Raw genomic sequence first — 72,089 nt, 5'->3', positions numbered from 1 at the left:
CACTTGCATTGTATGGACCTACAGAGCTGAGATGTTCTTGTAAAAATCTTAATTTGTGTTCAGCAGAAGAAAGAAAGTCATACACAAATGGGATGGCATGAGGCTGAGTAAATGATGAGAGAATTTCATATTTAGGGGAACTATTCCTTTAAGATATCTGTTAAGTTCATAAACCACATATAATATCCAATTAATCACTTAGTGCCCTGTACCCGTCAATAATTTACCACCCATTGTGTTCACTAGCTCTGCAAACCAATTACAACAGCTTGAGCTAATTAGCATTTTCAGAAATTTTACGAATACATAAAATATGACCTTAAACTTGTATGCACATGTTTTGTGGCATATACACTGCAGAACACACACACACACATTCCATGTCTTGGTAGTTCAATGCCCTCTGAAGCTCTCCAATTCTGTGTAGCACAAGCTCTGTTTGGGTGGTGCTCACTTAGCAACATGTGTGTGACAAGATGCCACGACTCATGTCAGACGATGAGAACACACAGGAACAAGAGTGCGCCTGCTACCCAAATGTGCTCTGCGTGGGAATGTTGAGGGTAACTCAACTGAGCAGCTGAGAAACTTTTTTTTTTTTTTTCAAAATTCACCCACATCTTCCTTTCCCCCAATAAATCGGAAAACTGTCTGATTACTAAAAATTGGATAAATGCCTCAATTACATCTGTGACTGACTCTAACTGTAATCTCTCAGTGGCTGTATAAAGAGATTTATCTTTTGAATATGAACCCTCAGAGCAAGGTTAATCCTTTAATCAAAGAGTATAACCTAATGAATGAATAAGTGTTGACAAGAGATGTGAACGTTTTACCACAAACCCTTTGTCAACCACTTTAAAGAGCAATGAGATAATCCTTCTATTCACAGACAGTAAGTTCATGGTTTACCCCCCACACACAAACTCACACACATTCCCTCTCTCTTTCTCACTCATTTCTCTCTCTATATGGACAGATTTCCTCATTAACACTTGCACACATAGAGACAGAAACTAGTCAGTCTTTGTGGCAGGTGCAGTGACCATGCCGAATATGTACAGAGATCAGGCCTTGCTCTCTGACACCATTATCTGATTTCACAAAAGAGTGCTTAACTCTGTTCTGGGATCAGTGACCCTGAACATATTTTAATCGATTTCTGGAACACGATGCATTTTCACAGCCCTGAGATCTGTGGTATGAGGCTTAATCTAATCCATCTAACAAGAGACCAGTGCCCTGAGATCTGTGTAGCAGGCACCAGGCTGAGTGAACAGAAAGAAGGGACCACCACCTCACTGTTAGTCTGGAGCCACTGGACCAGAGTGTGTCTTCTCAGTTGCTCAATGTACCCTCACCCCAGAGACAGATATACAGAGGCAGACAGAGTGTATTAGAGAGATTTAAATATAGCACATGTAGCACATTTTGTACTGAAAAAACATTATAACTTCTAAAAAAATAAGTAAAAAAGGTTCATTGTAAAAAATGTTATGCAATTGCCTCTGGGTTTTTGGACTGAGTTCAGAGGCAATCATTATGGCCCTTTGAAAAATCCTTGTTAAATCCTGAGTGCTTGTCACTGGTTGCATTTACACAAGCCACACATATCATGTGAAGAACAATTAAGAAAAATTATGCACCACTAATAGTAGGGTTTATCCTCTCATGAAGACATATTGTATATGTATATGCACACAGGTGTGGTGTACTGTATAGTAGAGGTGGTATCCTATGTCAGTGGTTCTCAACCAGGAGGCCAGAGCAAATTCCAAGGTGACCACAAGGTCTATTATTAAAAATAAATTATATTAAAATATGATACATTTATTTATATGCTGAAATTGGTTAAAATCCTGAAGTATGCCTACATCTTATGAATAAACTCTTCCTAAAATGTCTAGAATCACAAAATTGAATTGTGATAAATAGTTTAATCTACTGGAAATCCTAGATTCTCAGATGCTTTGGAGTCAAAAAGTTTGAGAACCACTGGCCGAGTTGTTAAAGATATGGACAGGTAACCTAAAAATTCCACCAGGGGCCATACATAATCCATGACCATTGTGCCCATTGTGCCCCTTGAGCTCTTGAGCTATGCATACTTGTTGATAGTACAGGCTACATGTCTAGGATGTGCATACAAGTAACCCTCGCTTCCAAAATTTGTTAAAAACAAGCTTGGGAACAAGATACAAAAAAATGCAAGGTAATGTATTACATCTCATTATGTCCTTCTTTACATCTGCCATTAACATGCATCTAGGGTGATCTAATTTGTTATCAGATAGCTCTTCATTGCATTTAAAGGCAGGTGTAAACGCACCCAGTATGTATAGTGATTGGATCACTTAAACCACATTGAAAAGTGGTCAGGTTGTTCAACAAATTTGCAAGGTTATATGCATTCTTAATATAATTATTAATATTTCTCTAAAATTGTAATCATATTACTTTACTTGTTACTTCATTGAAAAAGTAATCACATGACTAATTACTTTACTTTTAAGTTCTTTCTATTTTTTTCTTGTTTATTGTTACTGCAACACTTGTGATATTTGCCCTAGTGGCCACTAGAGGTGGCTAGGTTAAGTTTAAGACTCTCAGTTTGAAGTTCTGTGTATTCCTTGTCTTGTCATGTGATATCCTGTTTCCATCATGTTTCTGTGTCTTGCTCTCATTGGTTTATTGTCTTGTTAATTTGTTATCAGTTCTGTTTTGTTATTAGTTCCTGTTTAGTAGTCTTGCTATCTTGTTATTAGTTATGTCTTGTCATTAATTGTCTTTGTCATGTGTATATATTTCCCTCCTGTTCTCTCTGTCTTTGGCTGTGCTTCTTTTTAAAGGCTGCATACTTGTTAGGACGTGTCCTTTGGAGGCTGCAGTATAACGAGTGTCCTCCTTTAAACAAGATTCGTTTAAACGAGATGGCCTTTGTAGGAAAAACGTACAGGAACATGGTTGCTATGACAGCATGCCACTCTTTAACAAGTGTGAGCGCTTTGAGTGAGAAGAGAACAAAGTCCCTCTGGAAGGGAATGCATGAGGTACATTTTAGGAGAGTTATAATGATGTAAAGAGAAAAGAAAATAGGTTTTACAGGTGTACTTTTAGTCTAATAATTTATTTTAATTATATATTAATATAATTATACATATTATATACTCAACACCCATCTACTGAGGTACTTTAACTTGGGAATTAACATTCCTTGCATTTGAACATCATATTTACGGGCAAATTGGCGTATTTTTTTTAGACATTTCCATTGAAGCAATGAATTGTGGGTTGTGAGTGCCCAAGAAGGATACACCTCATGCATCCTCCAAATTCCCGTGAAAGAAGGTCGCATTCTAAGGCTGCATTCGAAGTGTCCTACTGGCTTTTCTGAAACGAGACCGCCTTGATGACGTATGCTGCTGACATATGCGAACTCCGGAGGATGTAGCCTTCCAAACAAGACACCGTTTTGTCAGTTGTTAAACCTTAATGGATGTTTGGTTTGTTCATCTCTTTTCTTCAGTTTAGAGTTACATGTATTTAGTTTTCTGAATAAAAGCCAGCACAGATCCTCCTTCTCATACATTCAGCACCTCACATTTCTAATTCACAATGACTCTTTACGGGGCCATAATTCATGAATTCTACATAAACAATATATTAGAAATAATCATAACCTAATAGCAGAGTACATAACTAGGCCATAAAGTCATAACAGAAATGTATCTTCTAATGTAAGCTCTGGCCAACATTTCATAAGCTCTGATTAGTGCTAAACTGCGGTAAACTAATTTTCTTACGCCAATAAACTTTTTCAGGACACTGTATTTTAAAGACAATTTTGTAAAAATCCAAATAACTTTACAGATCTTTATTGCAGAGGGTTTAAACAATGTTTTCCATGCTTGTTCAATGAACCATAAACAATTAATTAACATGCACCTGTAGAACGGCCATTAAGACACTAACAGCTTACAGATGGTAGGCAATTATGACACTAAAGAGACCTTTCTACTCACTGTGAAATGCACCAAAAGAAAGATTTCAGGGTCCCTGCTCATCTGCGTGAACATGCCTTAGGCATACTGCATGGAGAAATGAGGACTGCAGAAGTGGCGAAGGCAATAAATGTCCATACTGTGAGATGCTTAAGACAGCGCTACCGGGAGACAGGAAGGACAGCTGTTCGTCCTCGCAGTGGAAGACCACGTGTAACAACACCTGCACAGGATCGGTACATCTGTATATCACACCTGCGGGACAGGTATAGGATGGCAACAACAACTGCCCGAGTTACACCAGTAATGCACAATCACTCCATCAGTGCTCAGACTGTCCGCAATAGGCTGAGAGATGCTGGACTGAGGGCTTGTAGGCCTCTTGTAAGGCAGGTCCTTACAAGACATCACCGGCAACAAAGTTGCCTATGGGCACAATCCCACCTTCGCTGGACCAGGCAGTACTGGCAAAAAGTGCTCTTCACTGATGAGTCGTGATTTTGTCTCAGGAATGAGCGTTACACAAAGGCCTGTACTCTCGAGCAGGATCAATTTGGAGATAGAAGGTCTGTCATGGTCTGGGGAGGTGTGTCACCGTATCATCGGACTGAGCTTGTTGTCATTGCAGTCAATCTCAACGCTGTGCTTTACAGGGAAAACATCCTCCTCCCTCCAGCATGACAATGCCACCAGCAATACATGAATGTCAGTGTTCTGCCATAGCCAGTGAAGAGCCTGGATCTCAGTCCCATTGTGCACATCTGAGACCTGTTGGATCAGAGCATGATGGCTAGGGCCATTCCCCCAGAAATATTAGGGAACTTGCAAGTGTCTTGGTGGAAGAGTGGGGTAACATCTCACAGCAAGAACTGGCAAATCTGGTGCAGTCCATCAGGAGGAGATGCACTGCAGTACTTAATGCAGCTGGTGGCCACACCAGATACTGACAATTACTTTTGATTTGGACAGCCATCAGCTTATCTTGAAAGCTCATAATATTATTACACTGTAAATATTAAAAAATCTTAGTGGTGCCATTCATTGAGAAACGTTCTTTTAGTTCCTACAAGAGCTTCAAGAGCCGTAAAATGTTTTACTCACTCCACAGATTTCATATTTGGATACTATAGTTTTCGCAAGTCATTTAGGACATCTACCTTGTGCATGACATGAGTAATTTTTCCAACAATTGTTTACAGATATTTGTTTAACTTTGAATTGACTATATCACAATTCTAGTCGGTCAGAAGTTTTCAAACACAAGTTAACTGTGCCTTTAAGCAGCTTGGAAAATTCCATACAATTATGTCAAGCCTTTAGACAATTAGCCAATTAGCTTCTGATAGGAGGTGTACCTGTGGATGTATTTTAAGGCCTACCTACAAGCTACTTTGCTTGACATCATGGGAAAATCAAAAGAAACAGCCAAGACCTCAGAAAAACGAATTGTGGACCTGGTACATCCTTGGGAGCATTTTCCAAACGCCTGAAGGTACCATGTGCATCTGTACCAAAAAATACGCAAATTATTATTTTGCAAATATAAAAACAATGGGACCACGCAGCCATCATACCTCTCAGGAAGGAGATGCATTCTGTCTCCTAGATATTAATGTAGTTTGGTGCGAAAAGTGAAAATCAATCTTAGAACAACAGCAAAGGACCTTGTGAAGATGCTGGAAGAAGTATCTATATCCTCAGTAAAATGAGTCATATATTGACATAACATGAAATGCTACTCAGCAAGGAAGAAGCCACTGCTTCAAAACTGCCATAAAAAAAATCCATACTATAGTTTGCAAGTGCACATGGGGACAAAGGTCTTACTTTTTGGAAAAATGTCATCCAGTCTAATGAAACAAAAATTGTACTGTTTGGCCATAATGACAAACGATATGTTTGGAGGAAAAAGGGTGAGGCTTGCCAGTCAAAGAACTCCATCCCAACCATGAAGCATGGGGTGGCAGTATCAAGTTGTGGGGGTGTTTTGCTGAAGGAGGGACTGGTGCACTTCACAAAATAGATGGCATCATGAGGAAGGAAAATGTGGATATATTGAAGAAACATCTCAAGAAATCAGCCAGGAAGTTAAAGCTTGGTCACAAATGAGTCTTCCAAATGGACAATGACCCCAAGCATACCTCCAAAGTTGTGGCAAAATGGCTAAAGGACAACAAAGTCAAGGTATTGGAGTCGCCATCACAAAGCCCTGACCTCAATCTGATTTGTGGGCAGAAGGAGGAATGGGCTGTCTGGAGGAATGGGCCAAAATTCCAGTTTATTGTGCAAAGCTTGTGGAAGGCTACCCAAAACATTTGATCCAAGTTAAACAATTTAAAGGCAATGCCACCAAATACTAACAAGGTGTATGTAAACTTCTGACCCACTGGGAATGTGATGAAAGAAATAAAAGCTGAAATAAATAATTCTCTACTATTATTCTGAAATTTCACATTCTTAAAATAAATAAGTGATCCTAACTGACCTCAGACAGGGAATGTTTTCCACGATTAAATGTCAGGAATTATGAAAAACTGAGTTTAAATGTATTTATGTCCTTTCCGAATAGAATAGAACAGAACAGAATAGAGGCAGGCATTTTATGTAGCATATGCATATTACCAGCTCCAAAAATCTGGTATAAATGAGTGTTAAGGTCCTTTTTCTTGACTTTGATATGTATGAATGCCACACAGAGATTTGGCCAGGGGAAATAGAACTGGGTTCAGTTCCTATCCAATAATTTCTCATGGCTGCCACACATGCAGAGAAATACCATAAAAATGGTCAAGTTAATCAGCTCCAGACTTCAAACACACTTCCAAAAACAGGGTATGCCCAGTTTATGAAGGAGACGTGAGGCCAGAGTGTTCAGTTCAGAAAATGTCTGCCAGTCATCACAAGCATACAAGCTAGTAAGCAAAACACACAGCAAATTTAACCAATTGATTACCTTGAATGCAATTTTTACTATGGCCAGGAACAACATTTTAACTTTTATCTTTCTTGTTTTTAGAATTATATTCACTTTAATATAATGTAGATGTGTTTAATATCAGATGTGTATGACTTTCTTTTTTAGAAGAATATCGCAGCTCTGTAGGTCCTCACAATGCAAAGTGACCAAAATTTTGATGCTCCACAAAACCCATAAAGGCAGCATAAAAATCCATATGACTACAGTGGTTTTATCCATGTCTTCTTAAGTGATCTAATAGATTTTGGTTGAAAACAGACCAAAATATAACAAATTTTAAAGGGGTTAAGTTGGGCAAGGAGGAGGCGAGAACCGGCTTGACAATATAAATAAAGTTTAATATAAACTTCAACAAAAACACACAAACATAAACACATACAGGGCAGCTGCCTGTAATTCTCTCTCTCTCGAACTGTCGTCACCAACTGTCTTTATCCCTCACATGCCACATCTGGCTGATTGGGTACCGGCCCCACCCTCCTCCTCTTTACACAAATGTTTCACTATACATCTGCCATTGCAGTCTATAGGCACTGCAGACCAAAATATAACTCCTTTTTCACTATAAATCTTGACATCAGCAGTCTCCATGGTGATCATGATTTCAAGCTAGATTACTTTTCCTAGTGCTTGACACATAAGTAGAGCACTACATGGCGCTAGAAAATGTAATCAAGCTTGATATCACGATCACCAAGGACACGGCTGGTGTCAAGATTTATAGTGAATAATGAGCTATATTTTGGTCTGTTCTCACCCAAAACCTATTGGATTGCTTCAGAAGACATGGGTTAAACCACTAGAAACATATGAATGACTTTTACGCATTCATTATGTGCTTTTTTGGAGCTTTAAAGGTTTGGTCACCATTCACTTGCATTGTTAGGACTAACAGAGCTGAGATATTCTTCTAAAAAGCTACGCTTGTGTTCTGCAGAAGAAAGAAAGTCATACAAATCTGGGATGGCATGAAGGTGAGTAAATTATGAAATAATTTTCAATTTTGGGTAAGTGAAAAATTATTAGGGGTGGTAAAAATTATTTATTTTACGATGCATCACGATCCTCATTTGAACGATCTCAATATCGATTATTAAATCCCAAAATCGATCTTTTACTTTATGCACAGCCCTCCAATACAATGAGAGGAAATCACTCGCATTTGCAATCAAATTTCACGACATGTACTAAAATGAATACATTTGGCACCTGGCTAGTAAATGTTTAGATTTCACTCTTCAGTGATTGCTTAGGATACTGATGGAGTATGCAATGGAGATCCTTTCAACGCGTGTTGAGCATAAAATGTACTCCGTGTTATGCGTGTCCAAAGACAACATCATTCAACCCATTGAATAATGTCTATTTTTATACCACTTTAGTCCTCTACACTCAGTTGTTGATAAAAAACAACAAAAAATAAACGTTTATGGAGATAAAGACATACGAGTCCTCTCTCATTAAAAAAATATTCTGGGATCAATACAAGTTAAGCTAAATCGACAGCATTTGTGGCATAATCAAGTCAAGTCAAGTCAAGTGGTTTTTATTGTCGTTTCAACCATATACAGTTAGTACAGTACACAGCAAAACGAGACAACGTTCCTCCAGGACCATGGTGCTACATAAAAACAACAAAGGACCAACACAGGACCACATGAGACTACACAACAAAATAAAATAAATAATGTTGATTACTACAAAATGTATTTTGACTTGTACCTCCTTTTCTTTAAAAAAAGGAAAAATCTGGGTTACAGTGAGGCAATTACTGTAATGGAAGTGAATGGGGACAATGAAAGTGAATGTGGCCAATATTTGGATGGTTTAAACAGAAATTTGAACAAAACAAAAACTTAATTCTTCTGTTAAAACTAGTGTATTATTTGAGCTGTAAAGTCATTTTAGTCATTCGTAAACCTTTTGACATTACATCGTCAAAAGGTTTGTAAGTGATTTAATCACACTAAAATCAAGTCTACACACATGTCCTTCATGTCTTGTGGCTCTACCTTTTTAAATGTGAGTATTTTAACATAAAATAATTGGCCCCCATTCACTTCCATTGTAAGAGCCTCACTGTAACCTCGATTTTTGGGGGATTTGTTCATTTTTAAAAAGCAAAAATGTGTCCAAAATTATGAAAAACTAATAAAATATAAGTAAGAAGGTCCCCTGTATAATTAACAGCAGCTGGGATAGAATTTCTTTCATGTATAAGCAAAAGGAACATTATAACTGTAATACTGTATACTCACATGAATCAATATCAATATCAAATCGAATCAGAATTGAATTGGGTAATCTGTATCAATACCCAGCCCTAATTATTTTACTTTGTGTTATAGTATATTATCCTGTCATTAATTAAAGAAACTAGTTAACACTGCTGCAATAGGGTTTCTTATACATCAGCTGTAGAGGGAATGACATCTTTTTTATTACAAACTGCCATAATGCAATGCTCTCTAAACAAATTTCTCTAATGGAAAGTTGTGGGAATGTAATAATGGTGTTTTTTTATTTTGTCTTTTGCTGGAAAAACAAAAATAATATTTTTCATGGTCTCCCATTCACCGCTAGATGTTTACCCTGCTATACTTTACTTCCAAGTTCCAAATCAGGAAATGTAAATAAAAGGGTCCATTAGTGGTAAAGTGGTAGAACACACTAATTAAACCAAGCAGAATATGATGAATTCATAATAAGATCATTTTTAATATGTGATGCACCAAATATTTGTGTTCAGCATGCCAAGAAACAGTAATATCCTTTTAAAAATGTGATATAGTGCTGGGAGCAACTTCACAGCTATTGTCATATAAAACTACCAGGAGAAAGTTGGGCAGGTCTGGGTGTTTCCAACCCTCTCTTTGTTGGTGGTAAAGTGGAACCTCCCAAATAGCTCAAAAGACTGAACGGGTGTGTGTTTTTCTTTTGGATAGGAAGGAAAAATTTATATTTTAAAAATGAAAAAGGTTTTTTGCTTTCTGTATGTGTGTGTGCATGGCCATGTGCACATTTTTATCACAACTCCAGTAACTGATGGGGTGTTATGATAAATGATGTGGTGGATGGAAAGCATCCTGCAACTATAATCACCAAGCATGTACACAAACAGACACACAGTTATGAAACAGTGAGCGTTGGTGGTCCTTTGGTGACATAGTTATAGCTGGAAGAGCACAGAATGCATGTTGGATGGGGTGGAGTGACTACCACTGACAGAGGGCTCTTGCTACACATCCTTTATGACATGCGTCATGTGCTGTCTATGAGAAACACATGTAGACTAGTCAATGGGAGGAAAAATATGACAGCTCAAATCACTTGTGGCAATTTTCAGTTAAGTGTAACCCAGCCAAGCATATACACACATGCAGGGACAGGCTTTTTTCTCTTTCCATCTTCCACATACAGACACAAACACCAAAAACATCTGCACATCAGTTGAGGATATTGCTCAGATCAACTACAGAAGAGATTTTTCTAGATAGGTGAAACATAAACACATGCACATTCAATTAATAAAGATCCAAAAAGGCACAGGCTATATCCCTGAATTTGAGCGTGCCTCTGTTTAATGCTGATATAAATACAAATGCAGAATACTATTTAGATAATTAAAGAGTTATCAGTATTTGTTTTTGCATATTTGTATGCTAAACTGCTGCTTTTTATTATAAAGCCGATAACTGCATTGGAACCTGTATTTGTGATGTTGGTCCTATTGAACCACAGTGTGTGGACCACACAAACACACACTGTCCCCATATAGATGACAAACTGCCATTGACCACTCTTGGACTCCCATAACACAAAGTGAGATTTATGGGAGAGAAACTCTCCAAAACCCTCACTTTCACTACACCACAGAGAGAGAGAGAGAGAGAGAGAGAGAGAGAGAGAGAGAGAGAGAGAGAGCAGAGAGAGAGAGAGAGAGAGATAGAGAGAGAGGCCTCATGCCTAGATCCAAAAAAGGGGGGTGCCCTTTTCACACAGTACACAAAAATTCTGTACAAAATATCTTTCAACACTATACACACACACACTAAATTACTGCAGAGTAAACTTAGGACAGGTGTAAAACGTTTTGCTTTTTAATGTACTTCACAAAAACTGACCAGAATAAACATGCCATTTTTCACGAGTAGCCTTTATCTGTCTACTAACAAAATAAATGTCAAAAACTAGAATACATACACACACTGAGCACTTTATAAGGTACACTATTGGCAATTTCCACAACACGTTACGGTTCGACTCGCCTCAACTCTACTCGTTTTACTTTTCTGAGCTTGCATTTCCACTGCAGTTTAGTGCCACCTCAACGCAAGTGAGATTATAGGCTGGTCGTCCTAGTTGCACTGCCTCAACTGCCGCGACATCATCTTAAACATGACACAAACTGACCAAAACAAAAACACGACTGCTAACTGTTAGCTGCTAGCTCATTGTGCTGCATAAAGCAGTTGTTGCATGGTGATTTTACACAAGTGTAACAGTTATATTGGCCTGGTTGTTTTAGAAGCAAGCTTCCAGTAGTTGGTCAACTAAATAAAGTGAACCTTTAAAGCAGAGTAACGTAACAAAACATACCATCATCCATTGTGAATCAACGCGCACTCTGCCTCCCATTGCTTGCTGCTTTAGATAGCGTCCATTTGGTCGAAACAGTTCCACTGTTCCTTGATGGTTCTGTAGTCACTTTTAAGTTTTTTTTTTTTTGCTTTTCCCTACACTGGTGATAGGTCCGGTGGTAACCGTGTGTGGCCAACAGCTGATACACTTCCTGAGAAACTTTTTCGTTTCACTCATCGCTAACGAGTGGGCAGTCGGCACCTCGTTTATTGACCAATGCGTGGTTTTGCTGTTACTATCGCTGTTACTAAAAATGTAAAACTAGCGGGTTGATGTTGCGTGTCGCAAATCCAGTGATGCTGGTAGTGACGATTCTCCCTGACCAATCAGTGATCTGCAGGATTTTGACGTCACATTTAGTATCGGCTTGGCTCCCTTGGAACCTCGTCCGAGGTGGTACTAAATAAAGTATCAGGTTCCAGGTACTATCCACAGTGGAAAACCCCAAAGAGTCAAGTTGAGTCGAGTTGCACAGTGCAGTGGAAAAGCCCCATATGATCCTAATAAAGGGCCAAACTTGGTCTTCTGCTGTTGTAGCCCATCCACCTCAAGGTTAGACGTGTTATGCATTCTGAGATGCTTTTGTGCTCAATACAATTGTATAGAATGGTTATCTAAGTTACCGTAGCCTTTCTGTCATCTCCAACCAGTCTGGCCATTCTCCGTTGACCTCTCTCATCAACAAGGCGTTTCTGTCCACAGAACTGCCACTCACTGGATGTTTTTAGCACCATTCTGAGTAAACTCTTGAGACTGTTGTGCATGAAAATCCCAGGATCTCAGCAGTAACAGAAATACTCAAACCAGCCTGGCTGAGACCAACATTTATACTATGGTCGATTTTTCCCTATTCTGATGGTTTATGTGAACATTAACTGAATCTCCTGACCCATATATGCATTGCACTGCTGCCACATGGTTAACTGATTAGATAATCGCATGAATTAGTAGGTGTACAGGTCTTCCTAATAAAGTATCATGAGTGTAGTTCCTACTACCGTATCCATGCTAGGTACTGTTGTAACATTACCCTGGAACAGTTATAACACTAATTTGTAATGTGCTAAATAAGGTATATGCCTAACTTAAGTGAAATATACTGACACATTTATACTCTATTATTGTTTTAATGTTTAATGCTTGCATATACCAGTTCTAACAAATCAGCTTGAACTCCTCTCTTGGTTGTCCTTAACTTAATATTGAACACACATGCAAACAAACAAATATACCAACATAGTCTCACTAGAATCCATAATTCGTCAGACATCATTTGTAAGAAAACGTATTACTTATTAACCAATCACATACGTTTCACAAACATGCATTTCTTCCATATTTCACATTATGCCCTTTAAAATATCATGGCCATGTGTATGCTCTGGATTGGGTTAGATGATACACTTTATGGTTAGGTTTAGAGATGGTGTTTTGGTTAGGGTTTAAAGTTACGAAAATCAAGTTTTGGATTAATACGGAAAACAAACTAAACATCGGGAACTGCAAGGAAACGGGAAGGATCTGTAATTGGTGATGTTGAACTCTACAAATTAACTTGTAGAATTGAAGTCAGAAGTTTACATACACTTAGTTTGAAATCATTAAAACTTGTTTTTTAACCACTTCTCAGATTTAGTAATAGCAAACTATAGTGTTATAAAGGCTCCTTTGATATGGACTTTTATTCTGAAACCGTAGCCATGGTAACAGTCCCGCAGTGAGCATTATAGTTAGTTGAGCTGCTATCGGCTGTGTCTGTGTGAGCTGTTATCTGAAAATATGTTTATTCCTGTTTGTTCGTGATGATTGATGCAGATGTAACATCCAGATGTTAGTAATTGACCTCAAAGTAAGTCTTTTTTATCATATTTGTGTTAACAGTAATCTGAACAGTGTTATATGATTCCGTGTCATATGTACATGCCAGGATATGCCCTGAAGCGATCGTTCTGTGTTAAATAAATCGCTAATAATGTTTAAAGTATGATGATTCATTCTTTATTAATATGCAAATGATTGTTACTGGTTATTCATGATGTCTTGATGATACAATGTTAATTTGTTAAACTGTTAGAGTGATTAGTGATTAGAGTCATGTTTGTTGGAATGCTTTTCATGTTAGCTATGATGTTATTCATACATGGCAATTGTATGTTATTAAATCCCACTAATCACTTATGTTATCCTGTAAAATACCTTGTTTCTGTTTATTGGACGATATATTTGGTACAGAAATGTCACTCAAGTGAATTAAGAATATTTTGGTTTCCTTAAGTAACAATGAATGCCTGTTAGTGTGTATATATTCAGTTTATTCATTGCCTTTATTGTATTTCTTATTTTCAGACTACAAAACCATATACTTATGTACATCACTGAATTTGCATCTGTGGTCCATTCATCTACCATCAATACACAGTGATTAAGTTGAACATCTGTCTCCTCATCATTTGTGCTCTGACAGTCACCCAGGGGGGTTTAATCATCCATTAGTCAATCAGAACCTAACAGTACAAAAGCCTCTACAACATATAGTTTTGGCAAGGTATTTAGGACATCTACTTTGTGCATGACATGAGTGATTTTTCCAACAGCTGTTTACAGACAGATTGTTTCACTTTTAATTGACTATATCACAATTCCTAAGTTTACTTACACAAGTTAACTGTTCCTTTAAGCAGCTTGGAAAATTCCAGAAAATTATGTCAAGCCTTTAGACAATTAGCTTCTGATAGGAGGTGTACTGAATTGGAGGTGTACCTGTAGATGTATTTTAAGGCCTACCTTCAAACTCAGTGCCTCTTTGCTTGACATCATGGAAAAATCTAAAGAAATCAGCCGAGATTGTGGACCTCGACAAGTCTGGTTTATCCTTGGGAGCAGTTTCCAAATGCCTGGAGGTACCACATTCATATGTACAAACAATAGTACTCAAGTATAAACATGGAGATGCATTCTGTCTCTGTGGCTGGGCAGAGGGTGGGGCCGGGTCTTGTTTCTGCACACCCCCAGCCCCTAATTAGGCTGATAAAGCCTGAGAGGGATAAAGGCGACCGAAGACGGCCAGAGAGAGAGAGTTACGGGCAGCTGCCCGACACCTGTGTGTATTTGTCTCTAACACCTGTCTCTCATTGTAGTGATGGCAGAGGGTGACTTAGAAGGCACGCCAGAGCATCTGAGGGGGAGAGAGAGTGACCTACAAGCACAAACATAAATTAGTGCTTTCTTTATTAATAGCTTATTTTGTTCCGACAGTTACTGTCAATTGTGTGTTAAGCTGAAAATTAAAAGACAAATACACACTACCCGTAACACTCTTTCTGTCCGTCTTCGGTCGCCTTTATCCCTCTCAGGCTTTATCAGCCTAATTATGGGCTGGGGGTGTGCAGAATCACGACCCCGCCCTGCATTCCGCCCTGCCACAGTCTCCTAAAGTTGAACGTAGTTTGGAGCATTCCTCCAAAGTTGTAGAAAAATGGCTTAAGGACAACAAAGTCAAGGTATTGGTGTGGCCATCACAAAGCCCTGACCTCAATCTGATAGAAAATTTGTGGGCAGAACTGAAAAAGTATGTGTGAGCAATGAGGTCTAAAAACCTGACTCAGTTATACCAGTTCTGTCTGGACGAATGGGCCAAAATTCCAGCAATTTATTGTCAGAAGCTTGTGGAAGGCTACCCAAAATGTTTGACCCAAGTTAAACAATTTAAAGGCAATGCTACCAAATATGATCAAATTGTATGTAAATTTCTGACCCACTGGGAATGAGATGAAAGAAATAAAAGCTGAAATAAATCATAATCTCTACAATTATTCTGACATTTCACATTCTTAAAATAAATTAGTGATCCTAACTGACCTAAGACAGGGAATGTTTTCTACGATTAAATGTCAGGAATTGTGAAAAACTGAGTTTAAATGTATTTGGCTAAGGTATATGTAAATTTCTGACTTTATCTGTTCATATTAAAAGAGCAAAGAAAGTTCTACTAGGAGCATTTTGTGCAAGTTTCAGTGTTTCAACGTAGAGTGTTACATCTGTTCCCCTCTGATGTTTGCCTGATATTCTCAGTGAACTTGCATCCTTGCATGTCCGAACATATGTTAATTTTAAGCAGACAAATAAATAAATACAACAAGCAAAGTTTGCTTTCATGGTCAGTCAAGAATTATTATTTATTTACAATGAAAGAGAAAGGGGAGAAAAACAGTTCTCTATTAATTTCATATACATGTGAACTAGTCCTTCAAATTTCCCCACACAGCGAGATGATGCTAATGTGAATATGCACAGTAGGGGTGATACCAGATATCTCCAAAAGAGTGAACTTTGGTCAATCTGGGAGGAGGAGGATGAATCTCAGTTGCCCGCACATCTGAGACCATCAATCCGCGCATTGTATCACGTGGCTTGTTGAGCGTGTTACCGCTGAGACATAGCGCGTGTGGAGGCTTCATGCTATTATCAGCCACATCCACACTCACCATGCGCCCCACCGAGAGCGAACCACACCATAGCGACTATGAGGAGGTTACCCCATCTGACTCTACCCTCCACAGCAAATGGGCCAATTTGGTTGCCCAGGAGACCTGGCTGGAGTCACTCAGCACACCCTTGATTTGAACTCACGACTCCAGGGGTGGTGGTCAGCGTCTTTAATTGCTGAGCTACCAAGGCCCCTAAATTCTGCAATAGTGCAGACCATTGACCATTTAAAGTAGCGAATGAAGTCAGTTAAGATGATCGTAAAGGTTTAAGTTTCAATGTTATAGGAAACCCAGCGTTGGCTGTTTCGCCAAAGTCTGACAACTCTCTTTTGGGAGTTCTAGGCGTTATGGAGCTGCTACAATGTCACAAAATATTTATTTTGATTAGTAGTCTATGTAAAATAAGTGGTCTGGTGAAAAACGTGAGTGGATCAGATGTTCTATTTAACAGCTGTCCTATAGAGTTGGAGAATGTTACATTCAAATGGAGGCTAAAGAGTAGACAAGCACAGCTGAGAAACTTCTTGTTCAAGAACCATTTCTAAGGTTGTTGCTATTGAATTATGACACATATGATAACTGCAACACACTCTCATGGTGAAATCGTCAGGATTCAAACAACTTTCCTAAATTTGGCTAATTCTTATGATATTGTGTGTCTGCACTTGTTTTCATTCCTACAACTTTCACTATACAGCCAATGACGTCGCTGGAAATCGTTTACATCTAATACGCCACAATTACTTGCTTCTGTCAGACACAACAGCTTCCTATCATGTGTACACACTCTACTGAATGGTTAAATTTAGATAAGGGGTTTGGGTAAGGGTATAATATTAACAAGCATGTCCTTAACACCTCATGCTCGAAACTCACGTTTACTTCCACATTAGACATCCGGGAATTTGCATGTGATGAAATTGTACCAGTTTATGCGACCAGTTTATCGTAAATTATGTGTGACTTTTCTTGAGATCGGGTTGGACAATTCAACTGTCGTCCCAATGTCCTTGCATCCTGATATGGATATGTTCTCATATGGGGCTTTTCCATTGCATGGTACAGCTCGACTCGACTCTACTCGGGTTTTAGGGGTTTTTCACTGTGGATAGTATCTGGTACTCTTTTTTTAGTACCACCTCAGTCGAGGTTCCAAGCGAGCCAAGCTGATACTAAATGTTATGTCAAAACCCTGCAGATTACTGATTGGTCAGAGAGAATCATCACTATCAGCATCACTGGATTTGTGACACGTGACATCAACCCGCTAGATTTAAAGTTAGCAACAGCGATAGCAGTATCATTTGTTCACGGAACTTTCAAATTGTAAAAAGAAATGGCTGTGCACAAAACCACGACGTGGTCAATAAACGAGGTGCAGTAGTTCCCCTCTTTAATGATGAACAAAACAATGAAGTCTTTCAGGAAGTGTCTCAGCTGTTGAGTGTTTTCAGCTACCACCGACCTACCAACAGCGTACGGAAAAGTTAGAACCATCAAGGACCACAACAGCCGAAGTGGTACAAACAGAAGAAAGTGGAAGTGGTTTGACCAAATGGATGCTATCTATGGCAATAGATTTGCAAGCAATGGGAGGGAGAGTGTCCTGAACTCGGCCGGTGTTGTTTGAGTCCATGGTAGAGGATGGTATGTTTTGTTATGTTATATTCGTTGACCAGCTACGGGAAAGCTTGCTTCTAAAACAACCAGGTCAATTTAACTGTTACACTTGTGTAAAATCACCATGCAACAACTGCTTTATACAGTACAATGAGCTATGTAGCTAACAGCTAGCGGTCATGTTATTGTTTATGGTCAGTAATGTTTGTGACTCCATGATTATGTCACGGCAGTAGAGGCCACGCAACTATGACGATCATCCTATAATCCCACCCACATTGAGGTGGCACTAAACTGCAGTGGAAAAGTGAAGCAGAGCAGAGTCGACTTGAGTCGAACCATAACGTGCAGTGGAACAGTGCCAATAGATGACACTATTCCTGCAAATTGTTCCCTGATGAAAATAACCCTCTATAAACACACAGCATATCAGAGACATTCATCACGGATTCTCTTTCATCTGTTTTCCAAAATATGATCTTTGTTCTTCAAACGCGCATAGGCTATTTGTGTCTAGCAGCGTTTGTTGTCATTTGTCACTCCGAGAAGTCTTAAAGGAAAATTACCCGCAAATTTCACACCCTGCCATGTCATGTACAGAAACATCTACCACACTCCCACGTCCAATAATAATAATAATAATTGTAGAACGTTTCATTTATTGGTATGAGTCAATGATCACACCGAATGTAACTGACTGTATTTAATCCACACATAGATAATTGCCAGCCGATACAGAACAGATATACCAGTTGAACCCGGCCACCGGGCATTCTGACTGGATTGGATGAAACCCTACGGTGGCTCGTAATAAACAAACTGCATAATATTTAACCAAACGCCTACAATAATAATAAATTAAGTAAGATTACCTTGCATGTGTGCTATTTTGCGTGCGTCAACATGCAGTTTCTTTTTATTTGCAAACTGTGTTCATATTCCTGCAGTTTTGATTGGGTGCAACAGCTGTCAATCTGGGTGGACTAGTGCCACTCTGTCCCTTGTGTGGCCTGGCACCTGCTGCACACTGATAACGACAATAATGACTGATTATGAAACATTCACGTTAGCCTACAACTTTATGGTGTCTACAATCGCATGTGCATTATTTTATATTATTTGAATTGCTCCATACATTTGCACAGCAAGTGCAGGTCCCTAAATTAATCTGTGCCATTTAATTATTGTTACAGTACAGTTTGAGTGTACTGACTGGCACATGTTCAGGGAGGCTGCAACATATGGCGATTCTACCAACTTGGAGGAATACACAGCATCAGTGACCAGCTACATCATCAAGTGCATTGATGATGTCACTTTCTCCAAGACCATCACCACACGCTCCAACCAGAAGCCGTGGTGACTGCGGAGGTGCGCACGCTGCTGAGGTCCCGAGACTCCGCCTTCAGAGCAGGCGATAAGGCAGCCCTAAGAACAGCTAGGGCCAAACTGTCACGGGCAATCAGAGAGGCAAAGCGCGCACACGCCCAGAGAATCCACAGTCACTTCCAGCACAGCTGTGACACGCGGCGCATGTGGCAGGGCATCCAGGCCATCACCAACTACAGGACAACATCAGTTGCCTGTGACAAAGATGCCTCCCTTCCAGATGCACTGAACGACTTCTACGCTCGGTTTGAAGTGCAGAACGACGTGATGGCGAGGAAGTCCACCCCTCCTCCCAACGACCAGGTGCTCTGTCTTACCACGGCAGATGTGAGGAAAACTCTACGTAGAGTCAACCCACGGAAGGCTGCTGGACCAGACAACATTCCTGGCAGAGTGCTCTGAGGATGTGCAGACCAGCTAGCAGATGTTCTTACCGACATCTTCAACATCTCTCTGAGCAGCGCCATCGTTCCAACGTGCTTCAAGGCCACCACCATCATCCCCATGCCAAAGAAGTCTTCAGTGTCCTGCCTCAACGACTACCGTCCCGTCGCATTTACACCCATCATCATGAAGTGCTTCGAGAGGCTCATCATGAGGCAGATTAAGACCCAGCTGCCCCCCTCACTAGACCCACTGCAGTTTGCGTATCGTTCAAACCGTTCAACGGACGATGCCATCACCACAACCCTCCATCTGGCCCTCACCCACCTAGACAATAAGGACTCATACGTTCGAATGCTGTTCATAGATTTCAGCTCAGCATTCAACACAATCATTCCCCAGCACCTGATTGGAAAGCTGAACCTGCTGGGCCTGGACACCTCCCTCTGCAACTGGATCCTGGACTTCCTGACTGGGAGACCTCAGTCAGTCCGGATCGGGAACAGCATCTCCACCACCACCACCACACTGAGCACTGGGGCCCCCCAGGGCTGTGTGCTCAGTCCACTGCTGTTCACTCTGCTGACTCACGACTGTGCAGCAATGCACAGCTCGAATCACATCATCAAGTTCGCCGATGACACGACCTCATCATGGTGGGTCTCATCAGCAAGAACGACGAGTCAGCATACGGAGAGGAGGTGCAGCGGCTGACGAACTGGTGTAGAGCCAACAACCTGTCCCTGAATGTTGACAAAACAAAAGAGATGGTTGTTGACTTCAGGAGAGCACAAGGTGAACACACTCCACTGAACATCGACGGCTCCTCTGTGGAGATCGTCAAAAGCACCAAATTCCTTGGTGTTCACTTGGCGGAGAGCCTCACCTGGTCCCTCAACACCAGCTCTATCACCAAGAAAGCCCAGCAGCGTCTCTACTTTCTTCGAAGGCTGAGGAAAGCACATCTCCCAACCCCCATCCTCACTACATTCTATAGAGGGACTATTGAGAGCATCCTGAGCAGCTGCATCACTGCCTGGTTTGGGACTTGCACCGTTTCGGACCGCAAAGCCCTGCAGAGGATAGTGAGGACAGCTGAGAAGATCATTGGGGTCTCTCTTCCCTCCATCAAAGACATTTACAAAAAACACTGTATCCACAAAGCAACCAGCATTGTGGACGACCCCACACACCCCTCACACAAACTCTTTACCCTCCTCCCGTCTGGCAAGAGGTACCGAAGCATTCGGGCCCTCACGGCCAGACTGTGTAACAGCTTCTTCCCCAAGCCATCAGACTCCTCAATACTCAGAGACTGGTTTGACACACACGTGTCCTGAGTTGCACTTTAATTACTGTCACTTTATAACTGTCTGCTACCTCAATAACTGCTATGTGCATAGAACATTATCTCATAGTATGTTATGTTTACATTTTTAGAAACTGTCATCTTTTTGCACTACTGAGTACTGGTCGGCGCTGCACTGTCTATTGTCCTGTTCATTGTCAGAAATTTGTTGTACTGTCCTGTACTTTTTGCACATGTTTGCACGTGCACTTTATATAGGTATATGTAGGTTTTTTTATATAGGTATTTTATTTCGTTGTGTTGTCTCATGTGGTCCTGTGTTGGTCCTTTGTTGTTTTTATGTAGCACCATGGTCCTGGAGGAACGTTGTTTCGTTTTGCTGTGTACTGTACTAACTGTATATGGTTGAAACGACAATAAAAACCACTTGACTTGACTTGACTTGACTTACTTAATGGCTTAGGCTTCTGTCTCTTGGTGCGCAATACATTTGGCCACATGTTCAGGAGCAAATGACCCCTCTCACAGTAACATTAGGAGTGAAATGAGTTGACGTGGAAATAAGTGGCCCAGGTTCACTGAAAATATATGGATCTGCCAACAGACTTCTAAGGGCAGACCATGAGAAATGTTTTCACTTTCGTTGAGCTCATAGGATTTGGTTTGTGTTCGCGCGCAGGCGACGGAGTTCACAGAGCGCTAATTAGTGAAGGAGAGCCATGAGAGCCACACCGTCATTTATCATGCGACTATTCAGGGGCCAACACTAACGAGCTCAGCCAACGAGAGAGAGAGAGAGAAATACCATCAGATTAATTTTTCATTTTGAGGCATGTGTTGCATCGGCATAGATCTCCCCTCCACTCACTCACACTACATACCATCTCTCTCTTTTTTAGTCTGCTTTTCCTCTGCAGTTTGTTTTGCAGAGGAATGGCCAAGTTTTTCTGGGCCTACCTCTCATACTTCCGTGCTTAATCCAGATCGTTTATTGTGCAAATACAATTTAAAACTTATTATGTAATTAAAATCATGTTTCACTGCTGCAAACTTCAAAGGAGAGGCCTCGTTTCCGTGGTCATAGTTTGCCGATGATGTAATAATTTCCCTGGGATATTTAAAATAAACACATTAGGCCCCAGGAATTCAAAACTTGTCTCAGGGTATAAGGCACGAGCTCCGTGATTGGCGTGAGTAACGAACGCCACAAAGCGGCTGCTTGGCGAATCAGTTCAAAACACATTGCCTGAATGGCCGCTCTGCTTCCATGCAGTGTACATTTTATGTTAATAGAGTCAAGGCGGTGGCTGTCTTTGATTAACAAGACCATTTCTTGACACATTTGTTCCTAGTAGCTCTTCTTCGTCCGTCTCTCTCTCTCTCTCTCTCTCTCTCTCCCCAGTGCTTGGTGGTCCTGCGATCCGCCTGACCTCAGCCATGTGTTTTCACTTTCTCCTCTGATCTCGCCTCCGTGACCAGCGGGGAACGAAATACAAATTGAATAGTAACCATTTACAGACCCGTTCCATCACGCCGACGTTCAGGTCACTTTGTCTTTCCCTTTGACGAACTCAAAGAGTATAAAAAAAATAGGCCTAGATCCTGAAATACTCGAGCCCATTCATTTTTACGTTGTCCAGAGCCTAAATAGCTTTGATTCTGCTTTATCTTTAAACGGTATAGCGTTTGGTAAAAATCACAAATTGTTTCATTGCTTGGACTGTTTTTCTATTCTCTCAGAAGGCTTGTTCTACGGATGACCAAAGAGCTTGTTAAATTACCATCACCGAATACGGATCATGCTGCTCCCGTGAGGTGCACTTTTATTTGTGCTGTTCTGGTTTGGTTTTTATTTTTAGTGTCTAGATCCCCCACATCTCATCCCCGCGCGATCTGTTATGGTGCTCGCTCGCTGGTGGCAGGTTGTGTTTGTTCAGCTTTTATTGAGATGTGGGCTGAAGAAGTTAAAAAGAGCCCCTTTGTTGTTTTTGTGCTTGGTGTTTTCTCTGGAGCGTGTCCACGAGCGGTGTGTTCGTTCTTTACATTGAAAGGCTTTGCTCGGAGGGGAAAGCAACGGATTTCTGACTTCATAAAAAGAAGAAAAATCGCCTCTCTTGGGATAACTGATAATAGTAGACAAAACCTCACTAAAAAGAAGCTTGTTTATTGACATTTTAAAGGGGCAACGTCTATAGGCCTAATTTAGTCTGCTTTATTTTTATTGGTTTTTCAATCAAAATCAAGGGATTTATTTGTCAATGCATGAGACACAATCGACGACTAGACTGCTAACTTTAAAGATTCTGTGCCTGAAAAAAGTAGTGTAGCATACATCGGGGCTAAAGGCACATCTTAAGAACATTGACATTTTCCAATTTCTTTTCATTGTTTTTTTTTCTAATGGAGCAACATTATTTATGTGAAAAGAAATAACAACGAAAGGTTGTTTTGTTAATAATTCATTAAAAGTGCGAGGGAGCCATTTACCCCACACTTGGCCCCCACATTTGAGGTAAAAGGCCCCCAGGGGGATCATAGTAAAATTGTGTTAATATAGGGACAATTATTATAAGGCAAAATGTGTACGTATACTTATTCAAAAAAGCCACTTCAGGTACTATCCATTATGGCTACTGGACATTTGTTAAAAAAAAACTTTTGATTTAATCATCTTGAACAAAACTGAAAATGACAAATAAGTATTTGTTCCTAAATAAATGTGACAATTGCATGGATTCTCCTTAGCTACATACATTTGCAACATTTCAAATAATTAAATTTTAGATCAATTAACCGCAAATCAAACTTTAGACATTTCACGCGATTAACTTGTGGATCAGGAATATTTTGCAGTGTATAGCGATAAACAGATGTAAGGAAAATACTGTCGTAGTTTCAAATCAGAAGAACACTATACTATCAATAGCATGCCGTATCCTAATCTATAATTGACAGAAAAATCGAAAAAATAAATGTTGTATTTTCTTCTCGATTTTGTATTTGACTCCATATTACTCGTTGTTATTATTATTATATATAAAATAATAATAATAAAATAGCAATCACCTGCTGTGCATTACAGTTTTCAAAAAAATTCTTGCACCCTTTCTCCTCTACTAAATCATTCGTGTGAACTCTGATTCGTTTACTTTGCCTGGATTTCATTGCGGCCGTTTTGCACGGTTTACCTCTATTTGGTTTATTAGCCTTTGGGGTTACGTTCCCTAAACATTCAGACCTGAACGCTTTGACTTTAGGTTTCGTGGATCTTTGCTCATGCAGCTCATTGAATGCTGCTGAAAGAGATGTCGTGGATTATGGTATACATTTACAAAGCGTCACGGTTGTCAAATAGTGAATACCGACAGTAACATGTAAGATGTCAATCAAAGTAACACGCCATGTGTAATAGATTTTTAATAGAGTCAATGCAAGTAAATATAGAATATGACACTTTGTATATCTGTTATAATTAATTGTTTTGGGATATCAGTTTTCGTTGCTATTTCAAGCAGCAGAGAAAACTTAAACAACTCTGTGGATTTGATATTTATTTCACATCAAATCATCCAAACACGTAGATCAAATCCCGAGATTTTTCAACAGTTAGGCTGTTGAATCAACTAAATATCGACTTATTGACAAAATACATGGAATTTCTATTTGGAAGAAATCTCTCACGTGATCTCATCGAATAAACTTGTTATGACAGTGATGATACATATATCAATCTACAATATACATCAGATTTACACAATACAATTTAAAAAACGAATAAATCGTAGAGCAGCTTTAGAAGGCATGGGTTTGCCGTTTGCATTTGGCAAACTCTCTCTCTCTCTCTCTCTCTCTCTCTCTCTCTCTCTCTCTCAAAATCATTTCTCATATGGTGACCTCAGTAATGACATAACCATCTCAATACTGCTCACTATTAAAAAAAATTTTTAAACATATTCATGCCATTATCACAAATAAAATTGTGGCTTATTGCTTTATCATTACGATAATTGAAGGTTTGGCTTAAGGACAAGCCATTTTAGGGGAATATATGTCAAGGAGTAAGAGAGAAACAGTTTTATGTCAAATATGGCCATTGGGTGTGGTTTGACCTGGAGCTTTAAGATTTTGAATGGGAAGGTGAGGGGACTCTGTCAATTCCAACACGCATTCATAATGAGCCATAGCAGAAATTACCCCCATTTGCCTTGGACCCTGAAGCACAAAAGCTGTGGTCATCATAGGTGTCAGGGCAAATTTAGCCTTCAGTCACTCAGAAGAAAGGGCCCATTGTCATTAAGGTTCCCTGGCAGAAAATCAAAGAACATTTTCTATATTGATTGTCTTGGGGAGCCTATACCATAGTGCCTTTCATAAATAAAGTATAGCTAAATAATAAAATGTGATCCAACAGGATAATAGAAAAAGTTGTAGTATTAATTAAATAATAATAATATTTAAATTACGGGTCAAATTGTCAAGAATCTCGTAACAAAAAGAGCTTGAATTCAAATACAACTGAAACATGTTAATCTGATGTGAAGAATATGTTCAGGTGCTCTGGTTCAGGGGTGGAAAACACTGTAAGTACAATTAAAAGAAAGTAAGTACAAAAAAGTGTTGACAGATTAAGTCACATCTGGGTAGGGATGAGAAAAATGTGCAAGACACATGCTGATTTGCTCCTATGTTTCAGTGAAAATTAGTCTTTCATCAATTTACGAGGTGCTGAGCGTTGGCTCAAGGCTACTGGTCATTCATTCTCCATAATTTGAACTCTGCTTTGATCAGCTGTGATTTGTATTGTGAGACATGTCTGCTCATAAAATATTAATTTAAAGCAAATACATTTGTAAGTTTTATTTATCTTCATACTTACCTCAACACACTGTATTCTGATAGCTAATAATTAGCAATAATTACTAATTTATTTCTACCATTGACAATAGTTAGGGCTTTATATACCAAAGATTTTAGTACTTAAGTTCAAGAGAGACCATCCATGCCATCATGTAAACATCCTTCCAGTCTGCAAATATGTACAATACTTAAAGGAGTCTGCTATTCATTTCAGTGTTGAATAGAATGCAGTCCATCATAACAAGCCAGCACCCTTTTTTGTGTAACTATTATGAGAATATTTTTTTTTTCTAAACTTTTAATTGGTGGACCTTTTTGTAATGTTTTGTCTTGGTAAATATTCTCACAGTAAATCCTCTCTTCATTAAAACTTCTAAGATTGTCAGTGCTTGCGGCAGCTTTTTAAAGGGGCTTTGTTTACTTTCTGACCGTTCATTTGTTCTTGTGTGTGTTTGTAAACCAATTATGGTTTATAGTCTTACAGTTTACAGTTTGTGCTGGTTATTTTAAAACAACTATATGATGGGCACTGAATTACAGTGCATTTTACCTGAGGAAATACTTGAGCGACCACAGTTCCAGTGTTTAGAGTGAAGCCAAGACCATCAAAGACCAGCTTCTCCCATTACGGAAGCCAGCAGGGTTCCTTTATGAACAACTGGAAATCCCCACAGAACTAAAAAAAAGTCATGGGGGTAGAGAGCTAAGACATAGTGTCAGGCAAAGGAATGAACAGTTTCTACATCTATTAATTGGTGATGTAAAATATATCTGCAACAAGAACTTAAGTCTTATAATCTTTTAAAACTAGTGGTGTATGAATCTATTGAGCTGGCCTGGATGGTGCCAGTTTGTTTGCTGACTTGTATTACCTGTTCTATGTGTCATTCATGATTCTGTTTCATGTTTCTTTATGCCCAGACAATAAACACCTGACCAATACTGCCAAGCTCCCCTAATATAATTTATGCACGATGAATGTGAATCACCATTACTTAAAATATACCACTTAAAAAAATATATCACTTAAATATATTGATTTGTTTCTCACCCACACCTATCACATTGCTTCTGAAAATTTGGATTTATATGCTTTTGGAGCTTCAAAATTTTGGTACTCATTCAATTGCATTGTATGGATCTACATAGATTAAATATTCTACAGTTGTGGCCAAAAATGTTGGCACCCTTGGAAAATCTATGATGTCTGTGAAAAATTGGTTAATCCTTATGATTTTGCATTCAAAATACTCAGACCTAACCTTAAATTGAAGTAAACTAATTGAAGGGGGACACATCTCATAATTAAATTTTTTGTTCTCTAAAACCCATTTGACAATTGGTACCCCTACAAATTGTAATGAGTAAAATATATCTGAAATATATTCCCATTCATAGTTTAAATTTTTTTGTACACCTGCGTGAATAGGAACATTACATTTTTCAGCAATGACTTTCTCTTTACAGGGGTATAAACATGAGGTAACACACATACCAAATTCCCTTAGTCATCCATCACAATGGTTTTAATGTTTGCACAGGCTGGCTGAAGACAGGACGACACAAAGAACCAAAGTGCACTTTACAAAGTGTGATAAATAAAATACGAATCTAAAAGTAAAAGAATATAAACATGGCTTGACTATGATGTAACAAACAACTATACTTGACCAAGAACTATAACAAGCATGAGGGCTTAAATACATGGACAAACACATGACAACAAGACAAAACTAATAACAAGACTACTAAAACATGAACCAATGCAAAGACCAGTCTGATAACAAGTTAACAAGACAATAAACCAATGAGAACAAGGCACATCAACATGAGGGAAAAAGGAGATCACAAGACTAGACTGGGAAGTGAACGAATTTAAAAATAGAAGACCTGAAAACATGAAACAAGAACACAAATGTTACATATCAACATCATCCAACCTCTTCAGGCTGCTCCTGACACCCAAATATTGTACATAAACCAAAAGTTAATGAGGGAGCTAGGTATCACTGCAGGCCACAACGCATCCGGCAGATGGTCGGTAAACCATGGCTGACCAGGCATAACTACACAAGGCAATGGTGGAGCTGGTGAAGGGCCCAGAGACCAGCATTGACCAGGAGACCAGGGCAGAGCCAGTGGCTAGAGAAGTGGCTCCAGGAAGGGTGTGGGGTCCGGAATTCTGGGTGGCGGCTCCAGGAAGGGGGCAGGGTCTAGTGGAGTCTCAGGAGGTGGAGCTGCAGGGAGTGGTGGCTCCGGAGGCAGCATCCTAGGAGGCTCAGGAGATGGAGCTACAGGAAGCAAGGGCTCAGGGGTTGTAACATCTAGGGATTCAGAGGGCTCAGAGATTAGAGCAGCTAGGGAGCTGAGAGCAAGATATTAGGTGACTCAAAGGTCCTACAATGAGTGGTCGAATCTTCAGGTGCTGGCTTGTGGCAGGTGTGGGCGCTGGCTCGTGGACAGCATGGGTGCTGGACAAGGTATCAGGCACTGGCTGGTGGAGCTCGGCAGCCAAGACGGGGAACTCTGGCTCGGCAGCCATTGTAGGAATCCAGGGCTCCTCACTAGCTACTCCTACAGTGAAAAACAATCTGTTCAGGAGCAGGGCAAAGTCAACATGCCTCTGAGGAGTCCAATCTTTTTTCCCTGGTGGCATCTGGGAATAGATGGGCTTATCTAATCCCACTTGAAAGAATAACTTGAGGGTACCTCTCCAAAATCCACTAGATCATATAATTCCAGAAGATCCATAACAAAATCTCCAAGGGGGCGATTCCCCTTGCAGAGATGCATCAGCTGAACTGCAGAGTTCTTAGTGGGTCGAGTATTCTGTAACGTTTGCGCAGGCTGGCTGAAGACAGGATGAGGCGAAGACGATGAAGTGAAGAACACAAGTACAGTTTATTGACAAAGTGTGATAAATCCAAAAAACGTGAATCCAAATTAAAACAAAATATATACCAGAACATGACTATGGCGTTACAAACAACAATACTCAACCAAGAACTATACCAAACATGAGAGCTTAAATACAAGGGCATGGGCAAACACATGACAATGACAACCAATAACAAGACTAAATAAATAACAAGATAACAATACCACAAAAACATAAACCAATGAAAAGACAAGACTGATAACAATACAATAAACCAATGAGAACAAGACACATGAACATGAGGGAAACAGGATATTGCATGACTAGACAAGGAAGTGAACTCATTTCAAAATAAAAAGAAACATGAAACAAGAACACACAAATATGTTACAATTGGTAAGTCCAAATAGTAAAGTTATGATGTGCAGCAAAATGTTGTTGAGCTTCAAAAAAAAAAAGGCAGAAGCATTCAAAATACCCATTTCCACCATCAGGCAATAATTAAAGAAGTTCCAATCAACTGAAGATGTTAAAAATCGGCCTGGAAGAGGACGCTTGTCTATATTGTCTCCACGCACAGTGAGGAGGATGGTTCGAGTGGCCAACATTTTTCCAAGGATCACAGCTGGAGAATTGAAGAAATTAGTTCTTCTAATTTCTTTGGGTATGAAAGTCTCTAAAACTGCAATCAGACATCACCTACAGTGAGGAAAATAAGTATTTGAACACCCTGCTATTTTGCAAGTTCTCCCACTTAGAAATCATGGAGGGTCTGAAATTGTCATCGTAGGTGCATGTCCACTGTGAGAGACATAATCTAAAAAATAAAATCCAGAAATCACAATTTATGATTTTTTAACTATTTATTTGTATGATACAGCTGCAAATAAGTATTTGAACACCTGAGAAAATCAATGTTAATATTTGGTACAGTAGCCTTTGTTTGCAATTACAGAGGTCAAACGTTTCCTGTAGTTTTTCACCAGGTTTGCACACACTGCAGGAGGGATTTTGGCCCACTCCTCCACACAGATCTTCTCTAGATCAGTCAGGTTTCTGGGCTGTCGCTGAGAAACACGGAGTTTGAGCTCCCTCCAAAGATTCTCTATTGGGTTCAGGTCTGGAGACTGGCTAGGCCATGCCAGAACCTTGATATGCTTCTTACAGAGCCACTCCTTGGTTATCCTGGCTGTGTGCTTCGGGTCATTGTCATGCTGGAAGACCCAGCCTCGACCCATCTTCAATGCTCTAACTGAGGGAAGGAGGTTGTTCCCCAAAATCTCGCAATACATGGCCCCGGTCATCCTCTCCTTAATACAGTGCAGTCGCCCTGTCCCATGTGCAGAAAAACACCCCCAAAGCATGATGCTACCACCCCCATGCTTCACAGTAGGGATGGTGTTCTTGGGATGGTACTCATCATTCTTCTTCCTCCAAACACGGTTAGTGGAATTATGACCAAAAAGTTCTATTTTGGTCTCATCTGACCACATGACTTTCTCCCATGACTCCTCTGGATCATCCAAATGGTCATTGGCAAACTTAAGACGGGCCTTGACATGTGCTGGTTTAAGCAGGGGAACCTTCCGTGCCATGCATGATTTCAAACCATGACGTCTTAGTGTATTACCAACAGTAACCTTGGAAACGGTGGTCCCAGCTCTTTTCAGGTCATTAACCAGCTCCTCCCGTGTAGTTCTGGGCTGATTTCTCACCTTTCTTAGGATCATTGAGACCCCACGAGGTGAGATCTTGCATGGAGCCCCAGTCCGAGGGAGATTGACAGTCATGTTTAGCTTCTTCCATTTTCTAATGATTGCTCCAACAGTGGACCTTTTTTCACCAAGCTGCTTGGCAATTTCCCCGTAGCCGATTCCAGCCTGTGTACAATTTTGTCTCTAGTGTCTTTGGACAGCTCTTTGGTCTTGGCCATGTTAGTAGTTGGATTCTTACTGATTGTATGGGGTGGACAGGTGTCTTTTTGCATCTAACGACCTCAAACAGGTGCATCTAATTATAATAAATAAGGATAATAAATGGAGTGGAGGTGGACATTTTAAAGGCAGACTAACAGGTCTTTGAGGGTCAGAATTCTAGCTGATAGACAGGTGTTCAAATACTTATTTGCAGCTGTATCATACAAATAAATAGTAAAAAAATCATATATTGTGATTTCTGGATTTTTTTTTTTAGATTATGTCTCTTACAGTGGACATGCACCTATGATGACAATTTCAGACCCCTCCATGATTTCCAAGTGGGAGAACTTGCAAAATAGCAGGGTGTTCAAATACTTATTTTCCTCACTGTATATCACAACAAGTTATTTGGGAGGGTTTCAAGAAAATGCCTCTGCTCTCATCCAACAACAAACTCAAGCATTTTCAGTTTGCCAGATGCTTCTGGAACTTGTTCGGATACATAGCATCATAACATAGCATGGACTCAATCAAATACCAACAGATATAAAAATCAAAAACAGACTGCCTCTGCCAGAAAGCTTCAAATGGGCCCTGGTTTGATCTTCCAGCAGGACAATGATCCAAAACACACATCAAAATCAACACAAAAATGGTTCACTGACCACAAAATCAAGGTTCTGCCATGGCCATCCCAGTCCTTTGGCCTGAACCCCATAGAAAACATGAGGGGTGAACTGAAGAGGAGAGTTCACCAGCGTGGACCTCGATATTTGAAGGATCTGAGAGATTCTGTATGGAGGAATGGTTCAAGATCCCTTGCCATGTGTTCTTCAACCTCATTAGGTATTATAGGAGAAGACTCAGAACTGTTATTTTGGCAAAGGGATGTTGCACAAAGTAATTAATTAAAGTGTGCCAATAATTGTGCCACACATATATTTGAAGAAAGATATTTTTTATTTTATAAAACTTGTATTGTGTTTGCAATTTTTTATATAACTATACACTTATTCTCAGTGAAGATCACTTTTTGCCAGTCCTGTCTGTTCCAGTGAAGGTGGGTTTGTGCCCATAGGCGACGTTGTTGCCGGGGATGTCTGGTAAGGATCTGCCTTACAACAGGCCTACAAGCCCTCAGTCCAGCATCTCTCAGCCTATTGCGGACAGTCTGAGCATTGATGGAGGTATTGTGCGTTCCTGGTGTAACTCGGGCAGTTGTTGTGGCCATCCTGTACCTGTCCCGCAGATGTGATATTCAGATGTACCGACCCTGTGCAGGTGTTGTTTCACATTGATAATCAGCTGTCCTTCCTGTCTCCCTGTAGTGCTGTCTTAGGCGTCTCACAGCACAGACATTGCAATTTATTGCCCTGGCCACATCAGCAGTCCTCATGCCTCCATGCAGCATGCTTAAGGCGTGTTACGCAGATGAGCAGGGACTCTGGGCATCAATCTTTTGGTGTTTTTCAGTCAGTAGAAAGGTCTCTTTAGTGCCCTAATTTTTCATAACTGTGATTGTAATTGCCTACCGTCTGTAAGCTGTTAGTGTCTTAACGGCCGTTCCACAGGTGCATGTTTATTAATTGTTCATGGTTCATTGAACAAGCATGGAAAACATTGTTTAAACCCTTTACAATAAATATCTGTAAAGTTATTTGGATTTTTACAAAATTATCTTTAATATACAGTGTCCTTAAAAAGGGACGTTTATTTTTTTGCTGAGTTTTCTATGCAGAATAACAATCAAATTAATCCAAGTTATTTCATCTTAAAAATGTAGTTTGTTTGGAAGTAAAGGCATAATGGAGAGTTGACTGACAGCTCCAACAAGTAAATTTAGCTAAATGAGTAAATCTGCATATTAGTGAAATACTGTGCTACAAATATAAACCGTTACTTACAATCAACTTTAAATTAACATACATTCATGGATACCTATTTTAATATGTCCAGTATCATTAAAATATACTATCTGAGCAAAAGCATGGCCATCACTGTGACTGGGGTGAAGAATGGTCATACAGTATCATTATATTTAGGGTATTTTAAAAGAAAGAAATACTCAGAACTCATAAATATCTGTGTAACAGATAAAGGATGGGCAAGGAGGAGGCGGGAACCAGCCTCAGACAACATCAACTTTAATGATATAAGTGAACTATAAACAAACACAAACAAATATGCAACACGACCATGCGCATCTCTCTTTCTCTCTTGAATCGGCATCTCCAGCTGCCCCTTATATCACTCTCCCACTGATCAGCTGATTCAGAGCCAGCCATGCTCCATCACAGCCCAGCCACGCCTTTCTCCTCATCACAATCCTCCCCAGCCCGATTCAGGCCAGGGCGCCACTGGTCTAACTAACTCCACCCTTATCTCTGGGGGGAGATGCTGCCCTTCCAGCCATTCTGTCAGCCAGTGGTCCACCCACTTCCTGCTTGTTCATGTTTTATCGGCAAACCTCTGTACTAAACACTTCACCAATCCAAACAAAACATGATATGCCTGAGGAATGTTTGACTCATTGAAAATGACAACAAATATAAGCATTCACAACATCAACAGAAAACACATCCAAGCAGTTAGTGAGTAAACAACTTAATCAAAGACAAACATAAACATCCATCCTTGAAAGCTACCAGTCGGAAACTGTGATGACGTAAAACATTAGCTCCACCCCAACTTCCACCCAGATATCGCAGCGCTGCACGTTGAAATAGCTGCAGTCCGGAGACCTCCAAATGGGGGCGGAATCTCCAAAAGAGTGTGGGCATACTCCAGAATGGGCGTGGTTACTCCAAAAGCGGGCATCACTTCCACTCACGGTTAAGGTTAGGGAAAGGGTTAGGAAAGGGGCTCCCTGTATCTTAAAGGCGGTTTGGAGCTGCCACCCATTTTTGGAGTTCTGCCTGCAGCTATATCCTTCTCCAGCCCTGGTGTTTCTGCCCTGAAACTGCTTGTACTGCGGAGCTGCAGTTGGATATATCTTTTTGGAAGTGCAACTGCTTAAAGGGGATCTATGAAATTCCTAAATATACAACCATAATAGACAATCAAAAAAAAAAGCCCTTTTGTGTGCCACTGAAGAAAGAAAAACATCTGTTTTTTTACGTGTGTGTAACGGTGATATATTTTCACTAAGGGACTTTTATTTTGGTGGGTGGCGCTGTCTACGGTGTGTGCGAAAGAGAAGAGGAAGAAGACAGTCGTGCTGTGCTCGTGAAGAGAGTAACGCTGTGATAGCTGTGTGAGAGGTTGACATTTTCTCTGCTGAAAATGTAAAGGACGACGGAGGCACACAGTCAGTTTAAGTTACGTGAGTTAAGTGTACATTGACGCGATCGTCTGAAGCTAAAAAAACTTAGTTGAAGCAGAAGTTCAGTTGATTACGCCTTTTGACAGAGAACGGTGTTAAGAGACTGACCGAGAGCACAAAAGAGAGTTGCTAAAGCCATGAGTTTCATTCAGAACATTGTTGTTTCTGGTGTAATACAGAATAATTTTTTTTAGAATCATACTGCGTTTTTGGAGTCATCTATAAACCGTGTCATAGTGATACTTTGTTTTTCCCGCGAATCACATTAGTGCACTTGTACGTTTTCCTGAGTATTTTTTGACATTTAGAAGAGTCTGACAATAGTCAACGATCAAGTATTGCTTTCAAGAAGTATTTATCTTCTTTTTGTGGATCAACCCTATTTCAAGTGGGCCGCGTGCGTGCTGTGACTGAGCCGCGGCATTTTTTCCAGAAAGTTCCAGAGTTTTCCCAAACTGCGCCGAGCTTCTCTGGTATTTTTTAGTGTTTCATCAAAGTCATTGTTGAAACAGTCTGGTACAAATGTTTTTACACACACCTATATGAACATTTTACTGAGTTAGATGGAACTGAACTGAGTGATTATCTGACCTGTGCACTTGAACTATGTAAACAAATTTGAAGACTAATTCAGAGAATCTGTTATTCTGTTACATTATTTTATTTCATTATTTCAGCTAATTGTGAAAAATCTTTTCAGAAGAATTTTTAGTTTCCTAAAAAAGAGAAAATAAATTATTAATTGTTAAAAGTAATGCAGCAGAAGATTATTTGTGGAACTTACCTTGGAGTAGGGGTGTCTCACTTTAGGTTTAGGGGGTGGGAACGTGAGCTTGAGTTATCTCTTTGCATCACCTTTTATTCTTCAGGAAGCCACCGTGTTGACACTTAATGAAATAATACTTAAAACTTATCTTCATCTTTAATAAAAAACCTGACGCCCACACTTCTTATTCCTGCAGTATATTAGACAATAAGTAAGTTAAAACATATACACACTAACTGTGTATACCGAGACTCAAAGCATTATGGGGTGGGGACTAAGATCCTGTCACTTCTAGGTCTTCCAGGGTAATGTTGTAATATTCCCCTACTAGGCGGGACCCAAGAGCCCGTTACATGTGTTAGTGAGATTTGTTATTTTAACCCCTAAACTAAACCCCATACCTGAACCTACCCATTAGGTGGAATCCCTTACCATGATTTTAATGAGAAAATACATTTTGTGTACCTGGAAGAAATTTAGGTTTAGGAGACAAGTTAAGAGTATGTGATTCATTTGTATAAAGAAGTCATAGGTGTTAGGGTTTCCTGGAAGAGTTTATTTTTTTCTCCTCTGCTTCCTTTTTAACTGAGAACATTTTTGACAAATCTGTCTTTGGAGCTTGACACAGCATAGAGTATCAAATAAATTTTATAATTTTTTACCCCTTATATTTTGCTTGATCTTTGTGCAGCTTTTGATGCGGATGACCAATTAAAACCCATTCCTCTCATTTAATGATCTGGAGATAGTAATCCATGCCTTTATCTCTTCCCTTGATCACTGCAAGGCTCGGCATCTCTGTATCACCTGAGGGTATTTCACAAAGCAACTGCTAGTCTTTGTACTGTAACTAAAAAGGGGACTGCCTTTCACCTGTTTTGGCCTCTTCTTGCTGGTTTACCAGTCCAATACAGTTTAATTACAATAAGTTTAATTATTTGTTGTTAAAACATCACAAAGTTTGGCTCCATCTTACCTCTCTGAACATCTCAGCTTTCATCACCCCTTTAGACTTCTTAGCTATTTCAACCAATTACTTCTGTCACGATTAAAGTTTAAAAGTAATTGCGCCATTTCTGTTAGATTTCCAAGGTTATAAACTCACCGAGTAAATTATTAGGAACACCATGGTCCCAATAAAGTGCCCAAAATAGTCTTCTGCTGTGGTAGCCTATCCGCCTCAATGTTCGACATGTTGTGCACTCTGAGATGCTTTTCTGCTCACTACAATTGTACTGTGTTTATCTAAGTTACAGTAGCCTTTCTGTCAGCTCAAACCAGTCTGGCCATTGACCTCTTTCATCAACAAGGTGTTTCCGTCCGCAAATCTGCCACTCACTGGATTTTTGTTTTGTTTTTGGCACTCTAGAGACTGTTGTATGTAAAAATCCCAGGAGATCCGCAGTTACAGAAATACTCAAAGCAGCCCGTCTGGCACCAACAATCATGCCATGGTCAAAATCACTGATATAAAAAAAATTCCCCATTCTGATGGTTAATGTGAACATAAAACAAAGCTCCTGACCCATATCTGCATGATTTTATGCATTGCACTGCTGCCACACGAATGGCTGATTAGATAAATCGCATGGATTAGTAGGTGTACAGGTGTTCCTAATAAAGCACTCAGTTAGTGTAGTTCCTATAAAGACAAGGAGTGCATTTATTACAACCGTAACCATGCTAGGTAGTTGTAACACTACCCTGGTACAGTTGTAACACTCACTTGTTATGTGCTAAATAAGGCATTATGCCTAACTTGAGTGAAATATACTGACAGAATTTATATTCTGTGATTGTTTTTAAAAATGTTTAATGCTTGCATTTGCATCAGTTCTAACAACTCAGTTGGAACTCCTCTCTTGGTTGTCCTAAACCTGATACAAGGTATCCTGTGACATGAACACACATGCAAACAAACAAAGATACCAACATAGTCTCATGAGATTCCGTAATTCATACAACACAATTTGTAAGAAAACCTACGACTTGTACATCAACAAAACACATACGCTTCAAGATCATGCGTTTGGAACCCTGAGGCAGATGCGGAATCAGGACTTTTTGGATAAACAATCTCTTTTAGACTCATTGCCTTCTGAGTTTGTGTAAAACCTGTAAGTTTGTGTATTGCTAGTCGGTTGTTTGTTCCTTTGTAACATTCATCATATTATCTTGATTAATTGTCAAGAAGCAGAAAGCATTCTCATTGCAGCCTTATATGTAGTACAGAGGCTTGGTCAAAACAGAGAAGCGGTGAGGCATGTGTCTGTGAACAAAAGATTATGTAACCTGGATCATATCACTACCAGACAACAACAATGAGCACTGTACATTGAGATAACAGCAAGTAGCTTGTGGTCATATCACCTATGACATCAATGTCACCCTGTTCTTGATGACTCATGATCCTCTATTTTACATCCTCAGTTTGTTAAATAGTCTACATGAGACAAAATACTTTGGATATGCTGTATAAAGCGTCATACAAGTATAATTCAAGTATTAAATTAATTACAGTAAAGCTATCTCCTGTGTTATTAGGAGTTGGGGAAGCTGAATCAAGGCAGGGGATGCCAGAGCAAACAGTAAATTCAACAAGAAGGTTTTAAAGGGATTAAGGGAAAGGAGGAGGCGAGAACCGGCTTGACAATATAAATAATATTTTAATTATAAATTCAACCAAAAAGACAAATACACACACAGGTGTCGGACGGTTGTCTGTAAATCTTTCTCTCTCACACACACTGCTGTCTTCGTTCGGTCTTTATCCCTCTCGAGTGCAGAATCACAACCTGGCTCCGCCATCCACCCTGCCACATTCGTCCCTCGTTCTCTCAGGCTGAGGAGCCCCCGGGATGACGTACTGATTAGGGGCCGGGTGTGAGGAATCATGACCCAGCCCCACCCTCCACCCTGCCACAAAGGTTTACTAAGCCTTGATGTCCATTTCATTTATGTGAGATATATATACAGTATCTCACAAAAGTGAGTACATCCATCACATTTTTATAAATATTTGATTATATTTTTTCATGTGACAAAACTGAAGAAATGACACTTTGCTACAATGTAATGTAGTGAGTTTACAGCTTGTATAACAGTGTCAATTTGCTGTCCCCTCAAAATAACTCAACACACAGCCATTAATGTCTAAACCGCTGGCAACAAAAGTGAGTACACCCCTAAGTGAAAATGTCCAAATAGGGCCCAAATTGTTAAAATTTTGTGTGGCCACCATTATTGTCCGGCACTGCTTTTACTCCTCTTGGGCATGGAGTTCACCAGAGCTTCACAGGTTGCCACTGGAGTCCTCTTCCACTCCTCCATGATGAGAGGGGATCATGCTCTGCTTCAGTATGTCACAGTACATGTTGGCATTCATGTTCCCTCACTGAACTGTAGCTCCCCAGTGCCGGCAGCACTCATGCAGCCCCAGACCATGACACTCCCACCACCATGCTTGACTGTAGGCAAGACACACTTGTCTTTGTACTCCTCACCTGGTTGCCGCCACATATGCTTGACACCATCTGAACCAAATAAGTTTATCTTGGTCTCATCAGACCACAGGACATGTTTCCAGTAATCCATGTCCTTAGTCTGCTTGTCTTCAGCAAACTGTTTGCTGGCTTTCTTGTGCATCATCTTTAGAAGAGGCTTCCTTCTGGGACAGCCATGCAGACCAATTTAATGCAGTGTGCGGTGTATGGTCTGAACACTGACAGGCTGACCCCCCACCCCTTCAACCTCTGCAGCAATGCTGGCAGCACTCATACGTCTACACTCACCTAAAGGATTATTAGGAACACCATACTAATACTGTGTTTGACCCCCTTTCGCCTTCAGAACTGCCTTAATTCTACGTGGCATTGATTCAACAAGGTGCTGAAAGCATTCTTTAGAAATGTTGGCCCATATTGATAGGATGGCATCTTGCAGTTGATGGAGATTTGTGGGATGCACATCCAGGGCACGAAGCTCCCGTTCCACCACATCCCAAAGATGCTCTATTGGGTTGAGATCTGGTGACTGTGGGGGCCATTTTAGTACAGTGAACTCATTGTCATGTTCAAGAAACCAATTTGAAATGATTCGAGCTTTGTGACATGGTGCATTATCCTGCTGGAAGTAGCCATCAGAGGATGGGTACATGGTGGCCATAAAGGGATGGACATGGTCAGAAACAATGCTCAGGTAGGCCGTGGCATTTAAACGATGCCCAATTGGCACTAAGGGGCCTAAAGTGTGCCAAGAAAACATCCCCACCCCATTACACCACCACCACCAGCCTGCACAGTGGTAACAAGGCATGATGGATCCATGTTCTCATTCTGTTTACGCCAAATTCTGACTCTACCATCTGAATGTCTCAACAGAAATCGAGACTCATCAGACCAGGCAACATTTTTCCAGTCTTCAACTGTCCAATTTTGGTGAGCTCTTGCAAATTGTAGCCTCTTTTTCCTATTTGTAGTGGAGATGAGTGGTACCCGGTGGGGTCTTCTGCTGTTGTAGCCCATCCGCCTCAAGGTTGTGCGTGTTGTGGCTTCACAAATGCTTTGCTGCATACCTCGGTTGTAACGAGTGGTTATTTCAGGCAAATTTGCTCTTCTATCAGCTTGAATCAGTCGGCCCATTCTCCTCTGACCTCTAGCATCAACAAGGCATTTTCGCCCACAGGACTGCCGCATACTAGATATTTTTCCCTTTTCACACCATTCTTTGTAAACCCTAGAAATGGTTGTGCATGAAAATCCCAGTAACTGAGCAGATTGTGAAATACTCAGACCAGCCCGTCTGGCACCATCAACCATGCCATGCTCAAAATTGCTTAAATCACCTTTCTTTCCCATTCTGACATTCAGTTTGGAGTTCAGGAGATTGTCTTGACCAGGACCACACCCCTAAATGCATTGAAGCAACTGCCATGTGATTGGTTGATTAGATAATTGCATTAATGAGAAATTGAACAGGTGTTCCTAATAATCCTTTAGGTGAGTGTATTTCCCAAAGAAAATCTCTGGATATGATGCTGAGCACGAGGCCTGTTCTGAGTGGAACCTGTCCTGTTAAACTGCTGTATGGTTTTGGCCACCATGCTGCAGCTCAGTGTTAGGGTCTTGGCAATCTTCTATAGCCTAGGCCATCTTTATGTAGAGCAACAATAATTTTTTTCAGATCCTCAGAGAGTTCTTTGCTATGAGGTGCCATGTTGAATTTCCAGTGACCAGTATGAGGGAGTGTGAGAGCGATGACACCAAATTTACCGGGGAGGGAAAATGGCTAATTGGGCCCAAATTGGACATTTTCACTTAGGTGTGTACTCACTTTTGTTGCCAGAGGTTTAGACATTAATGGCTGTGTGTTGAGTTACACTGTTATACAAGCTGTACACTCACTACTTTACATTGTAGCAAAGTATAATTTCTTCAGTTTTGTCACATCAAAAGATATAATCAAATATTTACAAAAATATGATGGGTGTACTCACTTTTGTGAGATACTGTATATAGAAAAGTAACCTGGTTTGGAAAGTACAAAGTGACATGGATATTTATGGAATATTCATGCATGTCTGACAGATTTTGATAATTGAAAGAATCATTATGCATATGATGGCTCACATGATGAAAGAATGTTTTAGAAGTTGTGAATGGTTAGAAGTTGTGAAGAGTATGACAATTTCACTGAGAATCAACAGTTTTGATCAGCAAATCATGTGCATTTAGTTATTATGCAAATTGTAGACAATTGTACTTGCACACATGTGCTAAAATGCATGCAATTTGCTTAAATGAATAGGAAATTCAAATCTGGTGTGAACAAGAAACTAATTGTTCAGCGATTTGAACTTGAAAAAAATAATCACTCTCATTTGGGAATTGAGTCAAAGCAATTGAGAATAACTGTAACAGAATTGGGCCACCCTGATACTCTCACCAATGTTACAGAACCAGTGGATATCGTCTACAGTGGCAAGAAAAAATATGTGAACCCTTTGGAATTAGGTGGTTTTCTGCATGAATTGGTCATAAAATGAGATCTCATCTTCATCAAAGTCACAAGTATAGACAAACACAATGTGCTTAAGCTAACAACACACAAACAATTATAATCTTTCATGTCTTTATTGAACACATCCCATTACACATTCACAGTGCTGTGGAAAAATAAGTGAATGCTTGGATTTAATAACTGGTCAATCCTCCTTTGGCAACAATCACCTCAACTAAGCGGTAGCTGCAGATTAGACCTGAAAACATTCAGAAGGAATTTTGGACTATTCTTCATTACAGAACAGCTTCAGCTCAGCCATTTTGTTAGGATGTCTTTTGTGAACTGCTCTCTTCAGGTCATTCCACAGCATCTCTGTTGGGTTAAGGTCTGGGCTCGTAAGGTAAGGTCATTGTCCTGCTGCATCAACCAACTTCTACTGAGCTTCAGCTGGCGCACAGCTAGCTGACATTGTCCAGTAGGATATCTTGATAAACTTGGGAAATCATTTTTCCCTTGATGATGGCAAGCGGCCCTGAAGCAGCCCAAATTCATGATGCTCCTTCCACCGTACTTCACTGTTGGGATGATGTTTTCATGTTGGTATGCAGTGCCATTTTTATGCCAAAAAGTGCTGTGTATTCTTCACAAACAATTCAGCCATAGTTTCATCAGTCCACAATACATTTTCCCAGTAGCATTGTCAAGTGTCAAGGTGGTCTTTGGCAAACTCCAGGCATGCAGCAATGTTTTTATTGGAAAGCAGCGGCTTCCTTCATTGTGTCTTGCCATGGACACCATGTCTGTTGAATGTTTTTTGTATAGTAGACTCTTGAACGAAGATGTTAACCAGTTCCAATGATAATTCAAGTCTTAAGCTGACACTAAGGTTCTTTTTTACCACTTCGAGCATTCTGTGGGTTACCCTTTGAGTAATCTTGGCTGGACAGCCACTTCTAGGAAGAATAGCCACAGTGCTAAATCATCTCCATTTATAGACAATTTGTCTAACTGTGGATAGATAACTTTGTAACCCTTTCCAGCTTTAAGCAAAGTAACATTTCTTAATTGTAGGTCTTTTGAGATCTCTTTTTTGCGAGGCATGGTCCACGTCAGCAGATGCTTCTTGTGAATAGCAAATCCAGGTTTATCTTGTGACTGTACATCATCTACAAACACACACGTGTACACTGATGTAAACACATAGGATCAAAAATAAAACTGATTTCCTAATATATCTGCCATGCAGAACAAAGGAAGGAATCTACTAAACTTGTTTGGTTTATTTGACTGTTTGAACTGCTGTTTTATAATTTCTTCTTGTAATAGCTACTGTAAATCTTATAAAGAGTAAATCTTTACGGGCACAACATCTGTTCTTGCCTACCTCTCAATTTAAGAATGAGAGCACGTACATTTATTTTGAGGAGCTTTGCACATGCATTCTATATGTTATTTGGAAAGTGCTTTTTAGAGTAAAATTACATGTTATTCGTTCCTTCATTTTCCCATCACACTTCAGATGCACCACAATTCACACATAACCATATAAATAATATAAATGGAGTGCTGGGCTAAAGCACAGAACTGGTAAGCAGAAGGTTGCTGGTTAGATCCCCACAGCCACCACAATTGTGTCCTTGAAAATGGCACTCCAGGTTGCTCCGGGGGGATTGTCCCTGTAATAAGTGCACTGTAAGTCGCTTTGGATAAAAGCATCTGCCAAATGCATAAATGTAAATATGAGTTCACAAGATACTGTTTAAGTGTATGTGAAAAGATGAAAGGAAAAGGTGGAGAAAGTATGCGCGTGAGAGAAACTTTGAAAAAGAGAGAGAGAGAGAACAGGCACGCTCTTTCAAAGCAATGTAAATGTAACCCAAGCCGCAGTCTAGACTGACTAAACACTCTGAGCACAGGTGGCTAATGGGAGACCAGGATGACCAAATGACCACCACCATAGTGGATCCATTCTGATGTCTTTCTCTCTCTCCAACTCCTAGTGACTTCTGCCTACTCTCTCTTCTTCTCTCTCAGTCTGTCCATCTGCTACGTATTACACCCGTCAGCTCTTCTGTTTGTCTAGGCAAGACTCGGATGGGTGGTCTTCAGATAACAGAACGCCAGGGACCTCCAATGTCACCAAATTACCCAGACCCCTCTGTTTTTCCTTCACTCCTTCCAAAAACATGCAGGCTTTGCTGCGAGGCTAGAGTGGACAGCGGACACACACTCATCACTCTGTGCTGATGTAAACCTCAGTATGAATATGAAACTGTCTATTTATATATGTGAGTATATGAGTGAGAAAGTGAGAGAGAGAAAGTCAGGGAGAGGAAAGGACATTAATAATTCCCATCCTAATCTTCAAATGCTCTCAGTGAATCTGTAGAAATAACAAGATTTAGTGTAGATAGTATAGACAGATAGACTCCCCAAGGCAACAGCTCTCGTGTCACTATCTCTCATACACAAAACCCCAACTGCACATATATTATGTACCTTGGAAAGATTAGGCCTGATGAATTCATATACATTATACGCAATGTTATCTATTGAAAAAACAATATAGGAAATGTGCATTCTGAGCCTTTAAACACCTTTTAGGACTAGCATGTGTATCTTTACAGACATAAATACTGATCAAATAGCATTTTAGAAAAATGTATTAAAAAATTTTGACTCAAAAGTAGCATGTTGCTGGTAATTTGAATAGCTAAAATTAATGGTGAACATAGCAAACATACCAAATGAGGGGAAAACTTCAAATGGCCTGTTGCATTGTGGGACCGAGCATCTGATGATCACTACAATCTTAAAAAAGCCATGCAGAAAATTTGACAGTCTGTTTGCATGTGGTCAGCAGGGGGCAAGAATAAGAAGAGAAATAGTTATTATATGATGATCCTAGACAAGTGCCTTCCAAACCAGAAGGAGAGCTTAGAGATTATTTGAATTTGATCTTACCTTAACTCCAGCCCATGCAAGTAGTTTTAATAAACTGTGAATGAATAAAGAATAAAATTTAAGTCTATAAAAAAAAAGTCCCAAGAGCCTAAATAATTTTTCTTATTCATAAACGGTATTTCATTTCATTATTTCAGTAAGTAGGATAAAAACAATAGCAGAGGACTACAAATAGGCTACCACAAAACAAAACCAAAATGTAAATGCTTAAATCAATAAGATTCTACTGATTCAAATTAGAATCAAAATTTACAATTGTGAGAAAAAAAAATCATTGAAAGGTTTTGAGAAATTCCTATTAACACATCACTCCGTGTTATATACATCACTTCAAAAGTGCTAAAAAAAAAAAAGGCTAACAGACTACTATGGTTAGTTACAGACTTCTTAGAAAACAGAAGTCCTTGCAGACTATTCAAAGAATGAGATGAAGACCATTAACAGAGAAGACTGCTTGATTTAAACATCCGATGACAGCATCACAAGAGAAGCCTAAGCCTTGTTCAATCTTCATATGCACACAGAACCATACACACAACAAAAGAGCATAAGGTCTGAGCTGCTGTAATCTCTAAACTGTGTGCTCATGCCGACAGAGGAAGGGTGAAGGATCATGGGAGAGAGGTCATACTGGTGATGGCTGGGAGTGATTGGAGAGGTCAGACATATACACAGATCATTGCGTGTAATTTAGGGAAGCTAATCTCTATAAATCCCATAGAAATCTCATTCACTTAGTGCAGCAAATTTTATCTATATATGAAGCACATACTGTATATTAGAGTACGGCTGTTTCAGAAGGATGACATCTTTCGTGCAGCTCAGAGGTGGCCGTGTCACTGTGCTCAGGGCAGTGAGCTCCAGCTAGGTCGCAGGTCAGCTCCTTCATTGGAGCCTTACTGACAAACACTCTCTCTCTCTCTTTTGTATCCCACAGAAGTAATATCAGACCCTCAAACACCCAGCACCTCTGCCACTCTTCATTAAAAAGAGAGCGACAGGCTCAGATACAGATTGCAAGAGTCTTGTTAAAAACAATATATGATGGAGATTAAGGATACATCTGAGCAAAAAAACACAGCATCCAACTTGGGAGCAACTGCTCAAGATGTGGATGGCACACACACACACACACACATTCACAAAAGGAGGGTAAGAGAGAGAGAGAGAGAGAGAGAGACATTAAATCTGAGCATAAGGGCATGCTGGCGTCACAGGCAATTCACATGTCACACAAGTGGGTGGTGTGAGCTTGAGGCTAAGACTAAAAAAAGCTGGGGTCAGTTTGTTTAAACAACATTCATTGGGTCATTAGTTGCAGGTGGAAGGAATAAATGACAGCATACTCCTCACTGTTAGATTTTTCCTCTTTTTATTGGTAATATTTCATTTCCTTTCCTCAGCTCTTTTCTTCAGTAAAACACAGAGAAAGGGACGTTGCTGGCTACTATTTTGGACCACAAAGGAGAGTTTCATTCTCTCATTCTGTATTTTACATTCTGTCTTTTTCCTCCTTGTAATGAACTAAAAGGCTCTCAGAATGGTTAATATAAATGTTTTTCAGAATGAGAATGTAAAAGTAGGGCTCTTAACAGATTAAATTAAATGTCTTTTATTGCCATTAACATGATCAATGTTCAATTTTCTCGTTTATATTTATCTTCTTTTAAAATGTGTACAAACAATGCATCTTGTTTTCTGTTGGCTCTGCAAATGGATCAACAATTAATTTTCAAGCGTGTGAATCATTTCCTGATTCCCATGATGGTGATGCCAACATTTAAGCCACTGTTCCAATGTTTATTCCATAATTCATGATGGCTCACTGTCACATTGAACATGTCTTTTTCTGTATAACACATCTTTCATGGTTTATATAATGCTTCAGATGTGGCTTCTGTGTCTCCTTTGCAGTGTAAAGACTGCATTAGATAGATGTTTTAACTATGTTAAAGGTGCATTCAGTATATGTTTCTTTATTAACCCGTAAACACATACCTCGGGACCTCAATTCATCTCCTATACTTCATCCATTTTTTTGGAGTTGTGCCCACACCATTTTAGTGTTTTTCAATATATCTCTTATATATATATATATATATATATACAGTGCATCCGTAAAGTATTCACAGCGCTTCACTTTTTCCACATTTTGTTGTTACAGCCTTATTCTAAATTCATTATTTTCCTTAAAATTCTACAAACAATACCCCATAATGACAACGTGAAAGAAGTTTGTTTGAAATCTTTGAAAACAATCACCTGTACATAAGTATTCACAGCCTTTGCCATGACACTCAAAATTGAGCTCAGGTGCATCCTGTTTCCACTGATCATCCTTGAGGTGTTTCTACAACTTGATTTTAGTCCACCTGTGGTAAATTCAGTTGATTGGACATAAGGTCCCTCAGTTAACAGTGCATGTCAGAGCACAAACCGAGCCATGAAGTCCAAGGAATTGTCTGTAGACCTCCGAGACATGATTGTATCGAGGCACAGATCTGGGGAAGGGTACAGAAAAATGTCTGCAGCATTGAAGGTCCCAATGAGCACAGTGGCCTCAGTCATCCGTAAATGGAAGAAGTTTGGAACCACCAGGACTCTTCCTAGAGCTGGCCGCCCAGCCAAACTGAGTGATCGGGGGAGAAGGGCCTTAGTCAGGGAGGTGACCAAGAACCTGATGGTCACTCTGACAGAGCTCCAGTGTTTCTCTGTGGCGAGAGGAGAACCTTCCAGAAGAACAACTATCTCTGCAGCACTCCACCAATCAGGCCTGTATGGTAGAGTGGCCAGACGGAAGCCAGTCCTCTGTAGAAGGCACATGACAGCCCGCCTGGAGTTTGCCAAAAGGCACCTGATGGACTCTCAGACCATGAGAAACAAAATTCTCTGGTCTGATGAAACAAAGATTGAACTCTTTGGCCTGAATGGCAAGCATCATGTCTGGAGGAAACCAGGCACCGCTCATCACCTGGACAATACCATCCCTACAGTGAAGCATGGTGGAGGCAGCATCATACTGTGGGGATGATTTTCAGCGGCAGGAACTGGGAGACTAGTCAGGGTCGAGGAAAAGATGAATGCAGCAATGTACAGAGACATCCTTGATGAAAACCGGCTCCAGAGCGCTCTGGGCCTCAGACTGGGGCGAAGGTTCATCTTCCAACAGGACAACGACCCTAAGCACACAGCCAAGATAACAAAGGAGTGGCTACAGGACAACTCTGTGAATGACCTTGAGTGGCCCAGACAGAGCCCAGATTGAACCCGATTGAACATCTCTGGAGAGATCTGAAAATGGCTGTGCACCGACGCTACCCATCCAACCTGATGGAGCTTGAGAGGTCCTGCAAAGAAGAATGGGAGAAACTGCCCAAAAAATAGGTGTGCCAAGCTTGTAGCATCATACACAAAAAGACTTGAGGCTGCCAAAGGTGTTTCAACAAAATACTGAGCAAAGGCTGTGAATACTTATGTACATGTGATTTTTTTATTTTTAATACATTTGCAAAGATTTAAAACAAATTCTTCCATGTTGTCATTATGGGGTATTGCTTGTAGAATTTTGAGGACAATAATGAATTTAATCCATTTTGGAATAAGGCTGTAACATAACAAAATGTGGAAAAAGTGAAGCGCTGTGAATACTTTCCGGATGCACTATATATATATATATATATATATATATATATTAGTTTAAGTACCAAAAGAGTATAGGGTCATTAGAGACCCTGGTATGTGATAGTGTTGTTGTTGTTTTTTTATTTATTATTGTAAAGGATCTCACGAATGACAGCGGACAACAGGTTCCTTCAACTCAAGTGAGAAATCTTTTATTTGGCTTTCACAGTAGATGACAGCTTCAGAATAACAAATAAGGTTCAGCTTCACAAAGTAATATTTCAGGTTCCCAAAACTCTCTCAGACCCAGACTCTCTCTGATTCAGATTCTCCCTCTCGGTCTACTGGCTATGTGGCTCTTTTATGCCGCTCTCCCCGTGTTCACTGTAATCAGAAACAGGTGTTAGGCTTGATCTTGCTCAGGTGTAAGCGCACTTACCGCTCTTTCTCTCTCCAGGCAGACACTTGACCATGCCCCCGCTGCCACAATTATATTTTGCACTTCCATAAAACATTTTTTTTATTATTATTTAATATCTACATACAGTACACTCACTTAACAATTTACCAAGAACACTATACTAATATTGGGTAGGGCCTCCCTTTGCTCTCAAAACCTCCTCAATTCTTTATTGTATGGATTCCAAAAGATGTTGGATACATTCCTTTGAGATTCTGGCCATTATGACATGATTTCATCATGCAATTTCTGCAGATTTGTCAGTTTCATATTCATGCTGCAAATCTCCTGTTCTGTCACATCCCAAAGGTGTTCTACTGGATTCAGATCCAGTGACTGGGAAGGCCAATGAAGAATAGTGAACTCATTATAATGATCATGAAACCAGTTTAAGATGACTTTTGCTTTGCGACCTGGTGTATTTTCAGGTTGGAAATAGCCACTAGAAGATGGGTAAATTGTGGCCATGAAGGGATGCACATGGTCAGCAACAATACTCAAATAGTGTGTGGCATTCAAGCTATGACTGATTGGTATTAACAAGCCCAAAGTGTGCCAAGAAAACATTCCCTACACCATTACACCGCCACCAGCCTGGACTGTTGACACAAGGCAGGTTGGGTCCATGGATTTATGCTGTTGGCACGTATATAACTTAGATTTTCTGTGCAACAATGGTGAATCATCAGTACCCCACATGTGTGTTACATATTGTACATGCTATTTGTTACTCAAGGTGGCGCTGTTGTTTCAGTGATTGAATTGATTTACATTTGACATTGCTATTTGATGAAGAAACAAAATAAAAGAAAACTGTTGTAAGTACAACACATGAACAGTATGACATGACTTTTGTCATTTTGGTGTACTATTGAAATTATGTAGTCCATTTATTTAGACTCAATAAGTGCCTGACAAAATACATATGTGTAGCCAGTGGCGCAAAAAGTGGGTATGCGCTATATGCGGCGCATAGGGGCGCCGCACCATGGGGGCGCCAAGAGATGGTAAAAAAAAAAAAAAATCTAATTTATATAAGTTTTATACATTTATATAAAATTTATATAAAAGTTATATAAGTTAAGTATAAAAAAGTTATATAAATTTTAGAGGACTAACAGGCTAGAGTAGGCGCCGGCGCCCTCATAAGATTCTATCATAGAATTTATTTTGACAGAAGGGTAATATCGCGACGCGAGCGCTGAGTGAGCAGCAGGAGTGAGTTGTCATTAAAACTCAAAGATGGATAAAGCAAAAAAGCTGTCGGGGGCTAAAAACAGAAAAAGAAAGAGGGAAGAGGGAAAAGGAGATTGCATGTCAAGGGATGCGACAGCAGCTTAATAAGTGGATGGTGAAAGGCAACAGGTAGGATTTAAAGTGTGACGTCTGTGCTTGGAAGCTCGCAAATATTCATGTTAACAGACTAGCTAGCGTTTGCTAAGACTGGGAATGTAGCAGCCAGAATATGTAGCTAGCTAGCTTAGAATATGCAAAACCGAGGTTGCTGAGCTGAAAACTGAAAAATATAAGGAAGCATGTACGATAAATGACAAGAATCTGGAAAACAACTAATGCAATATCTCTGGTTTACCATGGAATCATGCATAGATTTGCTACCAAACTTGGAGGCTTGCAAATATTAATGTTAACAGACTGGCAAGTGTTTGCTAACTTAATGCAAAATAATGTTGCTGATATTTACATTTAGATTTTGGTTAAACCCTATGGTAGGGTCACATCTCTCTCTCTCTTTAAAAATCTGTGTGTGTGTGTGTATGTATATTTATATAAATAATATATATATATATATATATATATATATATATATATATATATATATATATATATATAGCACAGACCTTTAAAGGAAGAGAGAGATGTGACCCTGTAATTACATATCTATATATATGTGTGTGTGTGTGTGTGTGTGTGTGTGTTTTCACTTGCCCATTTATCTAGTTTTGCATTCGATGCAAAACTAGATAAATGGGCAAGTGAAAAGGCACGCCATGTTACAATTTAGTAGAAACTAAAGAGCGCTTTTGAATGTTTGGTAGCAACATTGTTACTTGGATTTGGCATCAAGAATCGGTGACTGACTAGTTCTAACTGTTTATTCTGTTTGTTACTGTTTATGTACATATATACCGTAGGCCTACAGTGGCTGTCTGATATACTTTCAAATAAACCTTTATTACTTTGAAGCACATACATGATGATGTCCGGCAAACTTATTTATTTATAAGTGGGGTGTGGGGTGTAGGTGGGGTGGGGGCGCAAAATTGTTGCTGCATACCCCACTAACACTGGGTAGTTGCGCCCCTGTGTGTAGCTTATATGTATTCTATGTGTAGATGTGTAGATGCATGTGATGTGTTTGACAGCCAGCTGTCTTTTGAAATTTCTGTGTGAAAGTAATAAATCCTGTTCTAGATTTGTCCTGATTTGTTGCATTATCTCTTTGATATATGAAAAATAAAACATAATTATATATTTGATTATTTTCTAATTATCTTGAAACTATTTTGAACATTTTACACTATCTGGGCATTTTGTAGATACATTTTTGATAGATATATGTCCCGGGTCTCTAAAGACTCGTACATCTTACACTATGTAAGAGTTTTTGGTGAAATTTCCATGCATTTAAAGGTAAAACATTTTTTTTTTTTATAGTAATAATGAAACATATGTATAAACTCATGACCAATCTAGTCATATCAGTAACCTTATAAAAGCTGTTTCATTCTACATGGAGAGGGTCTCCATGGGGGCTGCCATGTTAGGATCACATGACCAGTCGAATACTACTTGCTTAATAACCAAGTTATTCTGACACTTTCACTGATTAAATTAGGGGTGGGAGAAAAAATAGATTCTCTGATACATCGCAATTCGGTCTCCAGTGATTCTGAATCTATTGTCAAAAATGTAGAATAAATTCTGAGTTAAATTTAAACTGCATCAGCGCACTGGCACTTATGTGCGCACCAGAGACCGAGTGAGATGCTAGAAAAAAATTGTCAGATGCTCACACACTAAAGCCAAGCGTGCACTACAGAACTGATCACAGACTGAAACTACAATCATGAAATGTATTCACAAATGCAAGCACATAACAACAGGAGTTTATTTGTGAGAATATGTCAACAAACAACATGAAGTACGGGCTTGTGCCTGTTATTGCACTGATTTGCACAGAAAGGGTTAACCCAACATGATTCTTCCCACTCTAGCAACCAGGCCAACTGGTTGTTTAGGCAACCTGACTGGAGTCACTCATTCGAACTTACAACTCCAGATGTGGTAGTCAGCGTCTTTACTTGCTGAGCTACCAAGCCCCCCTGTACGTGACCCTTTTGAAAACACTGGTACATTTTGTTCAGGCAATTTTCCTTAATACAAAGTTGTATCATTACCTGTAAATTTCCTTATCAATAGTATGTTTGAACAGCACATTTGGTACATTTACCAGTAAAGGCAATCAACGTTTTTCCTGTAATTTACCTGGTTATATATATATATAAATGGGGCTAATGACATACAGTATGTAACAGAAAACATTTGAATTTGAATAATACTGCATCCGTGCCACTAGGTAAGTCCAAGATCACACAAACATAAATGTTAATGAGTGCACCTTTAAGTAAATTCAACTGTTAATAATTTTCAATTAATCTCAAAATGTATTTAACTTTAACATTAACTTTGACAGACCAAGTAAAAAGCCATTACAATAATTGTTGAACTATATAGTGAGCTAATGACCAACTTTATCATTATTATTGTAAAGTGTGTATGTGTTGGTTTCGCTCTCTCAGCTAATGTACTCTATAAAGTGTGGTAAATGCAAATGCAAATACATGAAATAAAATCTATTGGCTAAAATGCCATTAACATCCCAGGCTTTATTGTGACAGAACTAAATTTGAGATCTAATGCCCACTGACATCAATAAAATCTGCAAATGACATGCTTTTTTTAATTAGGGATTAGAATAGACAGGTCTCTTATGGTCCAACACATGTCCCAGTTTCTACTATACATAATGTATCAGGGACTATTTAGCCAACAGAACATAAATTATTATTGTATTTATGTTGTATAATATACATTTGTATATTTTTAAACCAAGTATTCTAGACCACAACTGGTGGTTAACTGAAAATGTGAACTAATTTCTTACAAATAACTAATTTAAATTTGGTTACTTTCAAAAATGTGTCATATTATGTTGATTGGCAAAGCCTTTTTCAAAAGACAGGTAGATGCTTAGCAGAACCTTATTTAGATGTACAACACAGCATATTCCAATTGCATTTTACAACAAATGTCGTCAGTACCACAATGTCACTTAATGGGGCAGGACAACAGAAGGTACAGAGAGATGAGCATGTGAAGAGTTGAGGATGGCTAACCCTCTACAACGGCGCTGAGTGTCTAGTAGGAGTTTCTTTTAAAACATTACATCTATAAAAGGCCTGCCATCAACACATTTAATCTCTTATATAAAAGGCCTGCCATCAACACATATAATCTCTTAGCTGAGCCCATTGAAAGCCAGGGCTTTGGGGTTAATTCACCCATCGCTCTGTGTTTGAATCAACTCCAGACTCACATTGAGATGAAAGCCCGAGAGTCCCACGGACGAGCTGCACCATGGGGCCGACTGGGCCTCTTCAACGAGGCCGGATTACGGCTTGTTGGTCTGGCTGGGACCTCCATCAGGACAGGGAAACTGAAAAGAAAAACAATAATTAGAGATAATTGCTTGTGTCCAAACATTAACATTAAAGCCCCCTCTCTCCATCCTTTGCTCTCTTTCTAGCTCTCTATCTCTTTCTCTTTGACCCCCTATATGCCCCCCTCTGTATCTCCCAGTCACTCTCTTTTGGTAGTATATCGGTGCAAAGAAAAAAACACACCCCTGTTTTGACAGCTGGGCAGGCGAACACAATTTGTGACAGCTGAACTGAAACATTTTTTAAACAAGAAGGAAAAGAAGAAAAGGGGGGTTAGAGCGAGAGACTGAAAGGCAAAGGATGGAACAGAAAGAAGGAATGTGGAGAGAAAATTAATTATTGAAACAATATAAAAAGGACCAAATAACAGTCTTCCAGATACCCATATAAACATTGTGAAGAGGAGAGGAGCATGATAGAAAACAAGCTGAAAGAGAATGGAAATCTGAAATAATCCAAGGAAAGATGTTAAACATCAAAAATCTAAATCAATTAAAAAGTACTAAATATTTTCACAAGAAAAGCTCACTTGAACATGGTGTCATGCAAAGTTTGATGCATTGGGTTAATTTGCTGCACAGCAAATGTGACCTCTGAACTTTGAGGTCCAAAGGGGTCAAACTGAACCCAGAATGAGGCAGCCAAAATCATGTCAGTCTGAGGGAGCAGTGTCAAAGGTCACTGAAGAGAGCTTGGGATATATGTGCCAAAACAAGGACCATATGTGAATAGATACACATTTGAAACCAAAATAACCCCTTATTTTCCATTCCCTCTAACCCTTCTGCAGGCATACACTGACAGACCCACCACAGACACACTGCCTCCAAATTGAATTAAGTCATAAATGTAAGTGCTATATTGATGTTAGAGAGGTATTGATGGAACATTGTCTGACTGCCCTGTAATATTGACAGTGACATAAGTTTTCACTTAAGGAAAATACTAATGCAAACAATGGAATACATTTTTCAAAATATTCACACTAAATGCAGCTTCTGTTTACATTTCTTCACTAAAACTATTCCAGCTTAAGATGGAGGCAAAATTAAGTGAAGAATTAAGGGGAAAGAGGCAGGATTAAACCATGATGACACATTTTGTTAAAAATGCCAAGCTTGAAAGATTTTCATAGGGAAATATTTTATGGAACTTACATCAGTTCAAAATTTCATTATAAAGTCATTATATTAGATTTAGTAGTGGTAGGGTTGAGGTTAGCATAAAGTTCAGTGGTAAGGGTAGGTGTAGGGTTTCTGTAGGACAGTGGGGCCATTATTAAATTAACTTACAAAAAGCTCTTCCTGCCAGCAGCTGATGCTAAGCGTGACATAAGTGCATCGGCGAGTTCATACAGGAATTCGGAAGTGCTACTTATTTACAGAAGAAAAACAAAAGTCACGCGTGAGTATGGCCATATCAAACAGCAGTAGAGCCCTGAATGGAAGCTCCGATTTAAAGATAAAACGTTTTAATTATCGACTTGTTTCTTACATAAACCTATCGATTTGCTTCAGAAGACATTCACTGATTAACTGGAGTTGCATGGATTACGTTTATGCTGCCTAAATTTGACTTTTGGACCATCAAAGTGCTGGCACCCGTGTACTTCCATATATGGACCTTATTCTAGAAACCTTTATTTGTGTTCTGCTGAAGAAAGACAGTCATCCACATTTGGAATGGCATCAGGGTAAGTGAATAATGAGAGAATTTTCATTTTTGGGTGAACTAGTAATAATCACTTTATTACAACAGGTGGAAAAGTTACCAATAAAAATTTATCATAAATACAATTGAAAATATAAACATAAAAATAATCCATGATTTAAAGATAGATTAACACCAATCTCATAAATATTTGTTTCATACAGCTACAACAGTGATAGTCAAAGACAGTTATTTGATAATCCACTGTATTTTCCACTGAGTTTGGACATTAACTTTATTACAACCTGCTGGTGGAATCTCCAAACTACAAATTTAGGAACTGATTTGGGACTTTGTGCTGAGATAAGACGTGCTTTTGAAGCGTCTTAGTGCAATTACCTATTTCTCAGGAAAATAGCAAACTGCACTTTGCACAACTTCATTAACATTAAATACACCCACAGTTTGTGCACATACACCCAAAGGGAGCGCAAACACTCCCACGCATGCCCAATTGTGCTTTATGCTGATATGACGTTGCGCAAGGTTGTAGTGTGTAGTGTTGCGCTTTCCGTGCTTACGAAAACAGAGCTCAGTGTGTGGACATCACATGTGGCTCTCACCAGGGGGTTACCTTCTAGACCAGTAGTTCTCAAACAAAATATGATGAATGCCCCCCTACTTCGTTCCCTTACCACTATTGTTAATATATTTTACCTTTGTCTTTTTGAAAATTATTATTTATTAATTAGAAAATTATTTTTTTAGTTTTAACAGTGGTATTTGCAACAAGACCATAGTAAACACATGGAAGCATGGATCTTCACTACCAAGGTTAGATGTAACATGATTTCTATAAAACTATGGCATTTTTGTAATTATAAGGCGTAGACCTACTCTAAACACAAGTAAAAACCATAAATACAAAATAAGTGGTAACAAAAATGTATTATATTCCCTCACTCCCTAATTATAATTTATTAAATGTATTTCAATTTCAATGTAGCCTATGATTTAATAGAGCTGAAATAGTGATATAATAATATTTATTATCAATCATTTCTGCCTAAAGTACAGTTAGTGCTACTATAGAATATTCAATGGTGGTAATGCAAAATGCAGTGCCGAATTTAAATGGTTTCCGCTTCTCGCGCCTTGCTTCTCACCGATTCTCGAAAAGCAACAAGCTTTGCGCTTGCACTGCTCAGTCCATTGAGCCGTATCCATCCACAGAGCCATACAGGTGCATTAGCTGAGGTTGTGCCTCTGCCTGTGTATTTGACACTGCTAAGTCAGATGAACCACAGCACAAATGCATACCAGCCTGAATATCTAAGAACCAACTGTTATACTCCAAGTCTATATAAATGTTTTAATGCAAAGAGGAACTTGATGATAGATTTGATTAACATGACTGAAAAATGCCCCCATTTGTAACCTAATGCCTCCCTCTCTACTAATTTGCTCTCAACAACCCCTGGCATCCTTTGAATGCTCCCAATGAGAACCCCTGTTCTAGACATTACTGTTCTAGACAGCTGGATGAAGTGTCGTGTCTAGAGGGTAATCATCCGGATGCATATTCATGCAATTTTCAATCACTATGTTTATTATGTATATTTGGGGTGCCACAAAAAACCTACCCCACCCATAAACCTAACCCTACCCCTAAATTTAACCCTAACCTTATTAACCACAAATGCAACTCTGGCAAGACTTTGGCATCCAGGCGGGTAACCTTTTAGACATCAGAATGCTGGGATCTGGCAATTTTACATTTTTAATTCTGACGCATCATCCTAAAAATTTGGTGTTTATGACACTGAAAACCAGTGAGAAGCTTCAAAAATGTCTGCCTGATGCATATGTACATGAATCGACAATTAAAAATAGTGCAGACGGAATGTAAGAACAAATCATGTGAGAACAGGACAGATTGATGAACTCAATTGCAAAATGGATTGCTGTTAACTGCAGGCTTGCCAATGATGGGTTTAAAACAAACAATGTTTTGACTTTTACAACCACTTTTTGTATTGTCTTATCAATGCATTTCTCATCTTATGGGGCCTTTCTCAGAAAATATTGATATATGCTATTAATTGTGATTAAATCTATTAACCTGCACGTCATGTTATTAATTAAAATAAAAGTTTTAATGGATTGACAGCCATCGTTAATATATTGACATCTCAGATGGATGATCCCCCTCTGACACAACAACTCTGATTGACTCCCTGTACTCTCTCTCTCACACAAACATTGGTGCTCGAGGTTAGACACACAGCATTCATTAAATACATCAGCCTCATAAATCTAGCACAGTAATTCAGCATAACACCTTCACTGTTGCTTTAACATTCCTCAAACAACTTGCAGTGAAATCATCTGGAACAGCAATGTGTCCATTCCTGCAAGGAGCAGCTGTTTGTGTCCTCTTAGGCTTATCTGTTGTGTCGTCTGTGTATGTTTGTTTAGGTTAAGTTTTACATGAGAGAGAAAAGGGATACAAAAAAAAGAGACCTGTAAGATAGCCATCTCACTGATGCTCTCTGGTCTGGGCTAGGTTATTTTTCCAGACAGCATGCAGTCAAACATCTGCAAAGATCATCTGGCCCTTCATCTGAGCCTAATTAGGTCTCTCTCTCTGCTTTATTAAAGACAAGAATATGATTTATCCATCAGATACAGTATTGTAACTGGACCACAGCCTGAAAATGGCAATCGATATCCCATTCTGTTAAAGCACAGATCATATGTGAACATGTATGGCTTGTGAGGTTTAATGCATTGTAAGTAATATTATGACATTTATTGAGAGGTAATGAATTGAACTCTGGAGGGCAGTTTTTCTAACCAAAACGAAGCCCAATTTTCAGAGCACAGCTTTCAATGAAGAATCTGAAGACAGTTTTCACTTTATTCCAGGACCAAAAGTGAAACAGAGTTTTTTTGCGTCCCAACCACAAATGGATATTTCTTACAAATTGTTTCTGAGAAGATATTGATTTGAGAGAGAAATTTTCATCACTTTTTAGAGCCAGATTTTTCCATTCTTAACCAGTGTTCCCACAGTCCAGCTGTTAATAATAAAATTTGGTCATTTTCTAAATCTGAGACAGTCGATAGACCTGAATCGGTGGAACACCTGCTTAGTAACTGAGGACAGAATGTAAAAGTTCAGTCTCCTGACATGAGAGGTATTAAAAGTGTGGAAAGGAGGACCCATAGTGGCTCCAGAAACACAGTTACACACGAGTCAATGGCTTTCTCAGGCTGTGGAGAGCAACTGGTGGCCAGAGTGAATAAGACTTGAATGGGGGCCTGGGGACCGCTGATAGATTTGCCATCAGAGCTACTTAAAGCTCTCACACACACATCAAACAGGCAGCACATAGTAAACATATATTCATCTCGGCACTCCCTTCGTCATAGCTCACATTCTCTAAAGGCAACGCTCTTCCCTCAATAATAATTGTGAGGAAAATGGAATTCATAAATATGCAATTATGTGTGTTTTGGGGGACACTTTTCTTAATAGCAGCCTTTGCAGAAAAGTCATTTATATGAGCAGCGGGGTACAATATGTTCAGCAGATCTGCCTGTGTGCATGAATGTGTTTATATATACGTACAGTGTTTATGCATGTGTGTTTGAGGCTGTATGTAAATGAGTTTTAAAAGACTCCAGTGTCTGTGAATCATTTCCTGTTTGCCATATTGATCTCATCATCCTGGGGTTTTACTATCAGATGCGCCCCAAACAAACTGTGTGTGTGTGTCTGTGTAAATGTTCACTCACAATGTATGATTCCTTATGTGTATACCAGCAATTCATACATTATTTTTGTGTGTATAATTAGAATAAATGTATGTGCATAACAACATACAGTGCCAGAGCTTAAACCTGCATAAAGTAATAAAGAGTGTGTGAGTGATGCTCACTCTATCTGGGTGGCAGTTCCTCTAGAGGGGTGGCTGGCTCTGCAAGCAACATGAACAGCGGGAGGATAATTTGGATTTGATTGGTTTCACATGTTTTTCATAAACAGCAAAGCTCACTCCCTTCAGTTTGCTCTGCTGTGTTTTGCTGAAAACATGGAATCCATTTGTCCCCTTCTCCCCTCCTTGCTATTTAGCATTACTGAGCAGCATGTCACATTTTGAACAGACCACCAGCGCGACTGGCATCTCACAGTTATGGTGACAGACTGTAATACCAGTGAAGTGGCATTCAGCTAAAGAAACTCAAATGTTTAACTGTGGATATCACCCATTTGCTTTGCACACTCCAGTTTGGATTGGAATGACAGATGCAACTTTGAGATGTGATGCATCATAAAAGGTGTTCAGCTCAGGTGCTGTAATATATAGGTAAAAGTTTTTTCTTTGAGCAGTATAATGGGGTTTTAGGATGCTAACTTTAGCTGAAGCTTTAGTAGGACCTGTGCAAGATATGTCTTTGAATAATACACACATCCAGTGTTTTTGTAAGCATAACTTACCTCTCATTCAGGTCATCCCAAGAGGTGCACTACTGGATTTCATTTAATGGCTAGAGTTCCAATATGAAGGATGTTGCCTTGCTGCCCAGTTAGTCAGTTCCTTAAAAGGTAGTGTTTCAGTATTAAGGTACTAACTGGTTTCAGACTGTCTTCACAATAATGTCATGTCTAATAATCTAGAACTAATTTAAGTGAGCTTTTTATTTATTAAAATGCAAATATATTAGTACTCGTAAAATAAATTAAAATATTCCCCTACAGCCAACAATACAAGTCGCACACAACCCCATTTTACTTCCGTAATGTGACGCATTTGCAATTATAACAAGTTACGATTTTTTTTTTTTTTTTACAGGAAAATCGAGAGGGAAATGTATTGTGTTACCTTATTTATCCATTGGGGATTGATTGGATGTTATGTTTCGGCAGTTCTGGAAGATGCTGTAACTACAAAGGCCTACTTCTGACTTGTGACGCTTTTTTTTTTTTCTTTGGGATTCATTATTTATCAATAAAACCCAGGAACGTAAATTAATAAAGTAAATAGGGTGAATTTGGATTTATTGTTGACTTGTCTCTGGTTCTTTGCAGGTCAGTGGAGTGACGTCGCTGTCTTGTTTACGGGCTTTTTGACGCTTTTGTCTGTGCAGTTTATGCCAAATTCTGAACCTACCTTTAGCACGTTGCTTTTATTCCAAAAAATATATGCTATATTTGCCATTGTTTACAGTAATCATCCGGGTTTGTTGATCACATGACCACCGAAGTCTGGTCTTCTTTAAGTTGGGCGTTCTTCTGTTTAGTCGGTTTTGTGAAGACCGGATATGCTTGTCGCATTTTTTAACGACCAGGTGTGTAGGCTACTCCAGATAAAGTGAACAACTGAGAATGTGTGAGTTGGATATAGCACTGTAAGCCTATGTCATGTCGATCTGTTCATGAGACAGGCCATGGAAGCATGCCGTTAATGGTTATGTTCACTTTCCTCTTCGTTCATCTGGCACGTCCAAATGTTAGATGTGTTCTGTAATAAATAAAGCGGAGCTCTCCAATAATGAGCTTTGTCGGCCACCCGCGCTTTATGGCGCAGTTAAATTAATGAAATTCACATTGCGCTGCGGTCTCAATACAAAGGCACAATACAAATCCAGCCACACTGTTTAAAATAGTAGGCTATTGGATATAAATAACTTGCACTTGTCAACTCCTTAGTGGAAACCATTTTAATTTAAAGTCAGAACTTTTAACGATTAGAGATTAGATATCCTATTAGGTAAGCAGGCCTAGACCAATGCCCAAAATAAACTAAAATAGAGACTATAATCTAATCATGATAAATGCAGAGCGGTTTAAACCGGAAGTAGAGGAAACCCTGAGCAAATTAGATTTTATGTGTGTCAAAATTTCCAACAAGCACTGCGAAACAAATGTTGACCAATGTCTCATTTGTATTAATTATTGGTTTATTTATTCATTCTTTGGCAGGCTTTCATGTGCCACTCATAAAATTAATCATAGGATATAATATTTTAGTAGCCTATGAAAATGTTTGACATTGATACAGATGAATCACCACAAAATGAGCTACAACTTTCATTCTCTTCAAAGTGAAAAACAAAAACAAAAACAATGACTTCAAGCTTTTTGAAAGTCGCCTCAAAAGTAAAAATACATTAACTGGAGCGGAAATTGTGTTCATCAGGTTGTTATAAAAATGAGTGTGTCAAGTGTGCAGCAAAAAAATATAAATAACAATTGTTGCATAATCTCATAAATAACCAAGAAGTAATTGTAGTTATACAGCATTGTAGGCCTATTTTTGTAGCCAACGTAAACAGCGCAATGTAGGCTATTTAACAACTATTTAACATTTACGATGTATCAAAATATTTGTAACAAGAGGGTTCGTTGCGAAAGTTTACAGTTAAAGTAGCCTATTTAATAAATAGGAAATACACAATTACGTTTTTCAACCTATTTTTAAGCTTTTTATTATGCGATGTCAACCCTAACTCATTTGTATACTTTTTAGCTATATAATAATAATAATAATTAAATCGGCAAACTAGCCTTAGTAAATGAACATTATAATTCATTGTTTAAAATGTATGTAATATTTGTTTATTTAGAATAATTAAATCATAGACCATAGCCTATTTTTGCTAAATAGTTTAGACAGTATACTAATAACACAGGGCTTAATATTCGATAGGCTATTTCTAATTAGGCTATAAAGATGATGTTTTTGGACCCATCAAGTAAAAATAAATAAAGTGTTACTACTACTTGCAATTGCTTCCAATAAAAGGTTCCACACTAAGTTGTTCACCTTATGCACCAGATAAACTAGCACGCTGCCATCTTGAAAATGTTGTCTTTGATCTTCCGGTCTAGCACATTCTAGATAATATACAATATGGCGTTGATGTCAACGAGTTATTTGCTAGCAAATAGTGGATTTATGGGTTGTATAGTTGCCGAAAGTTATCATGAGGATTTTAAAGTGTTCAGTTGATATCATAACAACTGGACGCAGTGGGGGGAGATTTTAAAACAAGAGTAGGCCTATGTCATTCATACAAGATACCTTCACGCTGTGGACATACTGATATGCCTCCATACTCATGAAAGTCCAAGAGACAACATACAGTCATTAAAAATATATCTGCAGGACACATCTGACCATCTTCTCATGTCATTCAGCCATGGCGTTATAGTTCAGTTGCACCAGCTGTGCGTAAGTTATCGCATAAGTTTGGACGTAAAGTTAACACTAGGGCTTAGTAACTACTAGTTTTTTTTTGTAATTCAGTGATTAATTTGGTTGCACCACCTGTTCTTCAGGCAAGACTTAACTAGCAGGTCGTAAGCTCTCCGTAAATTCACGTGTAGTCTCATAATATGAAGTTTACCTTTATCCAATATGCAGTTTTCAAATTTCTTCACAGAAGTATTAAAAATATGTCAATTCAGTTTGATCTTGTTACGGTTGATGCTCAAACCTTGTTTGCTAACGTAACTGTCAGCTGTAATAAATTATATCCCCATTAAAATACGATAAGTAATAAAACAAGATTTTATTAATGTTAAATGTAGCCTATGCAAATACAAATATTTAATAACTGTATCTAAAAAAAACAAATAAAGGACCATAAATAAACAAGTATTTTACAACAGGCTGGAAAAATAGACATGTATTAATTTTAATATCGTATATATTCTGTATATGTTGAAACTTGACACCGTACACAGGAAAGTGCACCGTTAGATCGGGTTCATGCTGAAGAGGTACGTTTTTTACATAATGTTTTCTTTCGTAAATGTAAACGAGTGTAAATACCAACATCATCATGTCAAAAGGACTGAATCCTGTCAACCTAAACATGAGCTCATTGATTTTATTATATGTCAGTATGCTTCTTTATTCCAACCCTTAGGCTACTCCTGGTCGGAGTTGCACCAGATATGCGTAAGTTAAAACTTAGCCTATAGTTGTGGCGTAAATGGCCACTAAGTCACAATTTACGCACTACTAAATAATTGTTGCACCAATAGGTAGAATGCTAACCCCGAACTAAATATTTACGGAAGCCTCCGACCACCAGGAATAACTGAAGGCATAAAAACAGACTAATATTTTATGACATCATTGAGCTCAAGTTTTGCGTGACAGTCATCAATCATTTCGACATACAGTAGGCTATGATGTTGACATTTACACTCGTTTACATTAGAGAGAGCGAGAGAGAGCGAAACCGATGTAACGGACCAGTTTTCAGGATGCGTCGTCCGGTGTCAACACATTCAAAATATTAAAATTAATACATTTATATTTTTCCAGCCTGTTGTATTAATATTTATCACCCCTAATTTATTTTAGATACAGTTTCTATATATTGTTATTTACACATCAGGTCAAATATACTATTTATCAAATTTACATCGTATTTTAATGGGGATATAATTTATTACAGCTGACAGTTACACGAGCAGACAAGGTTTGCACATCAACCGCAGTAAGATCAAATTGAAATTTATGGCTTTTTAATACTTCTGTGTACAAATTTGAAGGCCGTTTATTGGATCAAGACAAAGTTAAGTCTTGCATTACGAACAGGTGGTGCTACAAAATTAAGCACTGACTTAGTTACAAACTATTAAGCCCTTAGTGTGAGAACTTACGTATACAGCTGGTTCAAACCTACCTGGTTATGACTGTTAAAACAGGCCGGGTGAAGGGGTGCTTCTACACACACACACGATGTTATATCATTGTGGGGATTTTATACAGATCTAATGATAATTTATATACCCTAACCCTCACTGAGACCTTTTTGCAATTTTACATTTTCATAAGAACATCGTTTATTATGTTTAATAACCAATTTCCCCTTACCGCTGGATGGGCCCCAGAAGGTGATTTCAGGTTTTACTCTCCTTGTGAGGAAATTCGGTCCCCACGGTAGTATAAACATGTAGCTACACACACATACAAAAGTGTATGTTTTATTTTATATTAAGTTTACAACTATTTTAATCACATGCAAGCCTCTTAAAAATGTGGGGTGAAAAAATAATTAAAACATTTGCAAATAATTTCCTTTAATGTCATGAACTTGCATGTAAAATATTACGAGCTGTCCTGTTTAAAATGTCATGTCAACCACACATTTTTAACACAAATTAATAACAAGTTGAAACACTAAAAATTTCAGCAGAATTAAACGTATAACAATGAAACGCTTGTATCATGAAAATGTGCAGTGTGTCATCGCACTGTGAAGGTGATCTGCCAGGTGGTCCAATTTACCTTTTTGGAAAACAAACTTGTACAGTGACAGAAAAAAACGCCTCAAGAGCATTTCCACATAGGCCCTATAAAGAGGTGCTGTAGACTCACACCATCAACTCTTGCTGAAAAAATACTTTCTGTGCTCTCCCACGTAATCAATTGTGATCGACTTTTCTCAGTAGCTTCAGTACAATCCGGAAGTTAGATGACAAAAGTCGGAAGAGCGTAGCGCTGAAAAGGGGCGGGGCTGAATAAGGTATTTAGTTCAGTTTGCTGGTCATACTCAAATAACCTTTCACATGCAGACAGCCTTGCTTTTGCAAAAGGTTCAAATAACCCATAGGGAAATGCTGTCATTTGTGAACTTTTGCGGTTTTGCAGCAGTTGGACTAATAACGGGGACTGATCACGTGATTACATTTATTGCCATAACTTCACAGTCAATAGACAACTCCTTACCTCAGCGTTGGTGAAACAGGATTTCCACACTCTTTCTGCCCCCGTGTGGCCCTCACCGGACTCTCGCACGTGCCATGCAGTTCTCAGGAGCCCAAGAGGACGCACTGAAAGTTGAGAACAATATATTATCATGAGTTAGACTAAGCCGCCCTTTATAGTACATTGTCTGCAATGTGATAGGGTACAATGGGGCTAAAGGCACCTTTTAAGGAAAATTCGCTTTTTTTGTCTGGTCGCAAACAATAGGCCTATCAAGATTGAAAAAAAATATATATATATATATATATATATATATATTTTTTTTATTATTATTTTTTTTTTTTTAATTGAATAAAAATGGAGCAGCAATATTTGTCTTGAAAATAAATAAAAATGGAAGGTTGTTTTGAAAAAAATGAAAAAAAAATGCACTTTTGCCATTTACAAACAACAAATTAATCTCCATTGCATTGTGTCATAATCAGTCATGTTGAGGTGCGCCCCCTCCACTTAAGATAAAACTGTTTCATTTAATGAGTCTTTAGCCCCTGTAACATGGTTGGTAGATTACTATTTGTAGTGTTTTAAGAGAAAATAAAGTCAAAGTGCCTTTACCTGGGCTTTAGCTGTTTTACCCTAGGCTCTTTAAAAATGTAAGTACATTTTTAATTTTTTTTTTAATCTGGAAAACTTCATCATGTAATGTTCTCTCTGTCCCAGCCTTATTTAACATATATAAATGATATGACAAATGCAGTAGCCTACCCCTGCAGTAAACATATGAACTTTATTTGGAAAGTAATTTGGGGAAAAAATATTTAATTCATCAGGGGCAAGTCACAAGAGGAGGTGGAAAAAATGTCCTTGTATGCAGGTGGAAGGGAGAAGCTGTCTGCTGTCGGCCTAGTTGTTTTTCCCTCTTCCTCTGAGCTGCTGTTATTCCTGCAATGAAACCATGAATGTAAAATAATCAACTTTTTCCAGTTCTCAAGTCAAGTCATTTTTATTTGTAAAGCGCTTTTCTCAACACACATTGTTTCAAAGCAGCTTTACAGAAAATCATGCTTTAACAGACAAGGAAACTGTAATATCTATAATGTCTTACAATGATCGTTGTGTAGTTTGATTAAATATGATTGTAAAATGTGTATAGAAATTAAATAATTAAATAATAATTGTATTTATAATCCCAGTGAGCAAGCCGAAGGTGACTGTGGCAAGGAACACAAAACTGCATAAGATGTTGGTTAATGGAAAAAAATAACCTTGGGAGAAACCAGACTCGCTGTGGGGGCCAGTTCCACTCTGGCTAACACCATGAATATAATTCCAGTATTTGTTAGTAATATTTTGTGCTGATAATAAGATCCCTCTCTACTTGAGTTACTTGACACTATTAGCATCATTGTATGATGTTATTATATCGAAAATGATATAAAAATGCATGTTTATGAATTAGAATGTATGTAAAAATTAGTATTAAAATAGTTAAAAATAAAAAAAAATGTTTGCAGAAAAACTGAGTTTGAAGTGTGATGAAACCAGGGACTGAAAATTTTCCAAGGAACGAAAATGAAAACCGAATTATTTTGCAGAACATAACTAAAAGCAGGAACGAAGTCCCTTTAAGTTGTTGCGGAGTGAAACGTTATTTTAAAATGTTTTTTTTTTTTGTTTGTTTTTTCATGAGACCAAAGTCTAAATGGTTTATTACAGTACATTTTCGGAATTACACCATTTCCTGTTGCCCAAAAAAATCGTTTTCTCTCTTTTTAGTTGAACATGAGAAGCACGTGATTTAATTCTGAAGGAAACTCTTGCATCACACATTTCTTTGCCTTAGTGCACGGTGTGGATAGCCTTCCGTGACATGCTGAAGACCTATTAGAGAACTATATATAAATACTATGTATACATGCACATTTATTCAGTTACAAGGAAAAATATTGAGGTTAAAATTAAATTTCTCAGTTGTTTCCAAGTCTTCACTGAATTATTGTTAGATTAGATATGATGCTCCTGGGTCGTGATTTAGCAGATTTTTGTTTCATTAAAACAAATAATTAAAATATAATATATTTGCAGTGTTTGCATGCATGTAGAGAGAGATTTTGGTAATGTATATATTTCTTATATATTTATGTGGCTATATTTAATACTAAGAATACATTTATTGAAAAGATGTTATTTTATATAGGCTACTGTATACTTTGCTTGTTATGATTTCTATGCTGATAATTCCCCCCACATGGGGATACAATGTTTTAAATATTTTCACTTATTTTGGTTGAAGCCCTATTTAGAGCATGTTTTTCCAGACCAGGGCCCTTTTTCTTGAGAGATCTAGTTACACTGCAACTGGTTCATCACCCACCTAGCACAGAGACCTGTCATGAAAAAGTTATTAACTCTTATTTAATTTTGTTGTAACCGATTACCAGTTGGAAAGGAGGCAGCAAAACGCTAAACCAGAACAAAAAAAAATTTAGTTTCTGCTCAGCAAAAAAATTTTTTATATAAACTGTAATAAAAAGTTTCATGTGTCTGCCATTACAATCCTATTAACCTGTTTAGTCACATATTGTTTTTTTTTTGGAGCTAGATCCAGAATGCTTCCCAAAACAAATGCACACCCAACAGTGCAAGTAGTATTTGAAATATTGCTAATAAATATATAAAAATCTAAGACACCAGAGAGTTTAGGCTTTGTGCCTATTTTAAGTTTAATTTTAAGGTGCATCAAGTACACATACAAATATTGCACATTTAAAAGAATTATGTTTCTTTTAAAATGGCCCAAAATGGATGTATATTAACAGTAAAAATTGTTTCATTAAAGTGATCTATCCTTTTTTTAAGGACTACCATGAAAGGGGACAATAATATATAGCTTTACACTCTAGACTAAACACTAATAGTGTGAAGCTGCCATGCAATGTTAGTTTATGACAAAAATCACAAAGTGCAAAGTCAACTGAATATCTTGAAGAAAAAAAAAAGCTTTAAATTGAGATGTCCCTTTCTTAACAACTCTTATAAAGTCAACTTTGTAATCTTTACATTTTGCATTAATGAATCCATCACTTTTACCACAATGGAAATGCACCACAATGAACATATGCCTTTGGCTTTACTGTGTTTGTTTATCCTTGGCCTTTTTTTTTTTCTTTCTATTATATAGGATGGTGTATCATTCTTGTACATTTTGTAATAATTTGTCAAATAACAATAAATATTATGCTGCTTCTAGACTGTAGCCACATTTTTTTATGTTACACCAGTTGGTGACTAACTTAGTTAACAGTACATTGCACCTGCATCACACCTGCTTTCCCTTTGTTCAGCTGTGGCTTTGTCATATTCACTGTAAATAAAAGCAGGGTTTTCCATGGGATACATGCTGTAATACTGTGGTGGTTTGCTCACTGTATATGCTAATGGTTGGTGACTGGAATGTAAACCATTAACAGGGCCCAAACTTTGGTCCTGTACCACAGAGGCATATGGTGGTGGGATGGACTGGACTACCGTGGCCCTGTGGAAGGTAATGCGCTGATTGCAGTGAAGACAAATGATGTTCCTGAAAGGGGCAGCAGAGGATCTGTTCCTGATGTTCTCTCACCATCATTCTGCTTGCAGGCCTGGCAGGACAGAATTCGGAATTTGCACTTATGAGCATGAATGTATCTCCTACTGACAGTAGAATGGGCCCCAGCAGCGGTGTCCACTCATAACTGTGGCTGACATTGTCATTTGTCCACCCTATGGCTGTGAACGTCATGCAAACCAGACCCAAAAATACTCCAGAGAATTGTAGTACGGCACCGGCTTTGTCTCTGTCTGACACCTGGCTCTCTGTACAGCTCGGTGCTTGGCTGGGCATCACAGAGACAACATTCACAGAGTCATCACTGGGGCTTTGGTTGCTGTTTGAAATACCATTACAAGCACCACCAGCTACTGCATCACTAGAGATGGCAGTAAGATTTGTCCCTTGATTCCTACTTTCCTTTATGCTCTTCCGATAATCTTGAACACTGTAACGTTTCATCTGGCAAGCACCACACTGTTTTTGAATGGTGTCTGCAGGATTCACAGGACTCTTGTAACTGAGTAAGTATACTCGACTCATCTGAGTCTGGAGAGCCTTTAAAAACATTGTGTAACAAGTTATATCGATCAAACATATAATATCTGCTATGCACAAGTCTTGAACACCTAGTCATCATACATTTATATTTATGCATTTAGCAGATGCTTTTATCCAAAGCGACTTACAGTGCACTTATTAAAGGGATAATTCCCCTGGAGCAACATGGAGTTAAGTGCCTTGCTCAAGGACACAATGGTGGTGGCTGTGGGGATCGAACCACATATAGTTATGTGCTTTAGCCCACTATGCCACCATCACTCCCATCATCATATTGGTGTGCGCACCAGTGACACCTCCGTAACACATCATCAGAGGTGAACTTCCCTCCCTCCAGGACATATATACCAGGCGGTGTGTGAAAAAAGCTTGGAGGATCATCAGAGACTCCAGCCACACAAGCCATGGGTTGCTCACGCAGATGGTATCTCAGCATCAGGACCCGCACCAGCCGTCTTCATGACAGCTTCCTCCCCCAAGCAATCAGACTTTTGAACTCTTGATCGATCACGATACATATATCAGCACTGCACTTTATTAGCCTCAGACTGGACTCACATTTTATACTTCTCTTAATAACACACTGGCAACTGACTATCAAATGACACAGCACTTCATATTCCACTGATTACATTTTTTTTATTTTTTGGTATACAGTCTTATTTTGTGTATACTGTATATTGTATATTATTAGGTGTAAACTGTGTTATGTGTAAATCAGATGTTTATTGTAATTGTCATACTGCTATGTTGCTTGGAACTGCATCCAAGACTTTCACCCACTGTTGAACTTGTGTATATGGTTGAGTAACAATAAAGGGATTTGATTTTTGAGCACTGGAATGTGAAATATCTTTGCTGCATGGCAGGCCACGTGCAGGAAATTGGTAGGTCCTAATCTTGAAATTTTTAATACTAAAAATGCTTCATATGACTTGATAGCTTGAAGTCACTACATTTTTGGAGTGGCAATAAACACGCTGCCATGGGAGGGGCAAAAATATATGGCTTTACTTTCCAGACTAAACATTAATCTGTAGTGTGAAGCTGCCATGCAATGTATGTCCAAAATAACAGAGGGCAAAGTCAACTACATCTCTTGAAAAAAGCATATTCTTCTCAATTGCTTGAATAAATGTAAATGTTTTATAGTGTTTCACATTAAGAACAGAAATATTGTTTTGTGTTTATAACTTTACATCACCATGACTGGATAACGAATGTGTGCTGCATTTACCGCATATGCCTCATTACACTAGTATGAGAAGCCAATAAGATTTCAAGGAAAGACAGAATACTGTCTATGCCCAGATGAAAAGACACACATCATGTGAAATACTATTAGTCCACCTTGTCAAATTCAATTTCACACTGTCCCCTCCCAAGAGGCGATGTTATACATAGCTTATCAGTTACATGCACCACAAAAAATTTCGCAAACTCTTGCACATGAATTAGAAAGCCTTTTCAAACACAAGGGGATTGTGTTGCAATAGCAGTTTCACAGTGAGCCTTAACAGAGAGCGATAGAAAGAGACAGAGCTTTATTTCACAAAATACCAAAACACAATCTTCACTTTTACTTGTTCAAAGCTCTCTCTGGAGTCCTAACAGATTTGCTTAGCAAAACAAACTTTTACACAGGACACTGCACGACCTAGCAAATTTAAACAAGAACCAGGTTCACCAAAAACACACTATAACTTAGTCACTGTGATGAAGCATTTACTTTACAAAGTTAACATTTTACTATGGTATCTGTGTAATGTTTTACCTAATGGTAAATTGCATAATTATGTGCATTAAAAAAGAAAAACGAAATTTCTAAATGTTCCTTTCAATGTACCTTTGCTTTGAACAGAACTGATATTGTTTTTATCAGCCAGATTAGTGGGTTAAAAGTTTGGCGACCCACCGGCTCCTGGAACGAAGACAAGCAAACACACTGGATACAACAACAAAACACAAGTAAACATTAAATCGCCATGCAACTGACACTACAATCAAACACTAGATGACACACAGGACTTCACAATAAACAGATCAGGTCTCCATTAAATACAGATCACTGTATTTTTGTGATGTTGGGCAAGTGTGAAAAACGTATAAGGATCAGTAATTGTTTTTTGCTGTTGTTTTTTTTTTCATGTATATTTTATGCAGTTTATTATACTTTTTAGTTAACAATAAATACAGTTACATGCATCACTTGGTTTTGGAGGTGTTTTGAAACTATTATTAATTTATTTTATTAGGGACCAAGCACTGAAAGTGCGGAGGCACCATTGTTCTAAGGATTATTAGGGACCAAGCACTGAAAGTGCAGAGACCCTATTGTTCTTCTAAGGATTATTATTAGGGCCCAACAACTGAAAGTGTGGAGGCCCTATTATTCTTTTAGGAATTTTTTTTATTATTAATGCCCAGTGGAGGCCCTATTGTTCTTCTAAGGATTATTAGGATTGTTTGAAAAATGCATGCTTTAGAATTTGAAATACTCCTCCCAGGGGGTTAATTTTACAGGTACCAAATGGGGCTGACATGCCAAGACATTGACAATGCTAAATTGTGAACTGATATGTCCAACGGTGTTGCCATGGCAGTTTATTATCCAAGTAAAATCAGTTTTTGAAGTGAAATAAAAAAAGCTATTTGTTTATTGTAATGAAATGTACTGCACAAGCCTTTTAATTTTACATAAATAAAATAAAATAAAATATCAACTGAAATGTAAAAATACTAGAAAATCAAAGTCAGTTCTGACAGAGCTGCATGTTTGGTAATGGGAGTTGATCACAAGGATGTGGCTATTGTGGGTTATGGTCATAGCGCCACCAACTGGCAGCAGAAAGTGTGGCACTTAAAACAGACTTTAAAAACATTTAACCAAATCACTTTAAAATTGTTTAGAATAATGTCAAGACACTGCTGATCTTTGATATCTTAAATAGTGTTGTCATGGCAATGGATTAAATTACATGTTAATGTAGTCAAACTGGAATGGTGGCATATAACCTTTATGCATTGTATGATTAGGGTCAAAGTTTACATGAATATTGAGTTGTTGCGGTGTCCATCAAGCATTGTTTTCTGAAAGCCAACAGGTAGAAATGGACCCATGGTGATTGGGCCCGACATCGCTGCTTGCAACTATATTTATTATTATTATTTTTAAGGTTTTCAGTACTTTTTGGGGTACTTAACATGCATGAAAACTCTTAAAATATAGCACACACAAAAACATATTCCTCTGTAGTGCCCCTTGAAAATGGGTATGTAAGCGGGTCTCTGTAGCACCCCCATTTTTACCTACAGTCAACAAAATTGGTACATATATAGTTCTCATCACACCGAACAACTTTCATACAGTCATTAGCTTCGCCTAACAGGATGTCGGACATTTTTAATTTTTTTAATATTGCAGTCTCTGAATTTTTAAATACTCCTCAATACATTTAGACGACATTATCCCAAGACAGTGAAGATGCAAAATTGTGAACAGATTTTTGATACATCAAATGGTGATGCCATGGCGAGGCATTAAATGAATGTCAAAAAATGGGAAACAGGAAATTTCTCAAATCTTCTGTGTGTAATGTGTGATTTTTATATAAAAATGTAGATGGATGTTTAGACTTGAGGGCTAATCACATGGATGTGACTATTTTGGTTCACAGCCATGGCACCATCACCTGGCACCAGGAAGTATGGCTCTTACAACAGACTTTAAAATAGTCCTCTTATATTTATCCAAATTGCTTCAAAATTGTTTAGAAAAATGTCAAATTCCAAATGCCTGTGTCCACCATGCATTGTTTTCCGAAAGCCACCTGGTGGAAATGGACCCATGGTGCTTGGCCCTGTCATCGCTGCTTGCAGGTTTATTTAATTTTTTTGAGACTGATATTTGGATTGTGGCACAATGTGGTCCAATTATGGCTACTTTCTAGGGAGTACAGGATACATTATGGGTGAATTTTTGCCTTCAGGCACAAGTTCATTATACCTCTGGCAAATAAATACCTCTGGGCCGTAATTCCATACACCATCGTTTTGGGGGAAAGTTAAGATTTCATGTGGTTTGATTCTGCATTTTCTGTTGTGTCTTTTTGATTTGCTGCATCGAATCAATAAAAATTGTTAATAAAAAAATAAGTCACTTTAAGAGAGGTTGAAACAGTCGCTTGTGCAGACAACTGTGGAATTTACTGTGGAAAA

The 72,089-nt window shown here is 38.8% G+C and overlaps 1 protein-coding gene across 1 annotated transcript; it reads right to left on the bottom strand.

Moving 5' to 3' along the window:
- Nucleotides 1-27,807: 27,807 nt before the first annotated feature.
- tmem174 (transmembrane protein 174) lies at nucleotides 27,808-67,880 on the bottom strand. The gene is given in 8 exon segments (XM_052099389.1): nucleotides 27,808-28,030; nucleotides 52,214-52,333; nucleotides 52,867-52,994; nucleotides 63,743-63,846; nucleotides 64,563-64,663; nucleotides 67,047-67,272; nucleotides 67,275-67,391; nucleotides 67,394-67,880. Coding segments are annotated over 8 exon segments (1,506 nt in total).
- Nucleotides 67,881-72,089: the final 4,209 nt, after the last annotated feature.

Source organism: Xyrauchen texanus, chromosome 3, assembly GCF_025860055.1.
Source record: "Xyrauchen texanus isolate HMW12.3.18 chromosome 3, RBS_HiC_50CHRs, whole genome shotgun sequence".
NCBI lineage: Eukaryota > Metazoa > Chordata > Actinopteri > Cypriniformes > Catostomidae > Xyrauchen > Xyrauchen texanus.
The sequence above is the reverse complement of the archived record's forward strand: the minus strand, read 5'-3'. Positions and strand labels throughout refer to the sequence as shown.